This window comes from Pinus tabuliformis, chromosome 9 (assembly GCF_031772625.1).
Source record: "Pinus tabuliformis cultivar Carrire ecotype Pingquan chromosome 9, CPIR1, whole genome shotgun sequence".
Classification (NCBI taxonomy): Eukaryota; Viridiplantae; Streptophyta; class Pinopsida; order Pinales; family Pinaceae; genus Pinus; species Pinus tabuliformis.
In genome coordinates, this window is record NC_142307.1 from 899,319,669 (window position 1) to 899,391,757 (window position 72,089).

Genomic DNA, 72,089 nt, shown 5'->3' on the forward strand with positions numbered 1-72,089 from the left:
GAGCTACCATCCAGGGCATACTCGAGTCTCAAGCCATTGAATGTCATTGGTGAACTTCGAGATGTGATAAGAAATCGATTTTGTACCTACAATCAAGAACTTCAACCTTCGAACTTCTCCCTTCTTGTATATTGTTCTCTGCTTTGATCAACTTGCTCTGATACCATATAGAAATTTCTCTATAGATCAGCTAGCTCCAATACCCTATAGAAATTTTGCAAATTCTCTACAAATCTACCTCTGAGATCTATGTAGAAAATCTGACTGTAGATTAATTCGATAATGCAATATACCAAAGCAAAATACTATAATCTACTTCTACTATCAAACTTGCGAAAGCTTAATCGATTTGAGCAAGATCAAACAGAACACATATAACAGAGAAGAAGAATCAATACACATGAAACACAGAAGAGTACTCTGGGGCAAGCCTCAGCTAAAAACCCTGCTATCTGTATTATCATACAAGTGGAAATATCTTAGGATTACATAAAGCTTTAGCTCTCAAGCTATCCAGCTCTCAGTACAATCCCTCACTACTCCTCATAGACAGAATAGACAACACATATATGCCTTCCTTCAGTCCTCCAAGCCTCCTATTTCCTTGTGCAGTTTCTCATGGGTCCTCTAGCTGCAACCTATGTAATTCTCACCTCACACACAACACTAACCTCTGAAATAACTGTGCAATCCTAAAGGATTTAATTCCTTCTGCATGGATGAGTTTTCTTTATAGGAAAATTCCTCCAACTGATAGTACATTGTCCCTTCCTTTAATCCCAATTGGGTCTTTGTCTGAACTGACATGCATGAGTTATTTATGAGAGAATATTCAGTTATCTGAAGAACACTAGTTGCATGCATGCATGCATTAACTGACTGAACTCACAATTAGTTCCACAAACTGTTTGGAACTAATTTAACTGGACTTAACTCAGTTAACTGAGCTAACTAATTACAACTCATCCTTATCTCCTTAATTAAGGGATAACTTCCTCAATCAAAGGGATAATTGTTGCATGTGTTCACATAAACTTCATGTTTGATTTTCTCCAACTAATTAACTCAAGATGAATTAACTAATTATTTTTCAAACAACTGTTGAGACCAAATTCAAATTTTAATTCAAGGACTAATTAAAATTGGAATCTATCCTGAAATGCTATTTATAGCAATGTTATTTTTAGCATTTCTATTTTATCATTTCTTGCTGTGATTTTCAACACTAGTACCTGAAATGCTATCTATAGAAATGTTATTTATGGCATTTCTATTTTTAGCATTTCGTGTTGCTATTTTCAACACCAAATTCACGATAGGATTACTGATGTGGTTGTTTTCAACTTTTTTAGTCCAAAATACCCAAACCATTCCACCTCAACCAAGTTCTCCATCTCAACAACACCAATTGTTTGTTGACCCTTTACCTTCCTCAACCAACATGTCTTCCTCCCTTTCTTCTTCTTCGCTTGGTAAAATCCTTGATGCTAGTAACCAACTGGCCAAGAAAAAGAAGAAAAGGAAGAATACGAAGAATCAAGATAAGAAAGAGTCTAACCAACCAACCATTGCCCTAAGTATGGATAATGTTGAGGAACCATCCAAAATACGTCGCAAGCCCAAATACCCTTGAAAGCTTTGTAAGGGTGACCACCTTCTTATTGATTGTCCTGGTATTCCAAAGGTGTTAGAAGTATGGTCTAAAAATTCTTATCAACTTACTGTTGATCCATCAACTAGTGATTCTAAGGTTCCAGGGAAAAAGGGTAAAGTTAGGTTTCCTTGTAGGTTATGAAAAGGGAGTCACTAAACTCACCTTTTCCCTCAAATTGATGAAGCCTCAAAATTGTTGGAAAAAATTATTGTTTCTCAACGACAACTTCAAACTTTTTACCATAAGCTTTCTCCCAACCTACCGCTAGTTGACGAAGTGATTGATCTTATTCCAAGTACAGTCAATACCACTATTTTATTAGAGAGTGAAACCCATATCACTCAGGTTGATGAACGATTGGTTGATCGAGTGGTTGACTCAATTCCATCTATAGTCGATCCCACTCTCCCCTTAGAGAGTGAATTTAACACCACTCAGGCTCTTTTTATTACTTCAGATTCCATCGCAAAAGGGGGCATTTCACACGTTTCCACAGAACCCCCTCCAAGTACTAAGGTTATTTCCTTTGATTGGAGTATACTGATAGAGCCTCGTCTTCCTTCTTCCATCCCTTTCCAAATTAGTGTGAAGACTTATGGTAAGACTTTTCATTACACAAATGTAGATGAAGGCACTTATGTTAGTATTTTATCCTCAACCACTTGGCAAGCTTTGGGTTCCCCTCAACTTGTGTCTGTTACACAGAATTATTTGGCTTTTAACAAAACGTCCAATGGACCTTTAAGGATCATTCCTAAGTTACCCATTACCTTGGAAGGTAAAATTGTTTGTATTATGTTATGGTAGTCCAAGTCCCCTTGGATTTTAATTTTCTCCTAGGGCGAGACTATGGCTATGCCATGAAAGTTATCGTATCGACACTCTTTTATGTGATGTCTTTCCCTCACAATGGAAACGTTGTGACTATTGACCAACTTTCATTCGTTGGTATTGATTTGACTACCAACCATATGAAATCCCTTAATGTTCCTTATATGGAAGTGGCATCTACCCCACCACGGGTTAATTATGTGGCAACTATTCCCATGAATTCACTTACCGATAGAGATGAGCCTCTCACTATATGCTCATATTCTTTTGACTTAGATCCGATAGGAGACATGGTAAACCCTTCAATGGAGGCATTGGAGCCTGATTTTCCTATCCCCATTGAGTCCCTCGACATGTGTTACTTCTAGAGAACTATTATTCCTTATGATGAAGACCTCTTATAATCCATGATTGAATTATGTCCCTTGGCATGTGTTCCTTCCAGTTGGAAGCCATGATCAAGGTCCCCATGAGGATGGTTCTTTTATTGTGTCAACCTCATAATAAAATGAAGCAGATCCCCATGAGGATGGTTTTTTTCATGTGTCAACATCATTTAAAAATGAAACAGGTCCTTATGAGCATAGTTTCTTTTCTTGTGTCAAGCACTTAAAAAAAATGAAACAAGGTTCCATGAGCAAAGTTCCTTTTATTGTGTCAAGCTCGTTAAAAAAAGAAACAAAGTTCCATGAGGATAGTTCCTTTACTTTGTCAAACTCATTAAAAAATGAAACAATTCCCCATGAATATAATTCTTTTACTGTTTCAACCTCGTTAAAAAATGAAACGACTCAATCAACATAGTTTTTTATGCAACCATCTCACAAAATAGAAGAAAAGATAGATGAACGCCTTCAAAATCAACGTCTTTGAGGGGGAAACCTCCTGTACATTACACAAATGAACAATTCTCAGATGATACAAATGACTAAGCCTCCTTTCTATATATAGGAGTCTAAGGGGTCACAATATAATCAAAGTCGACATAACAGTAATAACATAAGGGCACAACAATAACAATAGTGGGTTTCTATGGGGCACACTAATAACAATATGGGGACAATAGGGCACAATAATAATAATAAGGGCTACAATGACAATAGTAATGGGAGAATCACTAGTATTATAGGGACCTAACATGCCCCTCTCCTTCAGAAAATTTTTGTCCTCAATGCTTGAGTAGTTCTAGATGCTTCTATATAAAATTTTCATCCTCCCATGTGGAATATTCAATGGATAAGTTCTTCCACTTGATGAGATACTCTGAAATTAATTGATTTCATTGTTGTCGAGTTCTTGTTTCTGTGTCTGCTTCAGGTTCCAATATGATTTTTCCTTCCTCGTCAAGTTCTGGCAATATTGTTTGAACTGGGAGCTTGTCACCTATAACCTTCTTTAAACATGAAACATGGAAAACTAGGTGCACTCGGGAAGCTCCAATTTGTATGCCATAGTACCAATCTTTTGCAACACCTTGTACGGACCATAATACTTTGGTGATAATTTATTATCCTTCTTAGCTTGCTTGAGGGACATTTGTTTATGCTTGTAGCCGTAGGAATACCGAGTCACCTATATCAAAACTTGTTTCACTGCGATGTTGATCTGCCTGTTGTTTCATTCTATTCTATGCCAACGTGAGGTTATCCTTTAAGAGTTGGAGAACTTGTTGTTGATGCTCGATGTGATGTTCCACTACTTGAACTTTAGAATTTCTCTTAAATATGATGTGATGGATGGTGGATGATATCCATAAAGTGTCATAAATGGGGTCATTTTTCTGCATTATGGAAGGAAGTGTTATACCACCATTCAGTCAGAGGCAACCATTTGACCCATTATGTCTGTTTATCAGATACAGAGCAACGAAGATATCCTTCCAAGCATTTATTTTCTATCTTAGTTTTCCCATCAAATTGAGGATGATAAGATGAGCTATGAGCTAACTGAGTACCTAGACAAGAAAATAATTCTGTCCAAAAATTTCCAGTGAAAATGGGATCTCTATCACTTACAATAATCTTTGGGTTTCCATGTAGCTTTTGAATTGTTTCCGTAAATGCATTAGAAACTGTATTGGCTTCATACTTGATAAGTCTGTCAACTACCACCATGATGACACTCTTTCCTTCGGACTTGGGTAAACCTGTGATAAAATCCATTGAATCCTCCTCCCAACGTTGGCTTGGAATGGATAAAGGTTGTAATAGACCTGGGGTCTTAATTGTTTCAACTTTATTTTGTTGGCAAACCAAACATTCCGCCACGAACTTTTGAATATCCGATTTAAGGCCATCCCAAAAAAATCCTTCTTAACCATGTGGTAAGTTTTTAAAAATCCTGAGTGCCCTCCTCAGGCAGAAGTGTGCAATTCCATAAGAATATTTTGTTTGAATTGGGAATTCTTACATAGGTATAAGTGATATTTGTACCATAACAAATCATTTTTTCAGCTAAATGTATCAGATGTACTAGGATCTTGTTGTAACTTTTGAATGAGTGCCCGCACTTCTTAGTCATTCTTCTATTCATCCCTTGCTTCGTTTACCAATCTGATTGGATAATAGAAATGGAACACAGCAATACTTCCACATCCTCATCCTTTCTTGAGAGTGCATCTGCCACAACATTTTGCTTCCCTTTTTTTTAGATGATTTCAAAATCATAATCCAACATCTTTGTGACCCATTTTTGTTGCTCTTCAGAGGATAATCTTTGTTCTAAAAAGTATTTAAGAATACCATGATCTGTTTTTACCTTGACGGATCTTCCCATTAGTTAGGGTCGTCATTTCTTAAGTGCATGTAGTATTGCCAACATTTCCTTCTCATAAATAGCTTTGTGTAAATACTTTCCTTTGATTGGATGACTTTCGAAAGCAATGGGTATTTCATCTTGCATTAAAACAATACCAATTCCATTTCCTGAAGCATCACATTCCACAATAAAGGTTTTTGTGAATTCAAGCGTAGCTAAGACCGGTGCTTGGCACATTTCCTCTTTAAGATGTTCGAAGGCCTTTGTTGCTTCTAAAGTCCATGAAAATGCATCTTTCTTCAATAATGTTGTTAGAGGTGTTGTTTTTCTCCCATAATTCTTAACAAACTTGTGATAATACCATGTCCACCCGAGAAATCCTTGCAGATGCTTTATGGATGTGGGGATTTTCCATTCCTTAATGGCTTTAATTTTGCTAGGGTTTACCTTAACACCTTCATGAGATACAATATGACCCAGATATTCCACCTCTTGTACTCCAAAGAAACATTTGGACCTTTTTGCATATAATTGTTTCTCCTCCAATAGTTTGAGCACCCTGTCAACATGTTGAACATGATCCTTCCAAGACTTATTGTAGATTAGTATATCATCAAAAAATACTAACACAAATTTTCTAAGGAAGGGTTTGAAAATGGAATTCATCAAACCTTGAAATGTAGAAGGTGCATTGGTAAGGCCAAAAGGCATGACCAAAAATTCATAATGACCCTCATGAGTTCTAAATGATGTTTTTGGAATGTCTTCAGTCTTCATTCTGATTTGATGATATCCTGAACGAAGATCCAACTTGGTGAAGTAAATTGATCCATGCAATTCGTCCAATAATTCATCAATGACAGGAATGGGAAATTTATCTTTAATAGTGAGCTTGTTGAGCTCCCTATAATTCAGAGACATACACCATGATCCATCCTTCTTGTGCACCAATACTACTGGAGCAGAGAAAGAACTTTGACTAGGTTGAATTATAACAGCCTCTAGCATTTCTACAACCATACATTCAATTTCACTCTTTTGGGCATAGGGATATCTGTATGGCCTGATGTTTGGAGGAACACTTCCTGGAATCAAATGAATAGCATTATCATGATCACGAATAGGTGGGAGGACTTTGGGAGTCTCAAATACCTTGGAATGGTTGTCCAAGACTTTTTGGAGATCTGGAGAAATAGACGATTTCGATGTGGGAACCTCTAGCGAACATAATTGTGCCATTACGCCTCATTGTTCTTGGTGTATATCCTCTTCTTTCAACATTTCTTGTTCCTTTTCTTCCTCCTCTTCACTATCTATGTAGAATAATTTCTTCTCAGCACACTTATGACCTTTAGTGTATTTTCTATCACAACTGTAACAAAGCCCTTTTGCTCTTTTTTCTTTCAATTGTTGTGGTGTCAACCTTGTAGGTTGTGGAAGGCTAGGGACAACAAAACTTCCATCTTTATAGTTGTGAGTGGTGGGCTTCCTGGTTGTCATAATTTTTCTTTCCATTTTTCTTACTAACCTGTATGACTTCTCTAATGAATCAGGTTCCCAAAGGCGAACCTCATGTTGGATGTTATCCTTTAAAGTCCCTATGAACACATCAATCCTATGCTCCTCTAGAATATCTTTTACAGTTATGTTCAATTTTTGGAAGTCCTCAATGTGCTCCATCATTGAACCCTTTTTTTTTAGATTTATCAATTGGCTAAAAAAGGTGTTGTTTTTTGTATCCTCATAATGTGATATCATTTCTTCTGTAAAAATTGCCCAAGTGACAATTTGTTTACGAGAGCAAATCCATCGATAACATACAAACTGATTTGGTTCGAAATATAAAGCTGCAATACGTACCTTTTGTGTGTTTTGCACATTATGGAGATCAAAAATTTGCTCCATCTGTAGTATCCATGTTCCAGGATCCTTGCCATCAAACTTCCTCATATCGATCTTTGGAACATGGTCGGTCTTAAATCCAATGTTAGATTCTATGAGATCATGATTAACATTTATTTTTTTCTCATGATGAGTTTCATTTACTACCTTTTCTCCATTCGTAAACATTTCTTGTAGCAACTTGGTCAAATCTGTCTTCAAATCGTCCATTTTTCCTTCCATCTTAGCTTCCAAACCATCCATCTTAGATTCCATGGCATTCATCTTAGCTTCCATGCCTTTCTTTAAACTATCCATTTTATCTTCCACACCTTTCCTTAAACCATCCATCTTAGCTTCTATTACTTTTTGTGAGAGTGAATTTTGTTGCACTTGGTCTCGTAATTTTGATATATCATGTTGCATTTCTTCCTCTTCTTCATGAGTCATGCTAGAGCTTCCAAGTTGCTTACTAGGTGTTTCCATTTTCTTTCTTCAGGGCATAAATTAATGCTAATAATGCTTCACTATTCCCTTTGACTTCCTTCAAACTAATTTTTCAAACCAATCTTATGCAAAATTTTAAAAAAACTACACACCTTTTTCCACTTTGTAAGAGCTCGATATTGAATATGTTTTATCTCTATAATTGCGGATCTCCAAGATTTGAAATTGCGTCCTGCAGTAGCCCTCTGAGTCCTCTTTCCAACCCCGCAAGTCTAATCAAGATTGGATTCTCCAAGAAAGAGTTATGCCAAATTTCCCACGGTGACCTGATTATAGACTAGTTCAGTAGAGCGAGCTTGTACAAAGTTCCACGTGTCACTGTTTCGACCTTAGTACTTGAAACTGATATACAGAAAACTACAGTCTGTTCTCTTTTTGAAAATACTTACAAAATTTCAATCTGATGCTCAGAACAAAAGTTATGACGATTTTCCCCAAGTCACCTGTTTGCGATATAATTCGGGATCCTGCAAAAACCCTAACTTCCTTGGATCATATCTCCGCAAGTATAGCAAGAAAACATTTGCAATTCGGACCCAAGGTTTAGAGCGATTTTGGCTCAAATGGGTTTTTTTGTTTAGCATCTGAGACGTCATAGAAACAACGTTATAGCGAAAATTCCACAATGACCTATTTGGAGCAACGAAACCCTAGAATCCAAACCTCTGATACCAAATGTTATGCAACCAGCTCACAAAATAGAAGAAAATATAGATGAACGCCTTCAAAGTCAGACTCTTCGAGGGGGAAACCTCCTATACATTACACAAATGAACAATTATTGGATGATACAAATAACTAAACCTCCTTTCTATATATAGGAGTCTAAGGGGTCACAATATAATCAAAGGCGACATAACAGTAATAACATAAGCCTGGCACAACAATAACAATAGTGGGTTTCTATGGGGAACACTAATAACAATATGGAGACAATAGGGGCACAATAATAACAATAAGGGCTACAATGACAATAGTAATGGGGGAATCACTAGTATTATAGGTACCTAACATAGTTCTTTTCCTGTGTCAAGCTCGTGAAAAAATGAAACAAAGCCTCCCCTAATTAAGTCGAGTCTCTCACCTAATATCATAAATGAACCTTACTTTCATCCGCTTATTAGTAACCAATTGTCTACTTAGGCGAATGAAATGAAGCTTGGGGGGCATGTTCCTATGTCCTTATGCTGAGGGCATGAAAACTTATCTCAAGCATAGTTTTTCTCTGTTTCAAGCTTGTGTAAAAATAAAACCACTCTCAAGCATAGTTTTTCTCTATTTCAAGCTTGTACAAAAATGAAACCTATCTCAAGTCAATTTCAGTTATTATTTTCAAGACTCGTTAAACTCATAAAAATATAGAGCTTCTTTTGCTCTCTTTTCATGCTCATAAAACATACATGAAAACGTCGAGTTCTTTATGTCTTTTCCTGCTCGTTAATTAAATTGAAAGTCAGTGATGTGAGTATAATTTTATCACTTTTATGGACTATTTAAACATACAAAAAAGCGAAATACTGGAGTTATCTTTAAGCTCTTTTCTGATTCTCGAAATATGAAAATATTGTCGAGTATACTTGTTTCTTTCAAACTCTTGAAAGTAAATGAAAGGATGTCTACTTGATATAAGTTTACCCCTTTCACAGATCTTGTAGACTATTTACGAAAAAGGTATACTTTGACTAATCATGGTAAAAAGAGTTATCTCCTGCATTTTTTTACCCTTTTCCAAACTTGAGAGACTAAATATACGAAAAATAAGATTTCAGAGTTTAATTATGTTTTTCTCCTGACTCCCTAAATATGAAAAACATCGAGATTTACCTTCTTCATGCTCGTTAAAACTTTATGTTGAAAGAACTGAATGAGTTTTCTTTTTGTGTCTTTTTCAAACTCTTTAAATGTGAAAATGACATCAAGTTACCCCTTCACTGGAATCATAAAATGTAAACAGTGCAGGACTCATTAACCATGATGAGACCAAACCACTCCTTCCTAGGGTTCATTAAAAATACTCCGAAGGACTCATCCAAAGGATGAGCTTATAGGACAACCACATGTTATCCTCCTCAAGCTTGCATAAAAATAAAGAGGTACTTGCTAGTAATGGTGGGGGAAAATTGGAAAGAAACATTTGTTTTTATTGTAATAAGGTGGTATGTCACTCTTGAACATGACACTCTGTCACCTTGGTGTCTAGGTTGGGAAATGCATTTTCCTCTCAATTGATCACACCTTATTGAAAGTCTTCGGATCGGTTTTGGATATTATTTTTTGACTCAAATGCTTCCAAGTTAAAAAAATTTGTTGCTGATATGTTCTAGAGAAGTTTAACCTTAGTTAAAATTACCTTGCAATTCGTAGCCTTCAATCGTGTCACCCATCCCTGATTCAGTCCCGAATCACTCCAATTGTTCCTCAAAACTTGACACAAGTTTCATGTCATAGGCCTTCCTATGACAGATCACTTCCTGTCGACTTCAACTCATTATCTAGGAATTTGATCTAGAAACCTCCTTTAATACCTTGGATCATGCATACCTCAATGGCAGGTTTCTCGCCTTTGACGACAGGTTCTCATCATTTACCTTTGATCGAATTATTTTATGAGTGTTCGACTTCCAGACATTTAATCACACTTCGTAGATTGTAATGGGGTACCTTGAGAACCATTGCCATTATTGGCGATTTCTCTCGCGCCTGTTAATGGTTCACATCATTGACCTGTAATTAAGTGGTTTCTACCATGTTCGATTTCAAGACATTCTCACATAGTTAGATTCGTACTATGGATCGATAGAGATGAAGACCATGAACTGGGATCTAGTTTCATCCATTTAGATTGCGCAGAGTTTCAAGATATTCACGATTGTAAAGATAGACCCATATTTGATGGTTGCATCCATATTGTGTTTACTATTGACATGGATCTTTGTATATTTCCATACCAATTATTTGAGATATTTTTACTTTGAGTATGGTAATGCCTACCTCAGTGATGATTATATGAAGATATTGTATCGTAATCCTTGATTGTTTGTTTCATGTATCCAACTGATTGGTCTCTAATCCAAATTTTGGCATGATAAAGCGCTTCAGTTCTCAAACATATTTTTTGACTTTTCACTTTAGGGGGTAATCTGTTACACATCATTTTGTCACCATTAGGCAAATGACTGCCAATTTGGATCTCTCACTATCCGATGGAGAGTTCCAAGCATTCCCCTACAATGTTGGAAGCAAAAGAATCCCAAAGACAATAAGGATGCTCGATTAGACTGCTAAAAAAAAAATTAATCACTTGCTTAATTTCCTAGCCATCTCTTGCGCAAGCGCAATTTTAACCATTGTGGTCTGCACAATTTTTCACTCTATCTTCCACTAAAAATTGCGCAAATATCTTAACGAAGGTAAAAATAAAAAGTGATTTCTAGAAGCCTTGTTGGAGGAATATTTATCAACCAAAATGCCTTGATCCCCTACATACTTGGGCCTCATCCCTTGGTTCATGAATCAAACTCCCTCTCTTTGTGGAACCCTAATCCCTCTCTTTATGGATCTCATCCCTTGAGAAGAGGATCTCAAACCTCCTCCTCTTGGCCTATAAATTCAACACGGACCAAAGGTGAGGGGGACTTTTGAATGTAAACTTATGCTGTTGGAATAGGGTTGGAAATATTATCACATAAGGGGAGGATTGGAGACCATTGGGAGGAGGCTTACATCATCAAGAATAAGGTTGTATTGCTTCTTGTTCAATATTAATACAAGAAGTTGTTTCTTTCCTACTTGCACTTGTTCTAATGCTCTTTGCAAAGCTCCTTGATCTTTTGCATGGTTTATAACTGAATACTGGTTTAATCTTGTGATATATGTTATGTTGCAATTTCCATTCACTTTGTGTTCACCTTTATCTATTTTATGCTTGTATGCCTTGTTTGTTTATGTTTATGCAAATCTTACCTTGAAGCAATGAGGAAAGGCTTTTGAAAGCATCGGAAGGACTTCCACAAGAATTTCGTAGAAAGGTAAGAGACTCTTGCATACTTCATACTTCATACTTCAATTGTAAATTAAGGAAAGGTAGTAGTCACTTGTCTATTTGTTACTAGATCTATTTTTAATCTAGGGAGATCGCTCTTGTCCGCAAGAGTGATTTGTCTACAATAACACTAAAATATCGTCTTATTCCAATCCAACCATATACCCCAACTAAGGATCAGAGGGAGAGCTCGAAAAGGCTTATTTTCCCTATTTTTAACCCAAGCTTTAAAAACATCCACAAATGGAGCCCACTCCCAAGTGCAAGCTATTCTAAGTGTGGCCTTACATGACGACCAGAATTGATTTTTAAAGGAGCATTAGACTAATACATGATCAGTGTATTATGCACATCCTTTACACTATGTGCACCAACTAGGACCAAATTTATGTCTAGGCTAAATAACATCCCAGGTAGGGTCTTTCCCCTAAATGATAAATCAAACAAGGAGCCGAGACTTTGAGGGACACTTTGATTTCTAAAGAACACACTATCACCAGATAAGATCCACATTTTCAACCAAAATATTTAACTGTATATATCCAAGTTTTTGATTGTACAAACCATCCATAGTTATAGACTAAACCAACTCATTCTCAAAGTTGGATAGTCGAATATTGGATGAGTTTAATGCATTTAAGAATATGGTCCATTCCTCCCAGAAGGCCCCATGGAGGTTTAAATTTGTAGAAAACAACCAACCTTGTCGCCAGAGTGAAGTCTCAGCCGGATTGGTGATATGAGTAATTCTAGAGAAACCCTGATCCTCGAGTCTATCAATAGGAGTTTGAGACAGACGACGATTATTTCCACAACCAGGTCAGGGGTCCATTCCCAGTCTAATCTCTACCCCATATGTTACATATCAACTCATATAACCTAATCATACCTTGAATTACAAAGTCTCTCTCTCTCTCTCTCTCTCTCTCTCTCTCTCTCTCTCTCTCTCTCTCTCTCTATATATATATATATATATATATATATCTACATTTGACTCAAGATTCATATTGAAATATTTGATTTATAATTCACATTAAACATTGTATTTTCTATTAATATTTTTTAAATTTATATATCATCTCTATATAAAAAATGAAAATATAAGAAAAAATTTAATTTAAATTACTTCAATTTTTCTATATAGTGTTGATATAAAATTATGTTATTTAATATGAACATTGAAATAATTTATATTATTTATTTTCTTTTATTTTTACTTTCAATTACTTTATATCTCTATATAAAGTTATGTAAAATTAAAGTAGAAATTGAAGTATTTTATTTATCACTGACATTAATTTTGTGATTATTACTATGTTTTCATTTGTTGATGTAAGTATTATTTTATTATTTTTAAATTTAACGTTACGTGATAACATCTCCCTCATAGTGGGCTATAAAGTAGTTTTTGGTGCAAAAAACATCCCTCTTACCAAGCCTTAGGAGGGATCAAACCTCTCAAGATGTAACATTATTTTATTTTATTTAGTATGTACATAACTGACATTGAAATATTTTATTTATGATTCACAATCTACACATTAAAATGTTAACACATGCACCAATCATATTTGAAATATGTATATATATATATAGTTTGTTATTATATTTAAAATGTTATGCGTCAACACCATATTAAAAAATGAACAAATTACAAATCTCCCTAAAAAAAACTATTAACGTAATAATACTTCTCTTTCTTTATATATATAAAATCCATATTAACAACTATTATTTGCTTGAGCTCTGTAGTAATGAACTCTACTCCTATGAGTCCCTGATCTCAAACCCTCCCCTCCAATGGCTTTCCCCGAGGGGGTCCCTCGCCCTCCCAACCCTATTGATGAATTTTTTGCCTTACAAGCTTTAGTGGAGGCTCTCGCATTGAAGCCTAAGTACAAGGAAGCTCAAACGAAATTCATGAAGAAAGTAGACTCAATCCATACAGTTTCCCTTCTCACGGTAGTGCATAGAACCTCTATGGCCTTCATCGATCAAGCTCTAGTTAGAAATTTTACAAGGATGTGTCCACTCCCTTAGTCATTGGATGATTGGATAGCTAAAAACTAGAGGTCAAAGATGAAGGGAAACATTTTTGTGTATGCATGTGGAAATGTATTTTTCGCATTTATGTTTGAACTAAAGGAAGACAAAGACGTGATCTCAGGAATGGTCCTTACTTCTTTGGATCGCACAGAATGTACTTAAATAAATGCTATTTGGAATTCAATCCAAATGGGGATGTGCCAAATGAAATTCTAGTTTTGGTTAAATTGCCAAGGCTCCGTCTTTCTTATTGGAGCGATGATTGCCTTCAAGTCATATGAAATGGAGTCAAGAAATACCTTGACAAAGCAGAACCCAAAGGCTCCTAGTTTAAATGTGCAAAAATCGGTGTTGAATTTGATTTGGAAAAAGGATTGCCTTCAGAATTCAACCTCATGCTTGGGAGCTAGATCCTCTACCAAAGTATCAACTACGAACAAATCCCTTCAAATGCCAATATTGTCATGAGTACGGGAATTTCGCTAAAGACTATAAAAAATTAGCATCCATCAAAGGTCTAAATCCATCAATAGGTTAACTGGAGCAGTGGCAAACTCGGCATCGTGGAAAACACATAGAGAAAACAATAACAAATAAGGTATACAATCCTCCTAGAAACAATGGCACCTCAACTTCATCGAATCCATTTGAAGCTCTTCAGAATGATCAAGAGAATTTAGTACATATAAGAAATTCAAGATAGATTGAAGCACCATTGGAGTAAGAGGAAGGTGAAATAAACAAATTTTGGGACTCTCTAGGTATCAACAATGTCATGGATCCATAATTCACAAAATGATTGTTAACAAAAATGTAGTGTATTATTGGAATCACAAGCCAGCTAGTTGTGGAAACACATGCTAGTCTAGAAATACACAGGGAGGCTAATGAAGGTCTGCCAATGAGGGTCATTACCTTAAATATGGCATAGAGGCTAATGTGGGTAGAGGATGGGAGAAGCCATGAAACTGAGAGCAATAAGAAAAATAAGGGGTGACCACACAAAAAAATTGTGCAAGAACAAGAAGCAAAACTTAAGAAAAACTTGGCAACCAACCAATCATCACAAAGATTCTAACTCCAATATCAAACAAGGGATCAGAGTCACCAGAAGCTAGAGGAGGAGTCTCTCAATCCTTATTAAAGAAATGATGAATATATTTTCCTGGAACATACGAGGTTTTGGAAGCCCCAATAAATCTCTTTCAATAAAATATCTAGTAAAGAAAGATAAACTTTGGGCTTTATTCCTTTAGGAAACCAAGTTAGAGGACAAGGAAGATTTTGTTGTAGACAAAATATTATGGATATAAGGTAGTGACATCGTCCAAATATCCAAAGGAGCATTTGGAGGTATAGGTACCTTCTGGTCATAAATCGATTTCAACTTAATAGATAGTATGCAAATGTCAAATTGGATTGCAATCATCTTATAAAGGAAGAACACTAGAGTGCAAATTCCAATTATCAGTGTCTATGCTTCGGTGTTATATGGTAAGAAAGCGGAGTTTTGCAACTCTTTGAACATCATCAAAGAGAGAGGTTGGCATCATAATTGTATATTAGGCGGCGACTTCAACGCATGCTCAGATTTCCCAGAAAGAAAGGAGGGAGTCTGGTCTGAGATCCCTTTAGGGAGTATACGGAGAACCTAATACAGGAGTGGGATCTTATTGTTGTCCTTCTGAAGGTTAGTGAATATACCTGGTCAAATAATATAATTGGAGATAATCATATCTCGACTCGATTAGACAGATTCCTGGTTCGGAGTAGTCTTTTAAAAGGCATGGAGTGCACTTCATCAATCTAAGAATAGGGAGAGCCTAACCATTGTCCAATCACATTAGTAATAGATAAATAAGAAGATTTAGGTACCATTCCTTTCAGATTCAATTCAACATGGTTGCAAGAGGATGGGGTCATGGATAGGATCTTACAAGCATGGAAGACTTTAGTCTTAGGCTCGCCCTCCTTTGTATGGGAATCGAAGTTGAAACTGGTCAAGTAGACTTTAAGGATGTGGCTTAAGGAGAACTACAAGCCACTTGGGAAAAAGGGAAATATTTAGTAGAGCAGCTCGAGAATCAAAAACTCCTCATCTAGAATACCAACGTGGATTCTTGGCATATTGAAAAGGAAAAATAACTCATGGGTAAGGTCTTAAAACACGTTGGCAAGAGGAGGAACTATGGAGATTGAAATCTCATAGTTTGTGGTTAAAAGATGGTGACCAAAACACGACCTTGTTTTTATAAGCAAACAAAGGCTCGTGATTTCAGAAAATGGGTCAAAGAAATAGCTTCAAAAGGCAGGTCAAGGATAACCTCCTTCGAAAACATCAAAAAGGAAGCATATAGTCATTATCAATATCTCCAGGGAAAATTTTAAGAACCCCCCTAAATTTATATATATAATAAATGGGCGAATCCCCATGATACATAGGAAAAATGGAAGGCGATTTTATCAATAATATAATATGTATATATAATTTTTTTGGCGAATCTCTCACCAAATTATATTATCTTGTAAAATCATGGCGAATCTTTCATTGGATTATAAAATCTTGTAAGATCTTGGCGAATATTTCATTGAATAATAAAGGCTTTGTAAAGGGCTAACAAAGTTCATAATGAGTATTTCTTGTAATGGCTTGAAGCCTTGCTAATCAATCCATCAAGAACCAAAACAAGTATATTCCTTATAAGTATATTCCTTATATGGAATATAAAGATATTTCTCATGGAAAGTCAATTAGGTTTAGCGCAGGTGGTAGGGAGAAATCCTACATGTGACAATGTGTTGGACTCATAATGAGTATTTCTTGTAATGACTATGAGCCTTGTTTTCTAAGCAATCCCTCGAGGACTGAAATATGTATATTACTCATATGGAATATAAATATATTTCTCATGTATTGGAATATAAATATATGAGTGAGGAGTGGGAAATGAGCCACAATAAGTCCTTAGAAAATTGACATGAAGAAGATAAGTGCAAAAAATAAAAAAGGTGAAAATGGAAAAATTGAGAAGAAATACAAGGGAAAAATGGTGAAACAACAAATTAATAATCCATGGGAGGAACAATGATTAGAGATAGTGAGGGAAGATGTTCCCTCAGCCTAGGGGTAACAAAGGTAGACATTAGAACTCTCACTTATGCAAGTGTAGTTAAACAAACATTAAGCTCTATGCCAGTCATGAGAGGGAGGAAATCTGGGAAAGAAATGTGAGAACAAGAATTTAAATGGAACAAAGCATTGGGATTACAATCCTTTCTTGTTGAGTTTGGGTACTTCCTTTGAGGCCTATTCAAAAATTAGGAATGATCTATCTATATATCTTGTTATATAATTAGTTTGTAAAATAGTTTCCAAGTAGCTATGTTAGAGCATGGATTCTGTGAAATGTTTTTTACTCATCCTACCTATCCTTAGATGGAGATGAACAAATATGAGTATTGGAGATAGAATTCTCCCATTTTTTTTTTGTTGTAACAAATTGTACAGATATAGCCATGTCCATCATTAAGTATGCCCCAACTGTATTGACAACATTCCCAAACCAAAATCTTTTTAGCACTAAAAAGCATTAAAAAATCCAACATTACATACTAAAAGAACATATTAATAAAATCTGCATGGTGAAAATCAGCACGAAAGGTTATAGCGCATAAAGGTTTGCAATAGAAATCAGCCTTAAAACTCCTGCGGCCAAGCAAAACAATGATAATAAGCCCGCGTCTCCCTTGGAATTTTATGTATCAAGATGAAACCCCAAAACACAAAGCCCTAGCCGAAAATAAGTGAGAACCCCTCGCATCAGTCAAAGAAGAGGTTTCTGCCCTGCAAAAATGCTCAACATTTCAAAGCGACGTCCTTAAAATGTAGAGCCCTACATATATTCGCAAGAGCTAAGAAGGAAGATGAGATTTTACTATTTGCGAGCAAGTAAATAGCCTGATCATGATTTAAGTAATGTTTTGTTAAATTTCGAGGGTTGCAGCTTGCAATTCAACTCAAAAAAATTATAATGTAATTAACTTATTTATTCTTTATCTTACAATATTTTTTGAATTGCCAGTTTTTACATCTTAGTATCATCCTCCCAGCAATCTGAGCGCAAAGAATCCTATCATGTGGCAAGGAATCTTTTTTTCTACTAGGGTTTTGGATTTTAGACCATCATTGGAAAACTTGGCTCGGTGTGAATAAAAATAAGTTTTGAATATTTAGTTTTTAAATATGTACTAATTAAAAAAGATTTTATATAACATTTGAAACTAAGGAGAGATTTAGGTTTCAGTTTTGAATATTTATTTTTTAAATGTTTATTAATTACAAAAGTCTAGGGAGAGATGTAATTTTGAGAGAGATTAGTAGATAAGTGTTGTTATGATTTTTCTTAGTGAATTTCAGTTTTAAAATTGTCTATATTGACAAAAATTATTACAAAATATTTAAATTTTAAAATGAATATACATGGTCACCTTAGGTACTATGATTGTTTCCTTAACATGATAAAAAATGAACTAGCTAGAATCTAACAACACTTTAGGATACCTCTAAGGACACATATAAAATAATAATTATAGTTATCATATTAAAATAATAATTTATGTTTTAATTTAACGGAGTCAACATAATATTATATTGCATGATGGTTAATTTTCATATATATATATATATATATATATGACAAACCCTTGTAACTTGAAATGACCTCTTTAGTTTTGAAATTAAATAATATATATATATATATATATATATATATATATATATATATATATATATATATATATATATATATAGATATATATATTATGTTTTTTGAGTGACGTCCTTGTGGAAAAATATCATGTTTGAGTGATGATTATATAAATAAACCATTACAAATTTAATTATATTTTTATTATGTTTTTTGAGTGACGTCTTTGTGGAAAAATATCATGTTTGAGTGATGATTATATAAATAAACCATTACAAACTTAATTATATCTCAATTCAGAAATTGAAAGTGAAGATAATCATTCACTCACAAATTTGGACAACTTGTAATTATAATTATCAAATCACTTACCTTTTATATAATATTGTCTCATCAATAATTTTTATATCAAGTTAATTAATTATAATTTAAATGAATTTAAAAAAATTAACCATTAAGATAGAAAGTGATTAAGTCGTTAATATACCATATTTTACTGTACACAAACTATAAAATATAAAGCAACAAAAAAAAACATTTTTTCCGTGATATTAGAAAACCTGAAATCTCCCAACTACTACTAATGCTTCTAGCTTTTTTTCAGCCCCATAATTGACATTTTTCATATTATTGATATTTATTTTAATTTAAAATGAAAAAAATTAATTAATTAATTAATTAAATTAAATTAAATTAATTAAGTGGATAGATCTCTTTGTTTTGGAATAGGGTTTCACAATCATGATCAACCTATGCAAACCTCCCAAGTGATATGTAGAATATGGGCACTTAATAGGCAAGGGTCATAGATGCTTCACCTGATCAAAACCATAATCAAAAGTAAACCATATCCCTATATAAAAAAACCTTACATTTTGCAAATCCAATAAACTATATGCCTATGTAAAAAAAACCTTACATTTTGCAAATCAGAGTATACTACTTTAATAATTCACAATATACCTCTCTTTTGATCCACACCAACCTAGATCCATCCTTAGTTAAGGTGAATGGGAAATGAGAATGAAAACCTAGTGAGTGGGAAATGAGAACCATAATCAAAAGTAAACCATATCCCTATATAAAAAAACCTTACATTTTGCAAATCCAATAAACTATATGCCTATGTAAAAAAAACCTTACATTTTGCAAATCAGAGTATACTACTTTAAGAATTCACAATATACCTCTCTTTTGATACACACCAACCTAGATCCATCCTTAGTTAAGGTGAATGGGAAATGAGAATCAAAACCTAGTGAGTGGGAAATGAGAATCAAAACCGAGGGTTTCGAGGGATACCCAGAGGAAGAGGGAGAAGATGGATCTAGGCTAGTTTATGAGAATCAAAACCTAGCGAGTGGGAAATGAGAATCAAAACTGATGGTTTCAACGCATAGGAAGAGGAAGAGGGAGAAGATGGATCTAGGCTAGTTTAATTCCCCCTTTAAAAAGACTATATTCCACATGAATATCATGGGAAATACCATGGGTTCTCATAAACTTGGAGCTCAAAAACCACTGGTAACTTCACAGAACAAGACAACATCCTTGGATGCAATAAAAAAAACCTCCCAAATGATAGCTAGAATATGGGCACTTAATAGACAAGGGTCATAGACGCTTCACCTGATCAAAACTAGAATATAGACACTTAATAGGAAAGGGTCATAGACGTTGCATCTGATCAAAACCATAATCAAAATTCATCAAACCCAGAATATGGGCACTTAATAGGCAAGACCATAATCAAAAGTAAACAATATCCCTATGTAAAAAAAATATTACATTTTGCAAGTCCAACTATACTACTTTAAGATATCCCTATGTAAAAAAAATCTTACATTTTGCAAATCCAAGTATACTACTTTAAGAATTCATAGCATACCTCTCTTTATATATCGACAAATCTTGAGAGATTGACAGTTAAGGCTAATGTGAAATGTGAATCAAAACCGAGGGAGAGAGAGAGAAAGAGGGAGAATGAGAAGATGGATTTAGGATGGTATAATTCCCCCCTTTAAATAGACTATATTCCACATGAATACCATGGGTTCTTATAAACCTTGAGCTCAAAAACCAGTAATGGACAAAACAATATCTCTTGATATAATAAAAAAATAATAATGTAGAATTTTCATTTTTACATAGAGTTATTTTTATTTTTATTTCAAATTTACCTTTACTCAACAAAAATTGATTAAAAAAAATAATAATCTAAAATTTTTACATAAAATAATAAAGTAGACTTTTTCATTTTAACATAGGGTTATTAATTATCAAATCTCTAGATAGATTCAAAGTTAAAATGGATCTAGGTTTGTTTAATTATTAATTATTATAATTATTAATTTTATTTTTTTAATGTAATTTCTATTTTTATGTAATTTCATTGAGTCAAAATATTTTAATTTTTAATTAATTAATTAATCAATTTTTTTAATTTGATTGAGTCATAATGTTTAGATAACATAACATTACATTACAATATCTTTTCCATACCAAAAATGTAATAACATTAAATTAACAAAAAAAAAAAACTATAAAATATTTTTATTGTAAAATGAGAGATGGTTTTTGGGCATGTGGTATTGATAAGTCATGGTATTGGCCAATGGTATTGTAACAAGGCATGTTCACAACTTAATAATGTCCATGGTAAAGTGGGGGTGAATATCCACGGTTAAAAAAATTGTTATATAATAAGTATTAAATTTTTATGTGCTTATTAATAAACTTTAAATATGGTTACAAAATTATTAGACTAACTTATATGGTAAAATGGATCTTAATTTATAACTATTATTTATATCTCATATATTTGAATGTGATAAGGGATTTAGATATATCTTAAAAGTAATTATAATATTTTTGCTTTTAGATTTAATTAAAAAATGTTATAAATTAAATTCAAATAAAATATTTATAAATATTTTGATTGTGAAATGAGAGATGGTTTTTGGGCATGTGGTATTGGCCCATGGTATTAAAAAAAATTGCGCCCAATGTAAGGTATTAAATCATTTTAATCTCCCAAACCAGGCGCAAATATCAAAATTTGGCGATTTTAAGGGAATACGATTTCTCAAAACCAGTGAATCGGGCCAAATGAATGTTCGGCCCATTTTTTATTTTGAGCTAAAAAAAAAAAAAAAAATTAATTATTTTTTAAGTAAAATTGGGGCTAACTATATGAAAAGGGTTTTTAATAAAAAATTCACCCTCTTAAAATGTAAGAACCCTCAAATTTCGCCTTTGGGCTATAATTCGCCCCTAAAATTTACCATGAATATCTCTACCATGAGGAAGGAGAAGTTGACCTGAATCAAGTCCAAGAATTCCTTGATTGCATCCAAGCAATAGTGTCATAGTTAGCCAAAGCTCTCATAATAAAAAAGATCGAAAAAGAAGTTTTGAAGGCAATCTAGCAAATGGACCCAAATAAGGGCCCTAGGCCAAATGGGTTACCAATCAATTTTTTCATAATCTTCTGCAGCCTAATCAAAAAAGACATGGTACAAATGTTAAATAGAATGAGAAGGAAAGATAGGATCAAGGACAATACAAATTCTTCTTTCCTCACACTCATTCCGAAGGAACCAAATACATTGAACTTCTATAGGTTTCGACCAATATCACTATGCAAATCATCATGCAAAATATTGAAGGAGATCATAACAATGAGATTGAAAAACATTATACCAAGAATCGTCTTAGAGAATTGAGGAGGCTTCATGCAAAAGAGACACATAATAGATAATTTTATATTGGTTCAGGAAGCAATCCATTCTAGCAAAGAAGTAAGAGAGTTCAACATGGTAATAAAGCTAGATATGGTCAACGCCTTTGACCAGGTAAGGCATTCCATCCTCTTCTAAATGTTAGGAAAGTTGGGTTTTTGTAAAGAATTCATTAGATGGATAAAATCTTGTATTGGATCACCTTGGATTGTGCCATTAGTCAACGGTTGACCCTCCCCTTTTTTCTAGTCTCCCAGTGGTTGCATCAGGGATGTTGTCTTTCCCCTCTACTCTACATCATTCTGACAGAAAATTTAAGTAGAAATCCATAAAAGGCATGGCAGGAAGGCAAATTTGTGGGGCTGAGCATAGCTAGGAACACGAAAGGAGTAAAACATTCACAATCTACAGACAACACTTTAATTATAGGAGGGGCATCCAAAATAATTGCATCCTGTTTCAAACAAATATTGGATAGATATCTTGATCTCTTAGGTGGAATGGTAAACAAAAGGAAATGCCAAGTTTATGGATGGGATTGTTTAAAAGAGACACCGATTTATATTTCTAAAGTGCTAGAGTTCACAGTTGTGTTCGAATGGACATCTTTTAAATATCTAGGTATTCCAATTTCTTTGGGACAAAAAATCAAGAAAATAATTATGTCATGGGGTGCTCACTGGTTAAAGTTGGTAGGTAAAGTAGTTTTGATCAAATATGTTATGTCTTCGCTCCCAATTTACATGGAATCCAGTCTGCGAGCCCCTAAAGGTGTCATCCATCAAATTAGTGGGAATTTCTCTAGTAAGGAGGGAAAAACAATGATAATAAATTCCATCTAGTTAATTGGAAAATAGTTTACTTTCCAAAACAATAATGTGGGTTGCCCATCAAAGAACCTACGATTATGAACTTGGATTTGGGTGCCAAAATTGTTTAGATACTGGTCACATATTCTTCAGAGTGGTGGAAATGGGCCTTTATTTGTAAGTACTTCCATAAAAACAAACTAACCAAACCTGAGTAAGAAGGTTGGCCTGAACAAGGTTCGAAGATTTGGAAGTTATGCAAAGAAGTAGCTCCTATGATCATAAATCAACGAGGGTGAAAGATAGAGAATGGGACCTGGATCAATCCTTGGAAGGATCACTTCCCTTCAGCAAAATTGGTGAATGAAAGCGAAGGTGTGAATGAGCTAGGTAGATGGATGGGAAAGAATGGGTACAAGAGGCTTGCCAACATACCACAATGGTATGTTGACGGGCACTAGATAGGTTGGCATTTTCAAGGGATCCCCTTGCATCTTCAACCCCATTAGCCTATCTTGATTCACTAATTAATAGGATATGCACCAATTGTAACAACAAGGCTAGACCATAGAATCTGGATGGGAATCAAATCATCAACATATATCATCAAAGTCGGGTATGAGGAATTAACAAGTCAATTACAGCGACCCCTACTGGACAAACTATCGGCTAGAATCTAACACAAGGATGGGCTACCTAAATTAAATTTGTTTTGATAGGAATTGGTACATAGGAAGGTGCTTAGTGTGAAAAGAAAATAATATATATATATATATATATATATATATATATATATATATATATATATATACACACATACATACATACATACATATATATATACCAGTGGACCATCGAGATGCATTCTTTGTACCCAATCAGAGGTGGATATCCCCTACTTATTCCAACTATGCTCGTTCTCTATGTAGACCTGGATAGTCGCATTGGGAAAGGACAACGACATCTCCACCATTCCAAAGAATTGGCATTATATGTTTGATCAATGGAAGTTCCAATTATTGTGGCAAAGGAAATCAAATTCAGTTACAACGCAATATTTGATGGTGCTTCCAAAATTTTAGTGTTGGGAAATTTGGTTGGCTCAGAACTAAGCAATCCTCAATGACATTTGGCCCAACCCGAACTTATTGGCACTCAAAGCTTCACAAATGCTAGCAGAGGCAATCTCAGTCAGGGGATTTGATCCAGGTGAGAGATAATATTGCACCCCATTGAGAAAGGTTGGTTCAAACTCTCCAAATCAAAGGATCATCTTGATATCTTCATCATTATACCTCAAGTATCAAAGCCCTGTATTTTACAAATGAATCCTAATGAGTTTCAAAGTTGGCGGAAATGCATAAATAGGTTCTAATTATTTTTGGACGAAGCATCGAAAGGCAACCTCAGGGAGGCTGGGGTGGGAGGTGTTTTTTCGGCCTCGACAAAAATTCAGAGATTAAATATGCTTGGGGGCTAGGGATCACGACCAATAATCAGGGGGAGTTCTTAGCTTTATGGAAGGCGTTAAAATTGGCTTTAGAAAGGAAAATCAAAGAGTTTTAGGTTTTCAACGAATCCATGATAATAATCCAGTAGGTGATTAGAGCCTAAAAAGACCTAATGTCGATGCAAACTCTCATGTTGCACCAAATTTGTTTGCAAATCTCCAAGTTTGAATTAATTGAGTTCTTCCATATCAAAAGGGAACTCAATGTGGAAGTTGATTTAATGGCCAATAGTGGATTTAATATATGAGTAGGAGTGATGGAAATCAATGGTTCTAATCTAAATAAATTCATTTCATGAGTTCAAAAATCTTAACTCAATTAAATTTGGACCCAACTCTGAAATAAGGTATAAATGATAATTGGCTTCGGGTTCAACGCCAAAGGTACATCATAAAAATCCAAAGGAGAAGGACAAAAATCAAATCCCATCGACATAATATGGAGATGGATGAGGTTTCAATATTTGAATAGGTAGATCTTAAATAAATTGGTACGACATACTAGCAGTATGTTGGCCAACATTCAGATGGTGAAGGATTACATGACGACAATGTTTAAATCAATCCAAAGTGAAGCCATATATGTGATGCAACAAGGATCAATTAGATATAACATTGGAGTCGTAAAGCGTTGTGTCTAGCTTAGTGCATTAATGGATTTAAACTCCAGTGGTGGATCACTTGAGTGTAAGGGAGCACAGATGATGTTGAGGTGGGGTATTGGAGAAGGAAAGAATCCTACAACCAGATCTGTTGGACAACGATTACCCACTCTCTCCACTTTCAAGACATATTAGTCTGGAACAAAGATTCATAATTTAATGGAGCGAGGTGATTCTGGAAGGAGAATTATGGTTGGGAATAATAACATGAGGAATTGCAGGTATGAGGCACAATGGCATCCAGTCCTAGCACTGGTTTTTTGTTCAATAGGATTGGTCTTGATCAACTATAAAAATGACACAACCTGCATTGTTAATATGAAAGTCTAGTTTCAAAGTCATATTAGAGTAAAGGATAAATTTGAAAACAACATTTGCAAAATGGAGTCGTTGTGAGTAGAAGAAAATGTTCTAGCTCAACATTTGGTCCAATCACGGGAAACAATGGAGTTTATTTCAATTGGATGGCTAAGCAAAGGGGAGATGAATCAAGAACTCAACCAAGCCCAACTAGAGTTATTGCACTAGAAAATCGAATGGTTGCACGATAAAATGGAGTGCATGCAAATATCCTTTGACAAGTTAGTTGTTAAGTTGAACCATCTCATTACAGGTTTATCAGTTTCATTGGCTGATGATGAGGAAGGGAAGCATGAAGAGACTAAGAGGCAAAAGGAAGAGGCCTTGTGGTGACAGGTGAATATGGTCGATAAAGTCAGCGAGACTTTGGTCAATGCATTGCCATTAGAGAAATTTTTAAGTATAAAGTGGGCCTCCTAAGGAATATTATAAAATAATAGTGGAAATCATAAAATAAGATTGGATTACGTCATCAAATTTTGGAGGGAAAAAGGAAAATTTACTTTTTCAACTCATATTTTCAACTTATCTCCACATTGTTTTACTCAAATTTCAAGCAGGAACACTCTTTGGATGCAGAATTTAATTACTCATCCAATGAGTACCCATGTTGCATACTTTTGATGGACCCTGCTACACAAAAATTGAGAAATACATGAAAAATGTGATTCCAATCACATTTTTTCATGTAATTCTCTTTTTTTGTGTAGAAAGGTCTATCGAAAGTATGCAACATGAGTACTCATTGGATAAGGAATTAAATTATGCATCCAACGAATTCTCCCACTCGAAATTTGAGTAAAATTGTGAGATAATTTGAAAATACAAGTTGAAAAAATAGTTTTTTTATTATTTTATCTTTTTGCCTTTTTACTCAAAAAATGGTGAATCATCCCCCATGGTTTACATTATCATCTTGAATCCTATTGTTTCTTATAAAGTTGATTTTGGTTGTACATTTTTTTTTTAGACCCATTTTTTACCTCAAAAGTTCTCTAATGGTTTCCAGTGCCTCAATGAAGTTGAAAGCGAGGATGCTCCTACTGCAGGAGAAATGGTGGAAGAATAAACATTTCTTTTAGTTTCTATGTTATGCAGATATGTAGAAATTTTAGGAGTTTTTTGGAAGGTGTATAAGATCAGTTGTATCAAACTCTTAGTATGTAATAAGATATTTAGTGTTTTAAGATCTTTTTGTACACTCTTGTGTAATGCAAAAGAAGATTGAGTGTCCATTGTAAAAGGTGTTGGCTTCCAAACCAACTTTATTTAATAAAAGGCCCTAACAATTTCTTTAAAACAATCCATATTAGACTTTTTTAACTTATAAAATGTTATATATATCTTTTGTTTTCTATAGTATATACATAGTTGACATTGAAATATTTTATTTATTATTCACATTCTACACATTAAAATGTGAATACATGCACCAATCGTATTTGAAAATAGAAAACATCTCTATATGTGTGTATTTGTTATAAATATATTTTTAAATGTTACATGTCACTCCATATTAAAAAATAAATAAATTACAAATCTCCCTAATAAAAACCTGAAATAAGGAATTTCTCTTTATACATATAAAATACATATTAATTTTTTTTAACTATAATATGTATATATTTATCTTTTGTTTTATATATTATATACATAGTTGACATTGAAATATTTTATTTATGATTCACATTCTACACATTAAAATGTTAATACATGCCCCAATCATATTTGGAAGTAGAAAACATCTCTCTCTCTCTATATATATATATATATATACACACACATTTCTCTCTCTCTAATATTGTTATTAATATTTAAAATATTACACGTCAACTCCATATTATAAATTAATGAATTACAATTCTCCCTTAAAAAAACCTATTAAATATATATGAGACATTGAAATATTTTATTTATGATCCATATTCTACACATTAAAATGTTAATACATGCTCAAATCATATTTTAGGGGATATATATATATATATATATATATATATAACCCCTCCTCTTTTCTCTCTCTAAGTTTAGTTATTAATATTTTTTAAATGTTATATATCACCTCCATATTAAAAATAGAATAAATTATATATATATATATATATATATATATATATATATATATATATATATATATATATTTCTATGTGGTTCATAAACCTCAAAGATTAGTGAGTGATAAGTCCACCAAATATTTTTAGTATATTGAGTGTGAGTGATAAGTCCACCAAATATTTTTAGTATATTGAGGTGGGATCACTGCCCCCACAAATTACACATATCCCTTACCATGAAAAGTGAAAATATAAGAAATTTTTAAATTTAAATTGCTTTATTTTTCTGTATATAAACTTGATATAAAAGTATTTTATTTAATATGGACATTGAAATATTTTTATTAGCAAAGCCTCGTCTAAGAGAATTGATCCTATGACCTCCAATTAGGAAGGTGCTTTAGCTACTGGAACTAACCAATTTGATCCCATGACCTACTATTAAGAAGGTGCTTTAGCTTGAGCTAGCCCTCAGGGCTAAATAGTACATATCTTTTTAATATTGAAAAGTAATTTTTTTTCTTTACATTGAATTACTTTATCTCTATATAAAGTGGATGTACAATTAAGGTGGAAATTGAAGTATTTAATAATGACCAACGTTAATTTTTTTATTTTTTTATTTTTAAATGTAACTTTATGTGAACATAAACCGGATGACTTGGCTCAATATGCATATTGAACTATTTATGATCTACTTTAAACTTTTTATTTTTTTGGTTATTATTATTTTTTTAATATTATATATCAACTCTATATTAAGAATAGCAAGTGAAGGCCACAGGGTTTAGAAAAAATGATGACTTAGTGTTTTGTTAAGGCACTCCATGCTGTAAATGTCACTAGTTCAAAATTTTGTGGGAAAAAATTCATTCATGGTAAAGGCTTGCATGAAGTACCTCGGTGATTTTTGACAGCTTAGATGCCCTGGTGGGGCCTACTCACTCAAAGGTTAGGTGTGCCACTCATCTCAAGACCTGGCAAAAAAGGAATAGCAAGTGAAAATATAATAAAATTTCTAGTTTAAATTACTTTATTTTTCTCTTTAAAAAATTGATATAAAATTATGTTACATAATTTTGTTAAGGCACTCCATGCTGTAAATGTCACTAGTTCAAAATTTTGTGGGAAAAAATTCATTCATGGTAAAGGCTTGCATGAAGTACCTCGGTGATTTTTGACAGCTTAGATGCCCTGGTGGGGCCTACTCACTCAAAGGTTAGGTGTGCCACTCATCTCAAGACCTGGCAAAAAAGGAATAGCAAGTGAAAATATAATAAAATTTCTAGTTTAAATTACTTTATTTTTCTCTTTAAAAAATTGATATAAAATTATGTTACATAATATAGACATTGAAATATTTTTATTTATTGTTGACAAGATTATTTTGTTGTTAATATATTTTGTTTTAAATATTACATATCCATTGAACATAGAATGAATTAGACGTCATATTATATCAATAATATTATTTCTACATGTCATATGTTAAATGAAGGAAATTAATTTTTTTTTTGAATTTTCAATTACTTTATCTTTTGATGTAAAATTAAAATGGAGATTGAAGTATTTTATTTATGGGGTACAACCCAATATAGTAGAGATGTAATGTTTAACATTTTGACGTGGTCAAATAAAAATATCTTCAAACTCGAACTCATCGTTTTTCGATGGTATTTTAAATGCTGAATTAACCTAGATCCATATTAACTCTATATCTACCAAGATCCAAGGGATCAAATCTCTTTTAACTCTAAAAAAAAGTTTGCAAATTAAAAGATTTGATATATAAATCTAAGCTATTATTTTTAAATGTAATATTACGTGTCAACATCTCCCCCATACTTCTTGTAAAGAGTCTCTTAGCACAATAAAAATATAAAATTGTAACTATCAATATAAAAGTACAAACCCGTCACCATGTAAAAATAGAAATCAACTACTTATATAAAAATTTGGTTCCAACCAATTCCCTATGTAAAAGTACTTACAAGTCAACTACAAATACACAAAGTGGTAGTCTAACCAAACTGCTTTTTTTCTCTGAAAACCGTGCAAATTCCACAATATTTTGATAAATTCCGATAAAGATTTTTGTAAATCCAAATTAGAGTTGTCAAATTTCAAGATGTTGGGTGCCGTAGAGGTTTTTGACCCTGATTTAAACACTATTTTTTCAACATTTGTTGAAATTTTTTTGCCCAAATTTCAACTAGTTTTGACCATAGAAACTACTCCACGTGAATAAACACCCATATAAAAGTGCTTCTAACCAGTCACATCCCCATACAAAAATACAAGTACTTCTAACTAGTAACATCCCCTCTGATAGTACAGGTCAACTACCCACGACCCCCATGTAAAAGTACGGGATTTTAAATATTCACAGCCCCATGCAAGAGCGTTAGCGTGTCTCAATCCATGGTTAGAAAGGTATCTAATTACTCACATCCTTATCCCCGTGTAAGAGATTTAGTGCATCTAAATCTCCGCCAGTGCAGCGCATGTTACCGAAGTATAACGAGGGTCATTTTTGTGGGAAAATAATGGAATATGGAAATTCCAGTAGAATTTTGTTATAATTTGGTGGGAATTTTTCGAAAACTGCCTTTTCGAAAGTACAAGATTTTTAGGAGCCCGAGATTTTTGGGTACCTAGGATTTTGTGATAAATCCATTTCCACGAGAAAAACAGATACAAGCACTTCTACTGTCAAGCTTTTTGATAATTAAAAAAAAAAGAATTCCAGCGATTTTTGCGGGGACATGTTCCAAGGAAAAAATAGAGACGTAATCAAATGTTGCAGTTTCTGAACTCATTGACCATACAAGCTGAACACTTTGGAAATACAAGATCTTAAACCCATTAAGAGGAGGCTTGAGACTTTACAATCCGCATCCTAATTCATTATTGCTAGTGAGTTTTATTTTCTAAATCTGCAAGGAAACAGTTAGGTCTCTGAAATTTTGGTGTTTTGAATTGATTTGAGTAATCTCATTTTTGTTCTATATAGCTAGAGAACAAGATCCATTTCTTCATAGAAGACTGCAATTGACGCTGTAAGGAAACCTGAAAAATACAATGGATGGCATGCATCATATGTCTCCACCAGCACAGCCATCATCAATGGGTGGCATGCCTGCTATGTCTCCACCACCACCACCAGCACAGCCATCATCAATGGAGCCCATGTCATCACCAATGCACATGGAAAACATGAGGAGCATCTTTTATTGGGGTAGTGATGTTGTATTTTTTTTTGCAGACTGGCCTTCAGGCCATGTGGGGATGTATAGCTTGGCTCTTGCATTGCTTTTTATCATTTCTGTATTCTATGAATATCTGGCTAATCCCAGAGGCTATCATGGGGGGAATGGAGCTTGGGCGGCCGATGGATTGGTAGACACTTTACGCTACACAATTCGTGTTGCCACTGCTTACATCCTCATGCTCGCAGTCATGTCTTACAACTTGGGTGTGATCCTTGCTGTTATTGCAGGATCTGCAACCGGTTTCTACTTATTTCGTAGGCAGCGTGGCAGAGAAGAAGAATCCGAGACAGACACTCTATGCAGACACTGAGGGAAAAAAAAATGTCCTCTCGGGCAAAAGATCAATTGTCCCATTTTAGTTGTTTGCTATCTTTCCATTTTTTTTTCTTTTTCCTGGTGTGTGCTGTAGAAAACTCGGAGTTTGGTCTGGGCTGCTAAGGATTTTAATTTGAAGAAAGTTTCAAAGTGTCTCAGCTCAGCATCATATTCAAAAAACTAATTTGTAATAGGGATAAATGGCTACGGTTGATTGAATCTTTGGGTTTAGGATTTGGTGTTTGAAATAAAGGAAGTTTGAATGGTTTTAGCTCTAGTTTTGTATTAGTGATTAATGAATTGAGGATTGTCAACCTATCTTGTTCACTGTATTAGTGATTTGTTCACTGTATTAGTGATTAATGAATTGCGGATTATCAACCTATCTTGTTCACTGTATTAGTGATTTGTTCACTGTATTAGTGATTAATGAATTGCGGTTTATCAACCTATCTTGTTCACTAAGAGCATGATGAAACCCTACTTCTGAACTTTGTCTTTCTGAAAAATTGATTTGGACAAAAAAAAAATTATGATAAATTTACCACCAAAACATTATCTAACAGCTTGATGAAACCCTACTTCGTAACTTTGTATTTGTGAAAATTTGATTTTGAAAAACAGAAAAAGAAAAAGATAAAGTTATTACCAAAATATTATATATGGCTGGGGATTTTATACTCACTTATTTCGCATGGTTCAATCTTGCTTCAGTCTACTTTTTAATATGATTAGCAGACAAGCGCTGGTTTTGAGATGGTTTATAACCAAATACCACCTTTAGTTTTGAGATGGTTTATAACCATTTTGTTGATAACATTTTTATCTATGTTATGGTAAATCAAGAGTTAGTTGATGAGTAAATAGTGCTTTTTATTTTACTTTTTATTTCGCATGGTTCAATCTTGCTAAGTCTACTTTTTAATAGGATTATCGTATATAATAGACGAGCGCTGGTTTTGAGATGGTTTATAACCAAATACAAGCCTTAGTTTTGAGATGCTTTTGAGATGGTTTATAACCATGTTGTTGATAACATTTTTATTTATGTTATGGTAAATCACATTTTTATTTATGCTATGGTAAATCAAGAGTTAGTTGATGAGTAAAGAGTGTTTTTTTATTTTAGAAAGGAGATTGGTGTAATGTTTTTTTGGTTATATTATGTTTAGTTAAATATTTTTAACTTGTTAGATTTTAGATTCTTGTGATTTATATGGATAATAAATTTGTTTTTCGGATTAATCACATTATAAAGATTATATAAAAATTAAAATTAAATTAAATTAAAAAATTAATATTAGATTTTAGACTTTTGTGACTCATATTGATAATAGTATTGTCTTTCGGATTAACATTGTTGAGATTTGGTCGAAATAATATTTGGGCTGAAGATGAAGCACATTAGTTGGTTCGAAATCTAGACTAAATCTCACATTAATTAGTTCGAAACGTGGACCAAATCTCAACAATGTAATAAAAGCAATACTATTATTAATTAAAATATTTTGACTCCATAAAATTACTTAAGAATATTTTAATATTAATAATTAACTCTTTTTTCTTTTATATATATAATTTATTATTTTATTTTCGTTATCTAATTTAATTTTATGTTTTTTACTATTAACCCTGGAACCCCTTCCCTAAATTCTCTTAATTAATTTTACAATTTCTTGATCTATTTTTATATTATTTTTAATTTTCTTAATCTAATTCCAATTTACCTCATTTTTATACTTCTTTAACCCAATAATTTAATTATATTATATTTTTTTAATTCTTTAATATAAATTGTTATCCCTCATTTCTTTAATATAAATTTGACCAATGTCTAATTTATTATTTTTAATATATATAATTGACTTTTCCCTCATTAATATTAATATTAATACGAATCTAACAAAAATCTATTATTATTATTTTATCCCCTGTATTTTATTTTTTTCAAATTCTTTTAATTCATTTCATTAGATTAATGTGGAATCTACTGAAAATTTTGAGGTTAAATCTTGATTTGTGTTATTTAAAATGGTTTTTTGATGTATATATGGATTCAGCACCCTAAAAAAACTGTAGGACACTTCTATTCTATATATTCTTGGTCTAGCACATTTTTTTGTTCCTGAAGATGGATTAAGAAACATGAGACACATCAACTAGTCTACAGGTATTCTAGAAGTTCTCAACACAATAAAAGTAAAAATAAATTTAGAAAATAAAATTATAATAATTAAGTATTAATATTATTAATAATTAAACTACCCTAAATTCATCTTAATTTTTGATCTAAATGTTAAGAAGGATCAAATCTTTTAAAGTGCAAACTAAATATTTAATCCCTCTCAACACTTATAAATCCAAAATTAAATTATCTAAATTAACTTAGTTATTTTACTTGAAATATTATATGAATAATTACACATTTTTTTAATATTTAATAGATTTGAAAATCTTTTATACTATATTCCTAAAACTTAGAATGCTATCTACTTGAGTGTAACTCAAGTCATATATTTTAGGATACCTTTGTTGTGGGTTTATCACTACATATATGTGTGTTTTGTATTCAAAGGCTACAAATAAAGTTTCACAACAAATAATATAAATATTATATTGATCCCCATTGCAAGCAAGTTGACACTTACATCCAAAATTCTATACGCTTCCCATGTTTACAATGTATCTTGTTGGCTCTTTAACCACATTTAGTGTAATAAATTGCGAAAACAAATTGACTTTTTTTAGCCAAATAGGTTGGAGAGAGGGCTAAGCATTGGTTTATAGCAAGTTTGTATCCTTCAGAAGAAATAAAGATTGATTGAGTTTAAAAATATATATATATTTTAATTATATTAAAAAGTGTTCTTTCTGAACCGAAGGTGTTTCCTTTTTAAATTGGTTAGGTCAGGGATTTTCTTCCTTTTCAACTCAGTTTGACCTCTGTTCATTTGTTGTTTTCCGACATCTGTCCATGTGTTGTTTTGCCCATTAAATGACATCTGTTCAAAGAGTGGCAAGCTATCCATGTTCAGTTTTAATGGCTACTTCCCATATACGAACTGTTCCGCAACCACCAAGTCTCACACGATAGTCTATGCGACTCCTGCCGCAACAGCACGAGTCCTTACTCTGCGTCCTGCTGCACAGTGCAGGTGAACACTCCCAATGTCCTCACACTCTTGCAAAACAAGAGCCGCTTCGTACACCTTGACAGGCAAATAAACGCATTGAAATGATTTTTGCCCGAAACGATGGGCTGCTAAATTGTTGAAGATGGTGATGACAGCGTGGATGTTGCTTTGGGGAAATTGTTCAAAGTTGTATCGATGTTCCAATAATGTATTCTTGTTTGGCGTGAGAAGCATCATAAGTCCCCTGTGGATCTCTGCGTTGGAAGCCCTACAAACTCTGCTTTGAAAGCTCTGCGTTTAAATTAGTTGCAGTTGTGGGTTTATATGTGTTTCATACTAAGATGTGTTAATGCGTTGACCATTGCATACGGTGGAGCAACTTGTTTTGCATACAATCATGGTGTGGCCGTTGCAATTTACCGTTATGTGGACCTGCGTTGAAACTTGTTTTGGAGATCTGCATAAAAAACGTTTTGAAATCTGTGAGCAGCGCTAGGCCATTGATTTATAAAAACAGCCGTGGAGAGTCGTGTTGAGATTGTGCAGCGTAAAACAACGTGGTTCTGCATCTGTTGTCGTGAGCACTGGTATGTATGCTCCTACTTCTTATATTAATGGAAGTCGTTGTGAGGCTACGCCACCAATGACATATCTATGGCCTGTATCCATCTTTATGACGACCAGCATCATCTTTATGAAGATTTTATAGTAACCAGCAGACTAGTGTTAGCGTAAGGAAACGATGGCTAAAACATACAGCCAGCCTCAATTTTGTATTTCTGAACAAAATCTATAGCCAGTACGCTGTCCCTCATTTTTGCTGTTGTATTACTCTTGGACAGCATGGCCGCAATATTCATATAATAGTACACACATATACGCAATGATGAATCTTCTCTATAAACCTCTCATATTTTATTATTCACATTAATCACAGCTTCTTTCATCAAATTCTATTTTTCAGCTTTTATATATACTACGAATTAAAAATTCAAATTTTATTTGTGAATTTTGAAATTTCTGATTTTTTAAAAATCATAAAATGATATTTAGAATTCTAATTCTTGGAATGAAATTTTAAATTCTATAGATTAAAGCGGTAAATCTAAATTTCCAAATATTTTCAAAAATATAAATACTAAATTGAAATTTTAAATTCTACGGAATAAAGCGATAAATCTCTAAATTTCCAAATATTTTCTAGAATATAAATACTCAATTGCGACAGGTCATGAGTCATATTTTATATAACCTCATAATTTATATTTTATATAACATCATAATTTATATAATATTATAATATGGTAACTGGTATCTAAGTAAACCGGCGGTTGGGGCCTCCTGCACTTAAGGTCCTTTGGAAGGGCGCTTCTTTGCAAATCCCTGCACCGAGGCATTTATGGCAGCAATCCTTGGAGCTCCTTCATCAGACAAAAATATCTAAAGGGGCGAAATATCTCTTTCTAAAGGGGCGAAATATCTCTTTTTGGCACAGGCGCTCCTCCATTGGTATCAAAAATGGCTCCACCATTTGGTTGAATTTCAGGAAGATTCAATCTTTTTTTCTGCAGAATCTTAGATGGTCCATTGCCACTGGTATGAAGGTACTCATCTGTTTTGACCCCACTCAACACAGCCTTGAGTCCTTTATTCCCCCTGCTCTCCTTGCCTTCTTTCATTCCATTGGCCTTTTTACATGGAGCAGGCTTATAGATTCATGGCACTCCAACCAGCCCATCTGGAAAAATCATCACCAACTCGCCATTCCCCCTCCCCTCCACCCCCTATGGCAATCTGCTATAAACAGCTTCTCTCGCATAGCTTTCACTCATTCGGGCACCATTGACGAGCTGGTCTGGTCCTTTCCGAAACCTTCCCTTCCTCTCACTGTCAAAAATATCTACTCCCTCATTTCTTCTACCCTCCCGCCTCCTCTCCCCATCTTTCCTATCAAGCTATGGAAAGCCCCCTGCCCCCTCAAGGCGATCCTCTTCTCTTGGCTCCTTTTCTCCAACAAGAACCTCACCTGGGAGGTTCTCCAGAGAAAAGGTTGGCATGGTCCGAGTAGGTGTTCTCTTTGCTCAGCTCATCCTGAATCAAACTTCCACATGTTTTTTGACTGTACAGTCTCCTCATCAATTTGGTATGAGCTCTCTCTCTCTCATGGTTTTACGCATCGCTCCTTTCCTTCTGTTCTGGACGCCTTCCTTTGGTGGAGCACACAACGGCCCTCCTGGCGCGCACTCTTCATTTTAACATGCTGGCACATCTGGACCTGGCGGAATCACCGTATTTTCCAGAACTCCATCACGCCTCTGCAATCAATCTTGGTTTCCATTTTAGGATTTATGCCCTCCTCGGCGTAGCTCCTTTTTTTCAGGCGGTCTCTTTTTGCCTCAATTACGGCTCATATGTGTTATTCCTAATATGTTTTCAATTCGGCAAATACATCGCCCATTAGATTGATGTTGTAACAGCAGCTGGTTTTCTGTTATAAGGGATCAGCCTTCAGTTTTATGTCTCCACGGAGACAACTGTATCTGAACAATTATATAATCTTAATATAATTACATCCTGCTTTTTTCTTTTGAAAAAAAAAAAGTATTTACGATCTCGAATTCTAAATTTGTTTTCCGAAATTTAAATTTTTATTTATATAAATACATATTTATATAAAAAATAAGATTTCACATCTTCAATTTCTAAGTTTAAAATAGCGAGTGCACCCCGTCAAAACTTTTCTCAATTTCAAAACCACAGTCCTAGTAATTTTGGTTATAAGCGATCAACCACTAGACTATAGTGGCCAATTTAAGTTTTTAAAAAAAAATGTCAAACACTATTTCATGAATTTATTTTTAGTTTACATGAGAGCAAATAGGATGTATTATAGTATATCCATAAAGATGTAAAATTCTAAAAGTTATTTGGGCAAATAAAAAAATTCAAATAATACAGGAAGAAATAGCATGAAAAGTGATTACCAAAATATAATATTAACTTACTTTACAAAAATGTGGATTGCCACTTATGATGAAGTAACCATTATTGATTGCCACTTATGATGAAGTAACCATTATTGTTCTAACTATCCACGTAAAAGTACTTCTAATTGCTCACATCTCTATATAAAATATAATTTTCCTTGATCATTCACATCTCCATATAAAATTGGAGTAGTTTAAAAAGACCACAAATTCTCTTGGAAAATAAAGAAATTTCTAGTATGATTTTTGTTTGGAAATTTGGGTTACAATTGTCAAGCTCCAAAATTTTAGGTGCCTAAAATTTTTTTGATGATATTAAATCCATTTCCATCATAAAAAATAATTTAAAAACTCTTATAATTAAATTTTAAATTTTTTGAAAAATAAAATTACTAAATTCTAACCCAAAAAAATACCTTTTTAAATAAATTTATATCCTTAATAGACGAGCCCTACCAATATAATTACTTCTAACCACTCACTTCCCCGTATAAAATATAATTACTTCTAACCACTCACTTCCCCATATAAAATATAATTACTTCTAACCACTCACTTCCCCTACAAATAATTTTTTAACTCCTCACGTCCACATATAAAAGTACAGGTCAACTCCCCACAACCCATGAAAAGTGCAGGATTTTAACAATTCACATCCCCATGCAAAACGATTAGTTTGTCTCAATCCATGTTTAGAAAGGTTTCTAATTACTCACACCCTCATCCCAATGTAAAAGATGCAGCACATGTTACACGGAAACGTTTGGAGAATAGAGACGTAATCGAATGCGCTTATTCTAAGTAGGTGATTTTTTTATTTCGAAAATAATTGACATTTCCGAAATTTTGGAAATTTGAGTTATAACGTCCAATTTAAAATATATATATATTTATATGTATGTTTGAAATTAAAAATTTGTTTGAGTATATTGAATCTATTTTTATATTCAAAATATTCAAAATCAAATTCAGTGAAATTGCGGGCTCGATAAACAAGGCGAATATAATGTGGCAGTTAGCTGAACTCTTTGACCATACAAGAATATAAACCCAGGTTAACTTAACTCTTCGGAAATACAAGAAGATCATAAACCCATGAAGAGGAGGCTTGAGACCTTAAAATCCGCATCCTAATTCATCACTGCCTGTGCGTCTTTGTTTCTAAATCTGCAAAACCGCAGGAAACAATCCTCATACAAGACTGCAATTGAAGCTGTAAGGAAATCAGAGAAATACAATGGATGGCATGCCTGCTATGTCTCGGCCACCACCACAGCCGTCATCAATGAATGATATGCATGCTATGTCTCCACCACCACCAGCACAGCCATCATCAATGGAGCCCATGTCATCACCAATGCAAACGCAAAACATGAGGAGCAGCTTTTATTGGGGCAGTGATGTTGTATTTTTTTTTGCAGACTGGCCTTCAGGCCATGTGGGGATGTATAGCTTGGCTCTTGCATTGCTTTTTATCATTTCTGTATTCTATGAATATCTGGCTAATCCTAGAGGCTATCATGCGGGGAATGGAGCTTGGGCGGCCGGTGGATTGGTAGACACTTTACGCTACACAGTTCGTGTTGCCACTGCTTACATCCTCATGCTCGCAGTCATGTCTTACAACTTGGGTGTGATCCTTGCTGTTATTGCAGGATCTGCAACCGGTTTCTACTTATTTCGTAGGCAGCGTGGCAGAGAAGAAGAATTCGAGACAGACACTCAATGTAGACACTGAGGGAACAAAAAATATCCTCTCGGGCAAAAGATCAATTGTCCCATTTTAGTTGCTTGCTATCTTTCCATTTTTACTTTTATTTTCCTGGGGTGTGCTGTAGAAAATCGGAGTTTGGTCAGGCCTGCCAAGGATTTTAATTTGAAGAAAGTTTCAAAGTGTCTCAGCCCAGCTTCATATTCAAAAAACTAATTTGTAATACGGATAAATGGCTATTATTGATTGAATCTTTGGGTTTCGGATTTGGTTTTTGAAATAAAGGAAGGTTGAATGGTTTTAGCTCTAGTTTTGTATTAGTGATTAATGAATTCCGGTTTATCAACCAATCTTGTTCACTAAGAGCTCGATGAAACCCTACTTCTGAACTTGTTCACTAAGAGCTTCATGAAACCCTACTTCTGAACTTTATCTCTCTGAAAATTTGATTTGGACAAAAATTATGATAAATTTATCACCAAAACATTATATAACAACTTGATGAAACCCTACTTCGTAACTTTGTTTTTCTGAAAATTTGATTTTGACGACGGAGAAAAATAAAAATAAAAAAAATTGATAAATTTATTACCAAAATATTATTGCTTGCGATTTTATACTCACTGTGTGCTTATACCTTTTCTTTCGCATGGTTCAATCTTGCTTCACTAAATGGCTATTTTTTAATCGTATATTAATGTATTAGACGAGCGCTGGTTTTGACCTGGTTTATAACCAAATACCAGCCTTAGTTTTTGAGATGGTTTATAATCATTTTGTTATAATATTTTTATATGTGTTATGGCAAAGAAGTGTTTTCTATTTCAGAATGAAAGAGATCGTGTAATGTCTTTTTCTTTTTATATTATTTCTAACTTGTTAGATCTTAGACTTTTGTGATCCATATTGATAATAATATTGTTTTTCTGATTAATATGATTCATATTGATAATAGTATTGTCCTTCAGATTAATCACACGCAGAACTCTGAAGATGAAACACATTAAACACATTAGCGGGTTGGAAACGTCGACCAAATCTCAACAGTGTGATTAATCCGAAAGACAATACTATTATTAAAAGATTATTAATTAAAATATTTTGACTCCATAAAATTACATAAGAATATTTTAATATAAATAATTAACTCTTATTTCCTTTATATATATATATATATATATATATATATATCAATTTCACCTAAATGTATTATTTTATTTTCATTATTTAATTTAATTTTATCTTTTTTTTCCCAAATTCTCTTAATTAATTTTACAGTTTCTTGATCTATTTTTATATTGTTTTTACGTTCTTAATCTAATTCCAATTTACTCCATTTTTATTCTTCTTTAACCTAATAATTTAATTTAATTGTATTTTTTTAATTCTTTAATATAAATTATTAACCCTCATCTCTTTAATATCAATTTGACCATTGTCTAATTTATTATTTTTAATATATAATTGATTTTTCTCTCATTAATATTAATATTAATCTAAGGAAAATCTATTATTATTATTTGATCCCTCATACCATTTTACTTATTTCTTTTCAAATTCTTTCAATTCATTTCATTAAATTAATGCAATTTTTTGGACTTTCCGAAAAAATTGAGGTGAAATCTTGATTTGTGTTATTTAAACTGGTTTTTTGATGTATATATGGATTCAATGGTGCCATACTTTAGAGAAATTAGACTGGAAAACCGAAAAGCTTCCAAAAAGTCTCACTAAAGACAACTTAGATAATTATTAATAAATGTTCTCGGTCTCTTCACGCTCACTAATGGTTATATCCTTTCTTTATATATTCTTGGTCTAGCACATTTTTTTGTTCCTGAAGATGGGTGAAGAAACATGAGACACATCAACTAGTCTATAGAGTATTCTAGAAGTTCTAGACACAATAAAAGTAAAAATAAAAATAAAAAATAAAATTATAATTAATGATTATAATAATTAATTATTAATATTATTAATAATTAAACTACCCTAGATTCATCTTGTAGATCCAGAGTTAAGTTGAATCTAGGTTGGTTTAGTTAGAAATGTATTGATAGTTTATGAGTGATCACAAGTTTTGTTTTTTTTTTAGAATCCTCTAGACTAGATTCCTAAAACTTACAATGTTATCCACCTGAATGTAACTATTGCCATACATTTTGGGATCCTTTTGATGTGGGTTTACCACTATATGTGTGTGTGTGTGTGTGTGTTTTGTGTTTAAAGGCTACAAATAAAGCTTCACACCAAGTAATATAAATATTGATCCCCAATTCCCCAATGCAAGCAAGTTGACACTTGCATCCAAAATTATATAGTCTTCCTAGGTTTATAATGTATCTTGTTGGCTCTTTAGCCATAGCGAGTGTAATAAATTGGAGAAAATTTTGAGTTTTTTAAAGCCAAATATGTCGGAGAGAGGGCTTAGTAGTGGTTTATAGCAAGTTTGTATCCTTCCAAAAAATAAGGATTGATTGAATTTAATATATATTTTTAATTACACCAAAAATGTTTCTTTTTTAAACCGAAGGTGTTTTTTTTTAAATGGAGTTGTCTATAGTGCGACTTTTTGGACTTTCCGATGCCGGAGTTCGACAAAAAAAATTAAGGTGAAATCTTGATTTGTGTTATTTAAACTCCTTTTTTAACTCTATATATGGATTCAGCACCCTCAAAAACCCCTAGGGCACTTAGATTGTGCAGGGGTTACCCATCAAACTTGTAATTTCAATAACTTGTAATTTCAATAAATTCTTGCAGATTTTAGAGAAATTAGACCGGAGAAAACTCACCGAAAAAGCTTCCAAAAAGTTGCACTAAAGGCAACTCATTTTTAAATTGGTTAGGTCAAAGATTGTCAACCCTTTTCAACTTAGTTTGACATCTATTCATGTGTTGTTTTGCCCTGACATCTGTCCATGTGTTGTTTAAATGCCCATTAAATGACATTCGTTCAAAATTTGATTAGAATATAAAAAATAATCAATTAATTGAGTTCTGAAAGAGTTGCAGCTATCCATGTTCTGTTTTAATGGCTACTTCCCACATACGAACTGTTCCGCAATCACCAAGTCTCACACGATAGTCTTTGCAACTCCTGCCACAACAGCACGAGTCCTTACTCTGCCTCCTATTGCACAGTGCAGGTGAACACTCCCAATGTCCTCACACTATTGCAAAACAAGAGCCACTTCTTACACCTTGACAGGAAAGTAAATGCATTGAAATGATTTTTGCCCGAGATGATGGGCTGCTAAATTGTTGAAGATGGTGATTGGTGATGATAGCGTGGGTGTTGCTTTGGGGAAAATTTTCAAAGTTGTATCGATGTTCCAATAATGTATTCTTGTTTGGCGTGAGAAGCATCATAAGTCCCCTATGGATCTCTGCATTGGAGGCCCTACAAACTCTGCATTTAGATTAATTGTAGTTGTGGGTTTATATGTGTTTCATACTGAGATGTGATAATGTGTTGACCATTGCATATAAAAAAAGTTTTGAAACCTGTGAGCAAGGCTAGGCCATTGATTTATAGAAACAGCCATGGAGCGTGTTGGAAAGGCAAAGGAAACAAAGCATGAATTCACAAATAAAACACAAGATGTTGCTCTTCTATTGATCACACAAAACATGATATTTACAATGAACCCCGTGAAGGGTATTTAACATTTTCTAACTAGCAACTCGCTTAAAATATCTTAACATGCACCCACATGCAACCACACACTAAAAGTCATATATCACTTAACTCGACTTGACTCAACACTTAAACACTCAACCCTCAATCACTCAGCTAACTGACTCTGTATGTTTAGCCAACTCCACATGCGGTAGCAATTACAATTTCTAACACTCCCCCTAAATTACGAGCGTATGACTCAACATAACTTAACTTGACTCGATTATCACTCAAACATGTCTGCTGGTCTATGTTAACGAGGCTTACAATGACTCAAGACTTTCACAATTTTGCATTTTATTTTTCTCTTCTTGCAAATTTTATATCCTCGAAATTGCTTCATTCTCTATTGAACTTTCTTTCTGTAGGCTTTAATAACTTGTTGTTGCTGTAATTTTTCTTTGACTTTTCTTGAATTTGTGTTGAAACATAATTTGATCTTGTATATTACATCATCTTCTTCAAACATTCGTTCAACCATGGACTGTTTCCATAACATTGCATCTTCAAAAGTGGTTTCAATGCATTCATCTTTGCCTTTCATATCATTCTTTTCACTTTCATCATCAGTTACTGCTGTTTTTTTCTTGTAATCTGCACACTCAAGATCATTATTCACCATTTCATTCAATTCTTTTATTTCAGCTGCTTCTTTAAGACTCACATCAATTTGTTCTATTGGTTTCTTAATCCATTCTTCAATGAGCTTCAAATCTGCATCAAATTTATTAACAACCTTGCTTTCAACTTCTACTCCCATGTTATTTTGAACACCTACATATTCAAAAACAATGTTTAAAACATCTTTCATATGACTCTCTTCAGTGAGAGCCTCCTGCTCTACATCTACCTTATTTTCAACTACATGGAGGTTGTATTCCACTGTTATGTTGTTAATAGATATTCTCATCAAAACTCGTCAATCACTTTATCTTGTTCTTGATCATCAACTGCTGCTAGATGACATAATGCTTCATGATCATTTCCAACTGCTTCATATCTTGTTGCTACAGTGGCAGCTTCAACCTTCAAAGTTTCATCAAACATTGCGCTTACTATATTGCCACAATCAATCCTTGTTTCAAAAAAGAAGACACATGTAACATCAACATAATGTTCATCCACACTATGGTGGGATATCTGAGCATGCATGTGCTCATTGACAATTTCAATTTCACCATATCCATCAATTGCAGCTGGATTCACCAATTCACATATCACTTTGCAGTCATCATCCACATGTGTCTCATCACAGTGGGATTCACAATCATCTCCATCATCCATATTTTGTCTTTAAGGTTTCTGCGAACTTCATAATTGTGTAGATCATCTTCCGGATTCATCGCATTAGGTTTCTTGTTGATCGACGTTTCGAACCAGCAACAGTGGTTCATCTTCAGGATGTAAAAGATTATTCAAGATGAACCACTATTGCTGGTTCGAAACGTCAATCAACAAGAAACCTAATGCGATGAATCCGGAAGATGATCTACACAATCATCCATATTACAGTGGATTCCTTGAGCATTTATTTGCTCTTTCTATGTTTCACACACAGAGGTTTCAACTTCTCCCTCTGTAATCTTTGCTACATCTTCTTCATCCATATGTATGCTTGCATAATGGGTTTCAATTTTATGGTCTTGACAACCATCATCCACTTTTGAGTGGGGTTTTCCAAGCTCTGTTTTCCTCTCAGAGTCTTGATCATATACTCTCAGATCTGTGGTTGACTGCTTTGTTTGTGACATAACCTGATGTTTCATGTCTCTCTCCTTTGTGCCAAACTCTACTTCCAGGATCTTCCATGCTTCCTTGGAAGTTGTAGTTTTTGCTACCTTGCACAAACACTTCTCATCCAATGCCTGTTTTATAAAATTCAATGCTAAAGCATCGCATACTTCATCATATGGGTTATTAGACTCGTACTCAATTAACTCTTTAGCTCTAAGAAAAGTTAACATCTTGATAACCCAATGATCAAAATATTTACCTGTAAACATAGGAGGTGGTAGCAAATCAAAGTTACACCAATCACCCTCGATTTCTTCTTTGTCTTCTGCTACACTTCTCAGTTCATCAGCGATAGCCTGACCCTCTCTAACCATGGCAATGATCTTTGCCTCTTCTTTTCGATTTATTTTCTTAATATGCTTCAATCGCGCTTTGCAACCCATGACTGTTGTCATTCATTTTCTTATAGCTATTTTTCTGATTGCATGATGTTGTCTTCCATATCGCCCGTGAAAAAAAATATAATTGTCAATATACACCCGTGTAAAGCACAATCTTCACCCAAAAACCTATCATACTTGACAAAACACCAAAAAATTTTTACAAAACCCTAAATTCTCTAGCTAATAAAACCTATTAAAAAAAAAAACCCTAAAATTTTACCTTTAACCCCCATTTTTGCTTTCTTTTAAAAAAACCTTTCTCAAAAAACTTTTCTTTATAAGGTTTCGAAACCCTTTATAAAAAAAATACTTTTTAATAAAAAGAAACCTTTATAACTCACTCACAACTTTATAAAAAACACTTTTCGAAGGCCTTAACGTTGTATGAACCTCTCATATGAACATTCATCTTAAAGCTTCGGAATATTTTTTTTTTAAACCTGTTGAACTTTGCCACGCACTTCCATTAACCAAAATTTTTGTTATAACCTTTAAACTATGCCTAAGGTTGAGACTTTTCAAGCTTAAAACAAATTTGGAATATTTTTCACACCTTTTGAACGTCCAACCTTCCTCGGCGTGCACGACTACGACCCTTACTTTTCCCTCTCTACCGTGTTTTATAACTCACACAATGCGGCTCTGCAAGCATATGCTCATTCACGCACAGGACGATGGAAACAACTTTCGCTTGATTCTCAACTGCGACTTAGCGCTCACACAGTGTTGCTCTGCAAGCTTAAAACAACGTGGTTCTGCATCTGTTGTTAGTGTTGAGATTGTGCAGCTTAAAACAACGCGGTTCTGCATCTGTTGTCGTGAGCACTGGTATGTATGCTCCTACTTCTTATATTAATGGAAGTCGTTGTGAGGTTACGCCACCAATGACATATCTATGGCCTGTATTCGTCTTTATGACGACCAGCATCATCTTTATGAAGATTCTATAGTAACCAGCAGACTAGTGTTAGGGTAAGGAAACGATGGCTAAAACATACAGCCAGCCTCAATTTTGTATTTCTGATAAACCCTATGACCAGTAGGCTGTCCCTCACTTTTGCTGTTGTATTACTCTGCTGGACAGCATGGCCGCAATATTGATATAATAGTACACATATACACAATGATAATCTTCTCTACAAACCTCTCATATATTTTTTTATTCACATTTATCACTGCTTTATCAAATTCTGTTTTTCAGCTTTTATATATACTATGAATTAAAAATTCAAATTTTATTTGTGAATTTTGAAATTTAAAAATCATAAAATGATATTTAGAATTCGAATTCCTGGAATGAAATTTTGAATTCTATAGAGTAAAGCTATAAATTTATGAATTTCCAATATTTTCTAGAATATAAATAATAATAAATAATAAATTGCGAGAGTTCATGATTCATATCTTATATGACATCATAATTTGACAACTGACATTTAAATATCTACAATCTAGAATTTCAAATTTGTTTTCCCTAAAATTTATTAAAAAAAAATACATGTGAATACATATTTATATAAAAAAAGTAAGGTGTCACACTTTCAATGGCTAAATTTGAAATGGCTGATTGTCAGAACTTTTCTCAATTCCAAACTGCAACCACAGTCCTGGGAATTTTGATTATAAGAGATCAAACACTTGAGTATAGTGGCCACCAATATAGTCTCAACCTAATATTCAAAAGAAAATGTCAAAGATCATATTATGAATTTATTTTTAGCTTACATGAGAGCAAATAGGATGTATTATAGTATATCCATAAAGATGTAAAAATCTAAAAGCTAATTGCCCAGATAAAAAAAATTCAAATAAAACAAGCAAAAATAGCATGAAAAGTGATCACCAAAATGTAATGTTAACCTACTTTACAAAATTGTGGATTGCCACCTATAATGAAGTAACAGTGGTTGCTTTAATATAGATTTCTAACCATCCATGTAGAAGTACGTCTAATTACTCACATCCCTATATAAAATATAATTTATTTTGACCTTTCACATCTCCATTTAAAATTAGAGTAGTTTAAAAAGACCACAAATTTGGGTGGAAAATATAGAAAATTCCACGATATAATTTTTGCTTAAAAATTTGAGTTATAGTAATCAAACTCCAAAATTTTAAGTACCTAAAAAATTTGATAATGTTAAATTTATTTTCACCATTAAAAAACAATTCAAACACTAAAAATCAATTCAAACATATGTAAAAAAATTTCCATTAACAGCCTAAGATTATCAATACCAAATATTTCACTGACAAACTTAATATGATCTTTGTTTAAGATGACATACCTTGATTAACAGCGGAAGAAGTAATGGCTGCCATCTTCTGTCTTCTGTCTTCTGTCTTTAGAATTCGGTTTCTCTCCTCTTGCCCTCACTTCCTTATGTGTTTCTTGATGGAGAAGAATACAACCCTTGTGGGGAGAGAGAGGACCCAATCCTTTATATTTTTTAACTTTAAATCTGGTACGTCCATCATATACCAATTCAACGCTTTAATGCTTTTAATTATGGAATGACTTAATTAGTTGGGTCACATTAAGATTTAGAAACTTCCATTTAATTTCTAACATTCTCCCACTTGACCCGAGTATTCATAATATTAAGCGTTGAACATCATACTATGATAAATTGCTGAGAGTTATGGCGGTTGTGCACTATTAATTCAATGCATTCCCTTCCATATACTACAATACCAGCAATCCATCAACTCATACTCCTAATTTATATAAAACAGCATAATGGTCCACATAATGTCTTATATCATAATGATTAAACATAATATCTTTATAAGACTCTTTTAAAATTACATAAAATACGTACTACTTCATTAAAACAAGAGACACATAATTGTATATCAGAAACACATAAAAGAGCTCAGAATGTCATACATCAATTATTACAAATACAACCAAGACCCATTCTTTGAACATGTTCTTTAAATTGTCTTGGTTGTAACCCTTTCGTCAAAGGGTCTGTAATCATAAGTTCTGTCCTGATGTGCATGATTGACATTCTTTGTTTCTGAACCTCATCTTTCACAACAAGATACTTCAGATCTATGTGCTTGGCACCTTTAGAGTACTTGTCGTTCTTTGAGAAAATACTGCTGCAGAGTTATCACAATAAATTTTCAGCGGCTTGCTAATGGTGTCGACAACCGCAAGTCCTGAAATAAAGTTCTGCAACCATAATGCATGAATTTTGGATCCTTATTGATTCCAATATCATAATCTGATTCTTGCATATAAACCACATAATCATCAGAAATAGCTGACCTACGATTTCTCTGAGGTCTTCTTAATGCTACTTGTTGTGGTTCATGCATATCAGTATTATGTAAGTCATTTCCTTCAGGAAGTACTTCTTCATTTATATGTTGTTCATTATCATCATGCTGTTCTACAACAGCTGGAACAACATTTGGAGTAATAGTAGATGGCGGAACTATTCTAGGAAATGTAACATTTACCCTTGTTTCCTTTACTTCTACTATTTCTTTTCTAGTACTCCCACTGACTTCACCATTCTCAATGAATCTTGCATTACCAGTTTCTATTATTTCAAGAAGCTGGCATACAATCCACACATAATTCTAGATCATTAACATTATTTGCTACATTCAACAAGGAATTCGCATAAGTGTCATTCAGTTTCAATTTATATAAACCATCAATTAGAATACCAGAATCAACATTATCAGTATTCTTATATAAATCAAAACAACCAGATCCAAACATACATCTAAAACCAGAAATATCCAATTTACTTGCGGAAATAAGGTTTCTAGATAATGAAGGTACATAAAGGGTACTGTATAAGTCTAATACATATCCACTTTCTATAAGTCTAATACATATCCACTTTCTAGAATTAGACAATAAGTCCCAATGCCTTCAATTGAAGATTTCATTCCGTTTCCCATTTGGATTTATGGTTCGGATCATACGAAATCCCTCTCTTTTCGAACCAAGCTTTCCTTTTCGGACAGTCACTTTGATAATGTCCTTTCTTTTTACAGAAATGACATTGAATATCCTTTAGTTCCTTCTTTTCCTTATCCTGCCCATTCTTAGCAGGTGCCTTTTTCTTCTTGAAATGTCTTGATTTTCCTTTCTTTTCTTTACCAGCTTTATTACTCGCAAAACTTACTGAGTGATTTACTTGATTTTTCAACCGTCCTTCTTCCTGAACAAGTCTACTGGCCAATTCATTAACATTCCATTTATCCTTTATAGTGTTATAGTTAATCTGAAAAGGTCTATATTCTGAAGGTAGCGAGTTCAAGATAAACTGGACAAGAAAAGAATCCTCTACTGTAAGTCCCAGGGAGTTTAACCTTGCTGCAATATTAGTCATCTCTATAATGTGCTCTTGCATAGTTCGCGACCCATCAAACTTCATGGTCGTGAGTTCTGCCATAAGAGTACCAGCGAGTGACTTATCAGCTGAACGAAAACGCTCTTCCACAGACTGCATATATTCCTTAGCACTTTCTGTTTGTGGAATTGTTGCGTTGATGTTGTTAGCAACAGTCATCTTAATAAACATAAGGCTCAATCTGTTACTGCGTTCCCATGCTTTATGGTGTGATTTTTCTGCCTCAGTACTATCTCTGGTAAGAGCAGCAGGCTTATCCACAAGGAGTGCCAAGTCAAGATCCTGAATACCTAAATGGAAATTGACTTGTTCTTTCCATTCAGAAAAATTAACACCAGTGAACAATGTAACAGATGAAGCATGTGTATTCATGGTAACTCCTGCAAATTAAAAATGAAATAACTATAAGCTCATAACTAACGCGATTCAGATGTAGACATAATAGTATAATATAGCACTCCTTTGGGTAGATACTATCTTATACTTAACATAATTAAATACCAAACATAAGTAGGTAATAAATATATTCAATTAAATAGAACTGACATCTTTGGATGATCAATATTTATTTAATCAAAATATCTATTAAACCTCATCATGTCAACTAGTTATAGAACAAGACTTTCCTTTGGGTAAGTTCTCAGGTTCTATCATTAGTGACGCCAGTTTTTAATTGGTATTATTATAACTGGCAATTTCTATCAATAATCATTATGTCACTTATGCACTAAATGATTATTCTGATTTTGACCACTTTGGTGATTAACAAAATCATAAATCTCATGTGCATAAAGCAAAACAACATTCTGATTTTGACCACTTTGGTGATTAGCAAAATCATAAATCTCATGTGCATAAATAATTTATAACACATACCTTATGCAAAACAATCAGACATAGAGCAATTACTTTTATGCCCAAATTTCAAAAAAACTTACGCTTACCATTAATTCTTTTTGGCATTGAAACCATGCATGCACAGACAATTAAAGAATGCACACTTTCAAACATTTGTCCCTGCTACGCGTCACATTATTTTTCCCTTCATTAATTTGTAAACACTGCAAAACTATAATGCAAGCATACACTTTCGTGTAAAATCAACGTTTCATCATCAAAACTCTTCAAATATTTAATTCTTCATGATCAAAATAAATGTGTCAATAATTTCAATCTAGATTGAAGGGAAGACGCCCATATGAATAGTAACAAGGAATTCAAACCAGATATCTCTGTCCTAAACATTTCTGTCCTAAACATCCTTTTAAACATGTATTGCAAAAGCGGAAGCATAGACGATGCATGCAATGTGTTTGACAAAGTGCCTAAGAGAAATGCTTGGTTTAATGTTACACGGAGGCTTTGAAGCTTTTCATATAAATGCAACAAGAAATCACGAAGCCGGGTTTACATATGGAAAACGTGGAAGCATAGAGTAGGCTAACCAAATCATTTGCTAAAATGTTTGAGCCAGAGATGGTCACAATATCTGCAATGATTTCAACTTATGCATAGCATGGCAATATTGAGGAAGCCTTTTGGCCTGAATTGCTTTAATTAAAATCTCTTCTTCAGGGTTTCATAAGTGCGCAAGGTGGGTGTAAATGCCGAGATATCCAACGAAAAGGTTAAGGAGAATCAGTTCACCTTGACCAGCGTGAAAATGTTGGACGCCTCCATCACTAAAATTGGCCAGCACATAATACCTTAAAATTCGAAGAGCACGGCTTCACTTGCAATAAAAGGGTGGCTTCATACATTAGCGTAAAAGGCCGGCCGCTCCTTGTGATAAGACATACCGCCATCCGATGTTAAAAGATCCATGATTCATAATCAAAGGCGGCTAGATCCAGTCCATGCCATGTTTCAAAAGATAGCATCAATATGAGGCGGCTTGATTAAAAACAAATGGACCCTGATTTTACCATTCCGGACAGAGAAAGAAATTGAGACGAAATTCCCCAATGGGAAAACGAATCTCATTGGCATGGGTTGGGAACTCCGGCGTGCAGTGTCCAGGGCAATGCGCATGGCTATAATAATGACTCTAGGGTTATATAAAGCCCTTTCAGCATTTCATCATTTGCGAAAAAATCTTAAAGCAGTTTCTAACAACCGCAACAGCCAACAGTCAAGCAATCAGTTTAACTAATCACTGCTAGATAGTCAATCAACTGTTTTGAGTTAGATCGTTAACTCCGGAGTTCTTATATAACGCTTTTGAGCGTATTACAGGCAGGTTACGCATATTTCTCAGATTAATTTGAAGGAAAGGTTCCACGGCAAAATGCTACAGCTGCAGTTTAATATTTACACAGCAAAACGTTCCAGGAAATTGCGCAAGATAATAATAACAAAGCCAACTTCGTTTTCCAGAGAGCAGCAAGGCCGATCCATGCATCTTTAGAAACCCTTAGCATCTAAATACGATATCTTATCCAGATTATTAAAATAGCGTACCTTTTGCAGCCCCGCTTCCCACTCAGCCATTTGACTAACGAATTTACATAAATAAAAATTAATGCATGGCGTTTAGACACCGGCAGCGCAATTACATGGCTCGGTTTTTGAAGGCAAGAATTGAGCTTGAAAATTGAAACGATGCTGAGCGGGTAAGGGCGCTTACGGATTTAATTAACATCATGAGTAAAGCTCAATTGCAATCATAGGAAATATTTAGTTATTGATTTGCTCTGATACCACATGTAAAAATTTCCATTAACAGCCCAAGATTATCAATACCAAATATTTCACTGACAAACTTAATATGATCTTTGTTTAAGATGACATACCTTGATTAACAGCGGAAGAAGTAATGGCTGCCATCTTCTGTCTTCTGTCTTCAGAATTCGGTTTCTCTCCTCTTGCCCTCACTTCCTTATGTGTTTCTTGATGGAGAAGAATACAACCCTTGTGGGGAGAGAGAGGACCCAATCCTTTATATTTTTAACTTTAAATCTGGTACGTCCATCATATACCAATTCAACGCTTTAATGCTTTAATCCTTTAATGCTTTAATGCTTTTAATTATGGAATGACTTAATTAGTTGGGTCACATTAAGATTTAGAAACTTCCATTTAATTTCTAACAACATATTCTAATAATCAATCACCACATTCTAATAAAAAGAATACCTTTCCAAACAAAATTTATAACCTTAATAGACGAACCCTACCTTTCCAAACAAAATTTATAACCTTAATAGACGAACCCTACCCATATAATTACTTGTGAGCAGTCACATCCCATATAAAAGTACAAATAATTTTTTAACTCCTCACAGCCGCACATAAAAGTACAGGTCCACTGCACACAACCCCATGAAAAGTACAGGATTTTAACAATTCACATCCCCATGCAAAAGGTTTAGCTTGTCTCAATCCATGTTTAGAAAGGTTTCTAATTACTCACACCCTCATCCCCAGGTAAGAGATTCAGTGTTTCCCTGAAAAATGTAAGAGATTTAGTGTATCTCAATCCCTGACCATGCAGCACATGTTACACGGGAACGTTTGGAGAATCAGAAGTAATCGACTGCGCTTATTCTAAGTAGGTGAATTTTTCATTTCGAAAATCTGCGGGGGCAAGTTTTGGAAATTTGGGTTATAATGGTAAAAAAAAAAAAAAAATTGTTTCACTAAATTGAATCTATTTTATTATTAAAAAATATTCAAAACACTCATAATCAAATTTAAATACTCATATTCATATTTAAAATTTAAAAAAATGACCAGATTCAATGATCTATTTTTATTATTAAAAAAATATTCAAAACACTCATAATCAAATTCAAACACTCGTAATCAAATTTAAAATTTTAAAAAATGATTTGATTCACTGAAATTGTTGCCTCCATAAACAAGGCTAATATAATGTGGCAATGTGGCAGTTAACTGAACTCTTTGACCATACAAGAATATAAACCTAGTTAACTGAACTCTTTGGAAAGAAAGAAAGAAAGAAGAAAGAAATTATTTTAACAACCACGAGGCTAAAGATAGCCTCTGGGATAGATTGCTTCTTTATCTGGTTGATGTTTTTGGCCTTTTTTCTATGAAGCCTCAAAATAAATGCTCCCAGCTTCTCAAAAAACCCCTCACTAAATAGATTATCCCAAGAGCTAGCTGCCAGCATATCTACATAACTTTCCCTGTTGGCTTTGAAGGCCTCACATTCTAAAATGAAATGTTTTTCTGTTTCCACTTTTCCGGAGGAACAAAAAATGCATACCCTTTCCTCCCGCACTTCCTTTGGCCTTTTTCAGTGCCCTATTTCACAACGGAGCTGATGAGAATTAGTCCTTAACTTAGTAATAAGAATTTTGGCTCTCCAAGAGATATTGGCCTCTATGTATGCGTTTGGTTGATGATTATGAGTGGGATTAAACACTTCAATATAGTAATTTTTCTTCCTTCCTAGCTCCTTATCCCAAATACGTTTGTGGAACTTTTCCATAACAAAAGCTTTTATCTCTTTGTTGTTTATGGGACATCCATTCAAGCAAATACCCCATTTACTAAACCATTTGTTATTTTGTTGCATCCAAGTTTTTTTGCTCTTGCACAATCTATCATTAAAGACAACCTTAGGCCATCTACCCTCTTCCATTTGCTCAATTTTTTTTTAAATACCTTATGACTTGCACCATAGTAATTGCTTCAATAGGAGCAGTCCCTATTTCACTTAACAAGATATCATAAGGAACTGCACTTTTAATCTTAAATTTGTTTGTAATCAAACACTTCTGAATTTTCTCAATTTGTCTCCACTGCATGTCGAAGGTACTGCTAGCCCACAATTCACAACCATAGAGAATCACCTGAATCACTAGAAGCCCAAAAAGAGTTTGAGTGGTTTTGTAGTCCCATAACTCTGCCTCTGTACACCTATTTTGAAAAGCATAAATTGTTTTCCAACCCCCCAAAGTTCTTTTCTTTCTATAACCATTCCAACTTAGATTTTTGTTGAAGTCAATTCCGAGGTATTTGTAATCCGCAACTTCTTCTAGAATGTTGCCTTCAAAGTAGAACTTATGATGGTTATGTTTTCTTTTCTTAGAGAAGACCACTACTTTTGTTTTGCTGATATTGACTTGCATCCCCACACTTCTACAAAAATGCTCAAGGGATAGTAAGTGCTCTTGCAAACCAAGAGCCGATTTAGCAATCAGAATAAGGTAATTTGCATACAAAAGAAGCCTTATAACAAACTTGCACAAATAGATACCACCACCCCCTTACGAATTTAACCACTCCTCAAGCTTGTCGATATATAAACCAAAAAGGGTAGGAGACAGTGGGTAACCTTGCTTGACCCCAATATCGCTTCTAAAACTTTCAGAAATGCCTGCCAAAGTTCTAATTTTGACTTTTACCTCTTCATACAGCCTATGCACAACTACTCTCAAATGTTTAGGAACCCCAAGTTCCTCCATTATGTGCCAAAGTTTATCCCTAGGAACCGATTCAAACGCTTTTTTGAAATCAACAAAGCAACAAAAGGCTTCTTCCTTTTTCTCCCAAACTTTTTCAATGATGTGCCTTAAAGTTATGCAATGATCAAATGTGGAATGTTTAGGTCTAAAACCTGCAAGCCCTTTAGCACGCTTATCTCTTTCTTTTGCCCACTTGCTAATTTTGTTTTCTAGCATGCTTCCAAATAGATTTGCAAACAAAAGGTTTATCATGATGGTCCTATAATTGGAGGGATTATTGACGTCACCGCTCTTGAAAAGAGGTATTGCCAGACTAGTTGTCCAATCTATGGGGAACCCTTGTTGTATGATGTTGTTGAAGATTTTTGTAATGTGAGGTGCAAGAATCTTTGAGCCCCACTTTAGATATTCTGTGTGTAGTTCAGTTAAGTCTTTTTCTTTTCCACACCCAACTTATTGATACCCATCTGTACCTCTTGTACTGTGAAGAGTTTAGTATCAACGCTGACCATGGGGGGAGGGTCAATCTTGGGAACCAGCTCATAGAGTTGTCTTACATAGCCAAAAACATTTAGAAGTTGTAATATTATTTCCAATTTTTATCTTTTTTCGGTTGAAGCTCCTTCCAAAATAATTTGGGATTATTTTTCCCAATGAATATTAGTTCTTCCCTCCTTGAAACCATGAAATCAGCCTTTTTCTTGGTTAATAACTTCTTGTAAGATTTGAGCTTTATGTTATCCTTGTTTGACTCTTTCCACATTCTCCTTGCTTTTTTGCATTCATCGTCAAACCAAGCATTAACTGGAAACCAATTTGTTTCAGAGTTCTTAATTTTTGTTCTTTTCCACTTTGCAAGTGCGCATTGAATTAAATGTGTTAATTCTCGACTATGAATTGTAATTTTCTCCTTCTCAAGGAGCCTCTCTAGCGTCATTTTGCAGGTATTACAATTTTCTCGGGTCAAAATAATTCTGCCCTATGGGAGATTTTGTTGGACATGTTGAATTTTTTTACTCTAATTGTTTCTTTCTAGTCCAAGAGAAACATAAATAAATTGGCTTGTGATCTGATTTCAAATCCCACAGTTGATCTCCAACCAAAACTTCTTCCATTTTCTCACACAAACCATGCAAGCAAATTACATAATCTACCACACTTGCTCCATTATAAGTATTGCAAGTGAAATTACCGAACTTTTCCCATCTAGTCAATCCATTACAAATGACTAAATCAAAGGCCCCACATAGAGTAAGCAATTGTTCACCAAAGAGATTGCAACCCTTGTCCTCTGAAATTCTTTCCCACTGATGATTGCTTTCTTCTATAAGCCAAATAGGGTCACAATCATCTTTATAACAAAGAATTCTAGCTTGCTCACTTGCAGTCCTAGCATTGAAATCACCCACTATAAGGACTTCACCTAGCTGCAAATATGTTGCAATATCCGCTTTTAAAGCTACAAATGGATCTTTGTGGTCAAGCGCTCTACCTTTGTAGATTTTTGAAGCCTGCAGTGCAAAATAGCATGTTGCAATTCTGATGTGCTTTCCATTTTCTGATATTTTAAACCAAATGAATTGCTTATTTGTGTCTTCTTTTTCTAACTGAATGAGATGACCTTCTTTCTCCCTTACTAAAACCATGATACCCCCGTGCTCTTTGTTGTTCCCAGCTGCCTTGTTCCACATTGCCATCTTCCAATATCCTTCAAACAAAGGTGTCTTGCACCCTTCATGCTCATGTGTTTCTATGAGGCAAATTATGTCTCTATTTTCCGCAATAGGCCCTAACCCAGGTCCTCGTCTCCATGGGTAACCTCTGCAGTTCCAACAAACTAATCTTAAGGAAACGTGGGTATGACTTGATTGCTATTTATTTTGACATGCAAGACTCACATTTGAGCCTTTGTCCCTGTTTTCCCATACCTACCTTGCTTTTTGATTTCCTGTTGAAGAGTTTGTTGCCTCTTCTTTGTTACCATCTTGCTACTATGTTCTGGAAAGAGGTCCAAATCGCGCTATCACAGCTTTTCCTTTATAAATCCATGCTCTCTTTCCTTCATCTCTTGTTTTCCTAACCTTCCCTTCTTTCCTCTGTTGTTTTACAATTAAATCTTCTTTTAGGAAAAAACAAGAACCCCTCAAGAGATGTTTCTTGCTTAAAATGATATATTCATCACGCAAGCTAGGCATAATGACTTTTATGGGCCTGGCTCTCTCCCCGTTAGACTTACCCACCCTCCATGCTTGGCATATTTGTCCTTGTCATAGCACCTTGTCTTTCAAGAAGTGTTATAGACATTTTTGTGCCTTACAGCATGAAGCATGAAATGTCAATAATCTAAGGGATCCAAAGTCCCTAAACATGTTGTTCCTACCCCTAGAGGAACAAGGTCAGCAAACCACAGCACTAAATATCAGTTCTCCACCTGAAAACACTCAAAAACAAGCTAATTCTGGATCATGTCCACTGCTCCACTGAGCATCTGCGCTGAATGTCAAGAGCTCCACTGTCTACCTGCGCTGAATGTCAACTGCAAAGAAGGCTACCTGCGTTGGGCGAGTTGGGACAAGTGGCACAGTCATTCTTCAAGGTGTCAATGCCCAGGAAGCTTCCAAAATGACACTTGGATCAGGGAATTCGACTGGTGATGAGTAAGAGGGTCTAGATCTCCAAGTGGAAGCAAGAACCTCCAAGTGGACTCAAGAACTGAAGAATAACTGAAGTGGGAGAGGACACTAGTCAGCTTCATGCCAGCTACAAGCTGACTCATCCTTTCTCCAAAACTCCTATATATAGAGCTCTCTCATGAGGTCTAGGCAGGCTGGAATCTTGTGAATGTAAGGAAGTGCTGTTGGTTTGAGTATAGAACTATTGGGTGATTTGCTTGAAGGAGGTGAAGAGGAGATTTCTTTCTGCTGGGAGGTGATGCTGGATTGGGCCTTTTATGGTCGTATTACTTCCTGAACTTTACTTCTTCCATTAATAAAGCATTTGAGGTTCTTCTATATGCATGTGTCTCAATGGTGTATTGCTATACTTGTGTATTTGATTTATTCTAATCCTTGAATCAATTATGAATGTATGCTTCTTGTAGTTTCCCTCTCTTGCCATTTTGCAGGATCTTGGTGTAGCTGGGCCAGTGAAAGAGCAAGGAGCTGGGAGCAAGCAGCAAAGAGAGAAGATTGGATCAATCATTAGCGGAAGACAACGGTTAGTGGATCTCTTTTTCCCCTCTCTTACATCTCATAAAGAAGTAATCTCGAATAGCTTTGCTTTGATTGTTGCTGAGGTACTATCACCCTTAGAGTGGGATAGGGTCATTCCGTATTGGATACTTTTCCCAACAACAAATTGGCGACTCCACTGGGGATCGTATCTTGTTGGTTGTTTGTGTTTTTGCTATTCATTTCATAAACACAGGGAGTACCGAATCGAACTGCATTTGGACCTTTCAAATGCAAAGTAGAGGGCAGCTACTCTAGCTCAGTTTCTGGGCAAGTTTATGATTTGAAGAGCTGATCCACAAGGACTCTAAATAGCTCTTAGTGATAGCTTTTCATCCTCCTTTTCATCCCTTAGTGTGTACTTGACTGATAGCTTTTGATTTGGCCAAAAACTGTGAATTTTTGAGCAATCTGTGACCCGGAAACTGAGAAAAACGAAAGTTTATCTCTTCAGTGCAGGTACTGTGAAGGCAGTCTGCATTTCAGCGCAGTTCCCGAAGGGGCTACCTGCGCTGAAGGTCAAACTGCCAGTGTACTACCTGCGTTGAACCAGTTTTGCCTAGTGCTACTGGGGTTCCCTCCTGTTTATTGCCCTGTTTTCACCCTTGTTTTTGCAGCCTGTTACCAGTCAATGTACCTATCTGAAACCAACTTTCCTTACCACTATTCCGCCTCGGTTGTATAAAGAAACTGTGTTTGTTCTTTTTGTATTTCTTATATCATTTACAGTTTCCCATAACGAAAGTGAACTAGTCTTGCTGTGGCCTCTTAGATCTAGACCTGTGATAAGTGTCGTTTTGATCTTAAGAGTTAGTTTATTTGTTGTTCATAGCTGATTGAGCTTTTGCTTTCGTCATATGGTTTGAATTCATATATTTCTAGTGTCGAAACAAGTAAATCTTAAGGTGTCTTTTGATTTTGGACAAGCTTGTTTGCTTTCACTTGAAATTGAATTCAAAGTTATACAACAACTTTCTTTTTGTATTGCACCAACATTAAGAAAGAGAAAAGAAATACCTGCATTGTGCATGTGCATTTTGACAGTTTGCATGTTGATTTAGGAAAAAGTGCATTAGTGTGTGCTCTATGATCTGTGTGAAAAGATGTTGTCTTTCTTTTCCCTCAGTAGTTAAGATTTTCAAAGTTGAAAGATTGAAAAGCTTGCTTATCATCTTAGACTGCATTTAGGAGTGTTACTATACATCTCGTGGTGATCCATAAAGGCAAACTGCTAAACAAGATCAACCTTAAAATAAATTGAATTTACATAACAACGCATTGAAACATAACGCAAACACATAGAGGTCTAAGCTAGAGACGTGTTCCGGCGTCGTTAAACGTGATATCTTAGCGTTGAGTGGTTGGGTGATTCCTCCACGGTGAAGCGATAAGTATCAATACGGACTTGTGCTCCCACGTACCGTCGCGTATATATTGGGAGACCCCTATAGGAACAAAGCCTTTATCCATAGGAAACCGTGTCGGCCGCCCTACTGATCGCAATGCAGTGAACACAGCATTCACGAAGATCGACCACTCGTACCGTAAAACGTATTCTGTGGTTTTGCGAAAAGTTTGGCACACCCTCTGCCTAGAACTCCAGAGTAGTTTCTTTTGGCCTTTTTCAAACTCTATAACTGAAAAAGTCCATCCGAGCATTTGTCACTTCAGGCTCGTTAAAACATCGAAGGAGACTAGAGTCATCTTTAGCTTTTTCTCGACTCTTAAAAAGTGAAAAAGCAAGTTGTGTATAAAGCATCGTTATAAAATTTATTTTAAACGGAACATAATCACCTCCTATTCCTGCGTTGATTTGTAGGTTGAGAACATGGAACGCCCCAACCAAGGAATTCCACATGATGGAAATCCTAGTCCTTTCTCCTCTTGGGGAGAAGTTGGTGCGCCCCACATGGCCACATTGTCGTTTCCAGGACTGACAATTGGCCTGCCAATTTGGCTATTCTCAACCAATGTAGTTCAGAACACCATGGTTCCTGAACAGTCGAGTCAACAGTTAGATCAGTCTAGAGCTGCCCACCAGCCTTCAACTTCCTATAACTCTTCCTCCAATCCTTCATCTTCGCAAGGTAGAGCCGGCAAAAGCCAAGCTCCCATGGAGGAGAAGGAGAAGAAGAAGAGAGAGAAGAAGAAGAAGGAGCCTAAGGCGACTGGGGGCAAGCAAAAGACATCTGACAAAAATCCACACACAGCACAGACCGGGCCTAAATCGCCATGTGTCATATGTAGAGGAGGCCACTTCCATAGAGATTGTCCCTGTATTCCTCGGATACTAAGGGACTGGTCCCCTCGTTTGCACAGTTCGGGAGCATCAACCTCTGATAGCCATGTTGAATGCTTACCGTCAACCAGCGAAAGTGAAGGTTCAAGACAAAGAAGGGGAGCAAGATTCCCCTGCAAACTGTGTGAAGGCGATCACGCCATCCACCGTTGTCCCTTCTTAGACGAAGCGAAGAGAGTTTTGGAAGATCGCCCGGTTTCACCGTTGAGACTTCCTCCTGGATACAAAAAACTCGTGCCAAGTCCTTCGTTGGTTGAAAATACAGCTGGCCCGCTCAAGTGGTCAGCTGAAGCGTCAGTCATTGAGAATGAACCTACTGAATCCAGACCGGACGAAAGTCCAAAGGTCGAAACGGCAGTTGACCCGGTTCTTCCTTCAGAGGTTTCATCCTCAAATGACACCGTCATTGAAGATTCATCTTCAAATGACACCCTCACTGAAGAGAATAAGGATGACACCATCCAGATTCTTTTCATCAACACCGACTCTGATGAGCATCAGGGAAATGCGCCCATTCCTTTATCGCAGGAAGGAACATCGTCAGGGTCATATCCGGCCATATATTCGGTCCCACCACCAAGCAACCTGGTTGTATCCTTTGATTGGAATCAACTAGGCAGACCCCGGTTGCCAGCCAGTGTACCATTCAGAATCATAGTCCAAATTTATAGAATGGTAATGGCTGGAACTATCATTGATGAAGGGGCATCTGTGAGTATCCTTTCCTCTATTGCTTGGAAAGCACTGGGTTCCCCGGCGCTTTTGCCTGAGATAAGAAATCTCTCGGGTTTTGATAAAGGAACCAGTCGACCATTAGGGATCCTCCCCAATGTGCCTGTTACATTGAAAGGGAAGACCGTTCAAATGAACGTGATGGTCGTTCAAGGACCCTTGGATTATAACCTACTCCTTGGACGAGACTATATATATTGCATGGGAGCTATAGTCTCCTCACTCTTTAGAGTAATGTGTTTTCCACACGAAGGAAGAATGGTCAAGCTCGTAGACCAACTTTCATTTCCGGGATCACGCATCGCAAATAGTCACATACCAACCCTCAATGGTCTATTCAATCAAGAAATGTCTCCACCCCCAGTCCTTCTTCCCGATGAGTGCGAGTGATTCGGAAAGATGGGACTGGAACCCAGGGGGCATGCATCCTGGTTTGCTTCGGGCAGAGAAAACCTTGGGTATAAGATAGAATTTCCGCGGGAGAATATGACTAGTCCGTACCCCGTCCGTGGATGGAAGAGGGGTTGTTCTAGAACAGGATTCTTTTGTCAAAGTTATGTGTTTGACGGAACAGGGTCATTCACCGTTGTCTATTTAGGTAGACAGTGCCGAGGAGATGTTTTCGTTTGATGGTGTTAACAAAACAATCTTTGGGTAACCAGAAAGAGGCAAGCCTCACCCTTTAAAACAAATGTTTTGACGGATAAGTAGGGGCAGCCTTGAAATTTTACTTTATACCTGGGGGCATGCAAACCTTTTGGAGTGCAAGCAAGGGACGACTATTTATTTTTTAAATTTTTAGGTCCTCCCTTTAAACCTGTAGGTCTAACCCTTTAAACTCGTAGGATTAGCCGTTTCCAAACTTGCATGAAGAAAGGAGTGGAGCATAGCTTCGTGAGATAAAGCTCCATAAAAAATAGCTATCTCACAGGAGACATTCTTATCTTATGACTGGTATAATCGAGCAGTTTTACCGCGGAATTTATGCTCGTTAAAAAATAGAAAAGCGAGATCCGAGCAGTTTTAGCACATAGTTCATGCTCGTTAAAAAATAAACATAAGATTGAGCATTCAAGCTCATTAAAAAATGAACATACCCCGGTAAATAATCTCTGTGATCGTAAATTTATTAGCCATAAAAAGCCTTGGTCGTGTTTGCACCTGCCACCTCCATTCCATTTGGCCAATCGTTCACCTCCATATGATCGTTTACCTATTTTGAGGAACAGCTGCGAAGAGTGATTTCACCTAGCCATCCTTGTGACACTGCTGTGATTGGAAAATTCCAACCTGTACCTGGAATCTGCTGCTATCCCTGTTTATCACTCGTTCCTCAAAAGACGAGTCTTCTTTGAACTCTTTTCATCTGACTCGTAAAATATGAAAAGTTTGCCGAGTTTTGGCCTTCCAGCTCGTTAAAGTGACCGGAAGAGCTATCCCTCCTCTAGATTTTAATCTTTTTGGACCTGAGGGATTATTACACAAAAAGGTCGAGCGCTTGTTTTATTCGGCTCGTTAAAGTTATCGAAAACTCATCCCTTCTGTATTGTTTTATACTTTTTCGGACTTAAGGGATTAGATGACGAAAAAGGAATTTTGGAGTTAACTTTCTGTACCTTTTCAGACTCTCTAAAAATGAAAAGGACCGAGTTTTCCTTGTCATTAGACTCGTTAAAATGATTAAATAGCGACAAACTTGTCTTTAGACGAGAACGAGTTTCCCTATCGCTAGGCTCGTTAAAACATAGCGATGGGCTTGCCCGAAGGGCAGGTTATAGAACAAGCATATGTTATCCTCCTCAAGCTTGACAAAAATAAAGAGGTACTGGTCAGAAATGACTGGGGAAAAATTGGGAGAACCTCAAAGCTTTAATGGTAGCAAGTCGCTCTTGAACATGACACTTTTCCTCCGTATCACATCAGGTTGGGTTGTTTCATTCACCGGTCTCATCACCATGGTCTTCACCAAACCATCCACATTTGGGGTAATGCTACCGATCCATCGCATCAGTGTCGTTATATGTTCAAGAGATGTTGTTCAGAAAGAGTCAACCGTGTCCCATCCACTGCCATACATTATCCTTCATCCACCCATGATCGCCACCCTGAATCATATTTCACAGATTGTTTTCACCTCCACTAAAATCATTAGCTCCGTTCCGTGTCACTGATGTGGGATTCATTAAGGCCCTCCTTTGACGGATCGCTTCTTGTCGACTTCAGCTCATTATCCAAGAAGTTGATCTAGGAACACCCCCCTCAGTACTTTGAAGCTTGCATGCCTCAATGGCAAGTTTCTCACTTCCGGCGACAGGTATACATCAATGACCTTCGACCAGAAGATTTTGCGTGGTGTTCGACGCCAAGTCCTTTATTCACACCACGTGAATTGTACTGCAGTACCTTGAGGGTCATTATCATTATCGGTGATTCCTCTCGCGCTTGTTAACGGTTTACATTATTGACCGGTAATCAAGCGATGTCTTTCCATGTTCGACTTCAGCGCAATTCTCACATGGATCGACTTGTACTTAGAGTGAAGATCGAACGAGTTTGAAGACCCCAGATCTAGTTTCATCCATCCGGGCTGCGATATATATTCAGGAAATATAAAAACATTTGACATGTACATCATTGCAGCAGATGATCATCCTACTCAAAGGATGATAATTTCAGCAGAGAATTATCAGTCTACCATCAGACGATCGTCTGTTCTATGTACCAAAATGAATTTATAAAGCTGAGCATGGGAATGCCCGCCTCAGCTAGATCATGAAAGCAGAATGAAAAATAATGTATTGTATTGTATTTTATTACAGGTCACCTCTCAGCGATTGAATAAACTTCGGATCCTCCTGATAAAGCATTTCACCCGATAAACGACCTCATACTTTAGGGGGCAACTGTTATAGACATTTTTGTGCCTTACAGCATGAAGCATGAAATGTCAATAATCTAAGGGATCCAAAGTCCCTAAACATGTTGTTCCTACCCCTAGAGGAACAAGGTCAGCAAACCACAGCACTAAATATCAGTTCTCCACCTGAAAACACTCAAAAACAAGCTAATTCTGGATCATGTCAACTGCTCCACTGAGCATCTGCGCTGAATGTCAAGAGCTCCACTGTCTACCTGCGCTGAATGTCAACTGCAAAGAAGGCTACCTGCGCTGGGCGAGTTGGGACAAGTGGCACAGTCATTCTTCAAGGTGTCAATGCCCAGGAAGCTTCCAAAATGACACTTGGATCAGGGAATTCGACTGGTGATGAGTAAGAGGGTCTAGATCTCCAAGTGGAAGCAAGAACCTCCAAGTGGACTCAAGAACTGAAGAATAACTGAAGTGGGAGAGGACACTAGTCAGCTTCATGCCAGCTACAAGCTGACTCATCCTTTCTCCAAAACTCCTATATATAGAGCTCTCTCATGAGGTCTAGGCAGGCTGGAATCTTGTGAATGTAAGGAAGTGTTGTTGGTTTGAGTATAGAACTATTGGGTGATTTGCTTTAAGGAGGTGAAGAGGAGATTTCTTTCTGCTGGGAGGTGATGCTGGATTGGGCCTTTTATGGTCGTATTACTTCCTGAACTTTACTTCTTCCATTAATAAAGCATTTGAGGTTCTTCTATATGCATGTGTCTCAATGGTGTATTGCTATATTTGTGTATTTGATTTATTCTAATCCTTGAATCAATTATGAATGTATGCTTCTTGTAGTTTCCCTCTCTTGACATTTTGCAGGATCTTGGTGTAGCTGGGCCAGTGAAAGAGCAAGGAGCTGGGAGCAAGCAACAAAGAGAGAAGATTGGATCAATCATTAGCGGAAGACAACGGTTAGTGGATCTCTTTCTCCCCTCTCTTACATCTCATAAAGAAGTAATCTCGAATAGCTTTGCTTTGATTGTTGCTGAGGTACTATCACCCTTAGAGTGGGATAGGGTCATTCCGTATTGGATACTTTTCCCAACAACAAAAAGTCTCTTGCAAGGTCAAGAGTACATTCATTTTTCCCATAGTCTTTCAACCCTTTAATAATTATGTTTGCTGCCCTATTTTTTCTTTCCTTGCCTTCACTATCTTCCATGTTGTCAACCTGAATATTTGTTTCTCCTTCCTTATTAGCAAAATTGCTAATAACTTGAGCCCAAGTTTTGGAAACTTTGGTGGAATCTCCTTTCATTTCTTCTCTTGCGTTCTCTTCATGGTTGTTTATTTGGGCAATCTATTATGAAACCAGCTCAAGAAAAGATAGAAAAGATAGATCAACACCTTAGAATTCAGCCTTTTCGAGGGGGCAACCTCCTTTACATTACATAAATGAACAAATATTGGATGATACAAATGAAAAAACCTCCTTTCTATATATAGGAGTCTAAGGAGTCACAATATAATCCAGCCGACCTAACAATAATAATATAAAGCCACAAAAATAAAAATAGAGGGATTCTATGGGGCACAGAAATAACAATATGGGGGTAATAGGGGCACAACAATATAAATAAGGGGTATAACTACAATAGTAATGGGGTAATCACTAGTATTATAGGGACCCAACATGCCCCTCTCCTTCAAAAAAGTGTTGTCCTCAATGCTTGAGTAGTTCTGGATACTTCTGCATAAAATTCTCATCCTCCCATGTGGAATCTTCAGCGGATAAGTTCTTCCACTTGATAAGATACTCTGAAATTGATCGATTTCGTAGCTGTCGAGTTCTTGTTTCTGTGACTGCTTTCGGTTCCAATATAATTTTTCCTTCCTCGTCAAGTTCTGGCAATATTGTTTGAATTGGGAGCTTGTCGCCTATAACCTTCTTTAAACATGAAACATGGAAAACTGGGTGCAATCGAGAAGCTGCAGGAAGCTCCAATTTGTATGCCATAGTACCAATCTTTTGCAACACCTTGTACGGACCATAATACTTTGGTGATAATTTATTATCCTTCTTAGCTTGCTTTAGGGACATTTGCTTATATGGTTGTAGCCGTAGGAATACCCAATCACCTACATCAAAACTTCTTTCACTGCGATGTTGATCTGCCTGTTGTTTCATTCTATTTTGTGCCAACACGAGGTTATCCTTTAAGAGTTGGAGGACTTGTTGTTGATGTTCGATGTGATGTTCCACTGCCTGAACCTTAGAATTTTCTCTTAAATATGATGTGATGGATGGTGGTTGATACCCATAAAGTGCCATAAATGGGGTCATTTTTGTTGCTGTATGGAAGGAAGTGTTATACCACCATTCAGCCAGAGGCAACCATTTGACCCATTGTGTCTGTTTATCAGATACAAAGCAACGAAGATATCCTTCCAAACATTTGTTTACTATCTCAGTTTGCCCATCAGATTGAGGATGATAAGATGAGCTATGAGCTAACTGAGTACCAAGACAAGAAAATAATTATGTCCAAAAATTTCCAGTGAAAATGGGATCTCTGTCACTTACAATAATCTTTGGGTTTCCATGTAGCTTTTGAACTGTTTCCATAAATGCAGTAGAAACTGTACTGGCTTTAAATGGATGTGATAATGCACAAAAGTGTGCATACTTGGTAAGTCTGTCAACTACCACCATGATGACACTCTTTCCCTCAGACTTGGGTAAACCTGTGATAAAATCCATTGAAACCTCCTCCCAACGTTGGCTTGGAATGGATAAAGGTTGTAATAGACCCGGTGTCTTAATTGTTTCAACTTTATTTTGTTGGCAAACCAAACATTCCGCCACAAACTTTTGAATATCTGATTTAAGGCCATCCCAAAAAAATTCCTTCTTAACCCTGTGGTAAGTTTTTAAAAATCCTGAGTGCCCTCCTAAGGGAGAAGTGTGCAATTCCATAAGAATCTTTTGTTTTAGCTGGGAATTCTTACAGAGGTATAAGCGATCTTTGTACCATAACGAATCATTTTTCCAGCTAAATGTATCAGAAGTACTGGAATCTTGTTGTAGCTTTCGAATAAGTGCCCACACTTCTTCATCATTCTTCCATTCCTCCCTTGCTTCGTTTATCCAATCTGGTTGGATAATAGAAATGGCACACAACAATGCTTCCACATCCTCATCCTTTCTTGAGAGTGCATCTGCCACCACATTTTGCTTCCCTTTTTTGTAGATGATTTCAAAGTCATAACCCAACATCTTTGTGACCCACTTTTGTTGCTCTTCAGAGGATAATCTTTGTTCTAAAAAGTATTTAAGGCTATCATGATCCGTTTTTACCTTGAAGTGTCTTCCCATTAGGTAGGGTCGCCATTTCTTAAGTGCATGGAGTATTGCCAACATTTCCTTCTCATAAATAGCTTTGCTTAAAAACTTTCCCTTGATTGGACGACTTTCAAAAGCAATGGGTCTTTCATCTTGCATTAGAACAACACCAATTCCATTTCCTGAAGCATCACATTCCACAATAAAGGTTTTTGTGAAGTCCGGTGTAGCTAAGACCGGTGCTTGGCACATTGCCTCTTTAAGATGTTCAAAGGCCTTTGTTGCTTCCGGAGTCCATGAAAATGAATCTTTCTTCAATAATGTTGTTAGAGGTGCTGCTATTCTCCCATAATTCTTAACAAACTTGCGATAATACCCTGTCAACCCAAGAAATCCTCGCAGATGCTTTATGGATGTGGGGATTTTCCATTCCTTAATGGCTTTAATTTTGCTAGGGTCTACCTTAACTCCTTCATGAGATACAATATGACCCAAATATTCCACCTCCTGGACTCCAAAGAAACATTTGGATCTTTTTGCATATAATTGTTTCTCCTCCAATAGTTGTAGCACCCTGTCAACATGTTCAACATGATCCTTCCAAGACTTGCTGTAGATTAGTATATCATCAAAAAATACTAACACAAATTTTCTAAGGAATGGTTTGAAAATTGAATTCATCAAACCTTGAAATGTTGAAGGTGCATTGGTAAGGCCAAAAGGCATGACCAAAAATTCATAATGACCCTCATGAGTTCTAAATGCCGTTTTCGGAATGTCTTCAATCTTCATTCTGATTTGATGATATCCCGAACGAAGATCCAACTTGGTGAAGTAAATTGATCCATGCAATTCATCCAGTAATTCATCAATGACAGGAATGGGGAACTTATCTTTAATAGTGAGCTTGTTGAGCTCCCTATAATCCGACACATGCGCCATGATCCATCCTTCTTGTGCACCAATACTACTGGAGCTGAGAAAGAACTTTGACTCGGTTGAATTATACCAGCCTCTAGCATTTCTGCAACCATACGTTCAATTTCACTTTTTTGGACATAGGGATATCTGTACGGCCTGATGTTTGGAGGAACACTTCCTGGAATCAGATGAATAGCATGATCATGATCACGCATAGGTGGGAGACCTTTGGGAGTCTCAAATACCTTGGAATGATTGTCCAGGACTTTTTGGAGATCTGGAGAAATAGATGATTCCAATGTGGAAACATCTAGCGAACATAATTGTGCAATTACACCTCTTTGCTCCTTTTTTAGAAGCTTTGTCATGCCATTAGAGCTGATTATCTTTCCTGGTTTCCCTGCAATACCCCTTAATTCAACTTCCTTTCCTTCCGTAGAAAATTTGATGAAAAGTTCTTGAAAATTAAAAGCTATTGTACCCAAGGATTGTAGCCATTGGACTCCTAGTACAACATCAGCACCTCCCATTGGAATGGAAAGCATTGGGCTAGTCAATACATATTCTCCCATGGATAGCTTGATATTATGGCACTTTCCAGAGCAATTTATTGTTCCTCCATTTGCAATCATCACTTGACACTCTGGTGCTGGATATAGGAAGCAATTCAATTCTTTTGCTACCCTACAATGAATAAAATTGTGGGTGCTTCCTGAATCAATCAACACTATTACCTTTTTCTTCTTGATTTGTCCTTCTATCTTGATGGTTTGAGGAGTGGTAATTCCTGCCAATGCATTACAAGATATGGTCGGATTTATTTGTTCTTCATCTAGGCTTTGTTCCTGGAGTATATCCTCTTCTTTTGACCTTTCTTGCTCCTTTTCTTCTTCCTCTTCACAATCTATGTAGAATAATTTCTTCTCAGCACACTTATGACCTTTTGTGTATTTGCTATCACAATTGTAACAAAGCCCTTTTTCTTTTTTTTCTTCCAATTGTTGTGGTGTCAACCTTGTAGGTTGTGGAAGACTAGGGGCAACAACACTTCCGTCTTTATAGTTGTGAATGGTATGCTTCCTAGTTGCCATAATTTTGCTTTCCATTTTTCTTGCTAACCTGAATGCCTTCTCTAATGAATCAGGTTCCCAAAGGCGAACATCATGTTGGATATTATCCTTTAAAGACCCTATGAACACATCAATCCTATGCTCCTCTGGAATATCTTTTACCCTTATGTTCAATTTTTGGAACTCCTCAATGTGCTCCATTATTGAACCCTTTTGTTTGAGACTTATCAATTGGCTAAAAAAAGTGTTGCTTTTTGTATCCTCATAATGTGCTATCAATTCTTCCGTAAAAATTGCCCAAGTGATAAATTGTTTACGAGAACAAAGCCATTGATACCATACAAACTGATTTGGTTCCAAATATACAGTTGCCATACGTACCTTTTGTGCGTTTTGCACATTATTGAGATCGAAGAATTGCTCCATCTGTAATATCCATGTGGCGGGATCCTTGCCATCAAACTTCCTCATATCGATTTTTGGAATATGGTGATTCTTCGATCCAACATTAGCGTCTATGGAATCATGATTAACATTTATTTTGTTCTCATCATGAGTTTCCTTTACTACCTTTTCACCATTAGTAAGTATTTCTTGTAGAAAATTTGTCAAATCTATCTTCAAATCTGTCATGCCTGTCTTCAAATTTGTGTTCAAATCTATCTTCAAATTGTCCATCTTAGCTTCCATGCCATTCATCTTAGCTTCCACGCCATTTATCTTAGCTTCTGTTAACTTTTGTGAGCGTGACATTTGTTGCACTTGTTCTTGTAATTTTGATATATCATGTAGCATTTCTTCCTCTTCTTCATGAGTCATGCTAGAGCTTTCAGGTTCCTTACTAGGTGTTTGCATTTTCTTTCCTCGGGGCATCAGTTACCGATAATAATGCTCTACTATGCCCTTTGAATTCCTTCAAAATAAATTTTCAAACTAAGCTTAAGCAAAAATTTAAAAAAATCTACACACCTTTTTTCACTTTGTAGGAGCTTGATATTGCCTCTGATGTATCTCTGTACTTTCCAATCATCTAGTTCTGAATTTGTGACCTGTAGTAGCGCTCTGTGTCCTCTTTCCAATGCCACCAGTCTGATCCAAATTGGATTCTCCAAGAAAGAGTTATGCACAATCTCCCAAGATGACCTGATTATAGACCTTTCCAGAAGAGCGAACTTGAAGTGCCACGTGTACAATTTTCGATCTTTGGTTCTAAGAAAGATATACAAGAAACTACAGTCCGTCCTCTTTCTGTACTTTCTTACGAAATTTCAATCTGATTCCCAGAGAGAAAGTTATGATGATTTTCCCCAGGTCACCTGTTTTGAATGTAATTCAGGAGTCTGCAAAAAGACCAACTTCCTCAGATCATATCTCTGCAAATATCACGCGAAAAGCTCTGAAATTCGAACCCAAGGTTCAACGCGATTTCTTCTCAAATGGGTTTTTTTTTCGACTTCTGAAACGTCAGAGAAAAAAAGTTATAGCGAAAATTCCACGATGACCTGTTTGGAGCAGCGAAACCCTAGAATCCAAAGCTCTGATACCAAATGTTATGAAACCAGCTCAAGAAAAGATAGAAAAGTTAGATCAACGCCTTAGAATTCAGCCTCTTTGAGGGGGCAACCTCCTTTACATTACATAAATGAACAATTATTGGATGATACAAATGACAAAACCTCCTTTCTATATATAGGAGTCTAAGGAGTCACAATATAATCCAGCCGACCTAACAATAATAATATAAAGCCACAAAAATAACAATAGAGGGATTCTATGGGGCACAGAAATAACAATATGGGGGTAATAGGGGCACAACAATATAAATAAGGGGTATAACTACAATAGTAATGGGGTAATCACTAGTATTATAGGGACCCAACACAATCATTTTCCCTTTATCCTGGGATGATTTCACATTCACCACCTTTGTACTTTCCACTACAGATTTCTTTATGTTTTTCACATCCGCCTTCATGCGTTGCCATTTTGTCTTCCCTATCAGGAGAGCTTCCTATAGCAATGCCACTTGTTCTTTTAAAATTTTATTACTTTCTGCTAATGCCTTGTTTTTAGCCGTTATTATATGAATTTTATGATCTCTTTCCTGCCCTTTAGCTTCTAAAACCTCCAACCTTTGTTTTGCATTTAACAGTTCTTTCACATAAAGATCAGTTGATCAGGTGAGAGGTGTGGATGTGGGATTATATAAGGCAGAATCATCAATGACTTTTCCTTTGGACTTCTTGTTGCCACGTGCTTGTGGAGGAGACTTGTTTGAGTGCTTTTTGCGAAGGGCTCGATTAATTTTCTTTTTAGACCGTTTCTTCCTTGTTTGCTCCCATTTTAGACGAGCTATTATTTGTTTTAAAATGCCCAGATATTGTTTGGCATTGACCCAAACCCACTTCCCAGCTTTGATGGATGAGGCAATTTTCACTTGTCCTAAATCATTTGTCTCCACATGTTCTGAAATTTCTAGTTCCTTTGTCATGTTTGAATGCATTTTCTACTACTGGCTCGCTGTTCGATACTTCTACTGCATTAAAACTCCCTGCTCTCACACTGCTCACTGTTCACTGCTGCCCACATTGCTCACACTGCTCTGCTCATACTTCTGACCACACTGCTCACACTGCTCTGCTCATACTGCTGACCACACTGCTCACCACGCTGCTCTACTCATAAATGCCCTGAAAATTTCAACTGCATTTTTTCCGCTTATGTGCCAGCTTCTTCCTTTAAAGGCTATATGAATCCTTTGAACTGTAAACTTGATTTGGATACAAAGGATCAGAGATCAAGTTGTTAATTGTTACTTCAAGTCCACGACTTCACTGATTCAAATCATCTTTTCAATCCACGGGCTTTGAACAAACCCTAGAGGTGCTATCACGCTGAATTTCTAGAGGGATTGATTTTCTGGCTGAAATCTCTGGCATAGTCAGCTCTCGACTTTTCAAAAATAAATTCGAGGCTGCACAAA

The 72,089-nt window shown here is 35.3% G+C and overlaps 2 protein-coding genes across 2 annotated transcripts; both read left to right on the forward strand.

Moving 5' to 3' along the window:
- Positions 1 to 30,640: 30,640 nt before the first annotated feature.
- Positions 30,641 to 31,141, forward strand: LOC149151675 (copper transporter 6-like). The gene has a single exon (XM_089443232.1). The coding sequence runs from the start codon at positions 30,641 to 30,643 to the stop codon at positions 31,139 to 31,141; it is 501 nt and encodes a 166-aa protein (XP_089299358.1).
- A 7,363-nt stretch (positions 31,142 to 38,504) lies between these two features.
- Positions 38,505 to 39,005, forward strand: LOC149151676 (copper transporter 6-like). Its single transcript, XM_089443234.1, has one exon. The coding sequence runs from the start codon at positions 38,505 to 38,507 to the stop codon at positions 39,003 to 39,005; it is 501 nt and encodes a 166-aa protein (XP_089299360.1).
- The last annotated feature ends 33,084 nt before the right edge of the window (positions 39,006 to 72,089 follow it).

What these genes read in the sequence shown, in the direction of transcription:
- LOC149151675 (XM_089443232.1), top strand. Translation starts at nt 30,641, where the DNA reads ATGGATGGCATGCATCATATGTCTCCACCAGCACAGCCATCATCAATG.
- LOC149151676 (XM_089443234.1), top strand. Translation starts at nt 38,505, where the DNA reads ATGGATGGCATGCCTGCTATGTCTCGGCCACCACCACAGCCGTCATCA.